Source organism: Drosophila mauritiana, chromosome 3L (genome assembly GCF_004382145.1).
Source record: "Drosophila mauritiana strain mau12 chromosome 3L, ASM438214v1, whole genome shotgun sequence".
Taxonomy (NCBI): domain Eukaryota; kingdom Metazoa; phylum Arthropoda; class Insecta; order Diptera; family Drosophilidae; genus Drosophila; species Drosophila mauritiana.
The window spans coordinates 6,518,029-6,587,650 of record NC_046669.1 but is presented as its reverse complement, the minus strand read 5'-3'; the positions used below and the strand labels follow the sequence as shown (position 1 = coordinate 6,587,650).

The window sequence follows — 69,622 nt, the reverse complement described above, 5'->3', positions numbered from 1 at the left end:
ACTTAAAATCATATATCTACCCTTTACCTTCTGACATTCAGTAACCTTTAAGAAAAAGTCAAAGGCAATCTGGAATCTTAATCTGGAAACTGTACTGCACCTGCTATCCGCCAGTTGTCAACGCCAGTAGCTCGGGACCCAGTCTTCAGAAATAGTTGTAGCCGTTCCATATCTAAATATACAAACGTACAGATACCGGCTGCGATGCCTTGCCAACCTGTCTCACATTTCAAAATACATAATTAAGTATGCACAGCGAGTTTGTTAGATAAAAATCTTAAAAACCCTTAAAAAGCTTTAAGCGCCTAAGACACACACACTGGAAATTATTCACTTGTATGGGGCGGGCAAAAGAGACAAACCGAGGAGGCAATACTTGATGGATAACTTGATAGGTATCAGAAGAGTTTTTCTCTTTCTGTTGGCGACTTTTTGGTCTTTTTTTCGTATCAGAGCACAAAACAAGCTAGAAATACAACAACTATCACGTATGCGATGTATGATACGAAAACACTTTGGCGACAATCATGGGAACGATTTTTTTTGGATTTGTGTGCGTCGCTAGCTGCGACCATTAAAATGACCAAACCCAAAGAAGAGGTCAGACCGATAACGAGCGAAAGCTAAAAAGGCAGTTAAGACGGTCTGGCACCTGATGGTCGTTTTAGCCGATTTGTAACAGAAAGCTTTCACATGTGTCTCCAAAAAAAAAACTGACAACCAAACCCAGCCGATGCCCGGCGACTAATCAACGACTGAAATCGATAAAGTTTCCCAATGCCAGGGAGACACTGAAGAAACTTAATTAAAAGGTCTCTGTTAATGCTGTTAATTTGAAAATATTGTCGAAGGAAACGACCTGACATACCAGCACACAGTCACACACACTAGATGAGGCTCTCGAAATCAGACAAAAGATGCTACGTTATAAAATCGTAGAAGAAACGCCATAAAAAACGGCAGCCAACAGCATCAACTAATTTTATGGCCCCCGCATTTTGTGTCTGCGTTGACAGACATCTCGGCGGGATCGTATCCCCTCCGGTTTACCACCTGGTTAATCAGGCCCCAAACGCAGTTGATCAACAATTTCAGCCTGATGACAAACAAGTTCGTTGCCCAACGCATTTGCTCCAAATATTCGGCTAGCAGCAGCACAAACACCAAAAACCTTTTTCAATAACAAGTTCGTTGCCTAAGTCTTTTGTTTTAATTTTTACTCGTGTTCAGTCAAATGAAGCAGAATATTTTTAAATATACTTCTCTGTTTTTCTCAGCTAATTTTATAAGTGGCTAAAGAAATGCTACGTTCCTTTTTTTAGTAAACAATTTCAATGAATTATATTTATAATATAGTTTTGGGACATTTGTTTGAATAATTTCTTGGTAAGTACTTAAAAGACAAAATTTATTTAAAGTATATATTAAATAGATACCCGTCAAATGTGAGTAGCTCATGTTTTTTTCCTTTCCCACTTCAATTAAAGCCTAAATATATGAGAGCGACCACCGCTCTGCAAATGCACCCATCGCATACAAATGACGCCCATTTGGCCTTAACCAAAACGAAAATTTCACTGAATTTTCAATGCGACAACCGATTTCCTCAATCAAAACGAAGTCATTGAAAATTAAGTCCCCCGCCCACGACCGCCTCCCCTTAATAATGTTAATAATCAGGCATATAGACGATGTTAAAGAGTTGCACCAGCAACGAACAACAACGAAAATGCACCGTGATGCAGGTGGTTTTGGGGCGGGTGAACGGATGGGTGTAAGTGGATGGGGCCAATTGCGATTGCTGCGTGGCCTCCGTTTCATTTTTATATATATGTGTATGCATAAATATATGTGTGTATACAATTTTTGTTGGTACGCCCGAATGGCGTTGCACGCACACATGAAGAGATGGATACACACGCACTAGCAATGTAACTTCAACCTTCAATTGTTGTTGGCGGTTGTCACGAAACGTTATTCGTGCGGCGGCCATGCGAGTTCACTGCCTCCCCGCACTGCGCGTGTGTGAGTAGCTTTTGGTGCTTTTCACATACAGTGAAGCTTCGGAAGGGAAACCATTAGATTGGATGTCAGCTAAGTAAGCTCAGAAACTTATAGTTTGCACAATGTTTAAAATGTAGTGTACATTTAATTGTTCTACAACTATTTTGGAACCTAATTGGGGAGCATACAAGCTCCCACTAGTCAGAAATTTAATGTTATAAGGCTTCCTAATTTGTCCACATAAACGTCTAAATAAAAAGTTTCTTCTTCTTTGCATTGACTGTACATACACACATTGTATAATGTTGTTGGCCATTTGCCGTTCGCTTTGTTTTTATTGCTCTTTGCCGCATTCGTGGCTATAACAAATAACAACAGCAACAATCACAGTGGGCTCCTCACCATGGCGGCCATATTAACATGGCTTAGAGTACAGTTTGCACCTGCAGCTAAGGCGGGACGGACTGAAAAAACAAAATATCGTTAACTGCTCAAAAGTTTTACGACAGAGAATCTATTGTTGAGTACTGCACGTGATTGAATCGAATCGGAGAAGGAAAACCACAAACAAAAACACTAGAAAAATTGCGTTGGTTTTTTCGGGGGCAAATTAGAAAACCCGCTCACGATCAAAGCCAACTACAAGAACACATCCAGCAACAAGCTAACAAGCACAACTGGGCGAATCGCAGAATTGTAGTAAAAATTTCCAAGCCTCGGGCCTGCTAATTGGCCAAGTCAATAATAACAATAAATGTATTGATTTTTCTTTATTTTTTTGGCAATTTGTCGGCTGTCAACACTCAATCATATCAGCAAATATTTATGGTCGGCTCTTTAGATATCGCAACTTTTGAACAATAAATACTTTGCATTCCTTTTAATTTGTTCAACTTCTTGTAATGCTTGCCAACTTAAAATATAGTAATTAACAGGAGGTAAACTTAAAAAAGAGAGAAGCTTCCATTGCTGTTTAATTGGCAAGGCACATGCAAGTGTAGGAGGAGGGGGAGTGGACTCATCACGGTGAGAAAACCCATCAACTTGGCTAGCTGACATGCAATTATAATTTCTTTATATATATTTTTGTGTTTGTGTGGATTAATCCAAAACAATGCGGGGCTCACACAATAAATTCATTAGTTATTGTCTAATTGGCGCATATAACGAAGGCAATTTCGAATGCTCAATGGGCACAGGGGGAATTACATTTGGGGTGTCTGCTGTTATATACATAAAGCAAGTTGAAGGAACTTTCGATAACAGATCAAGGCACTTTTTTCCTTTACTCTAGTATATTTTACTTGATTTTGTGAATGTTACCCACATAATTGATTCATTACTTCCTTTAGTGATCCGTTTTTTGTTGGTTTGATTTCATGACAATAACCCACACACGGCAATTAATTTGGGGAGAGCTTGTTGCCATTTTACGATCGTAATTAAAACCAGAGAGGCTTCCTCTATAAGTCGCTGTATTCCCGCCCTAATCCAACAACAAAATTTAACGACTGCCATCAAACTCCCAACATTTGACGCTGATTCTGTTATTATACCCAAATCAGGAAATTAACATCAGGCTGATAAAGAAATAAGCCGGTGGTTAGTCGGCAGTCGAAAGGCTTATCGCAGAAGATTGCACTTAGATAAGATTTAACTGCCAGTCCCATTTTCCGCTCTTTTAAAGTGTTAATATCCTGCCTAATGTGCGAAAAGAGTGAAAACATTGTACGTTTAAATTTAGCGAAATTCATTTGTACAGCGGCTTAATGATTGCCCTCCCACCGATAAATATTCATGAACTTAAGAGTTGTTTTCATGAACATATCTCGCGTTTGGTTGAAAAGAGTTCTTGTGATCATCTTCCTTCTGTGGCGTTGGCATTGGGCGTGAATCGCTTAGAAGTCAATTAAAAAGCGGAAGTTTTTGTGTTTCATTTTAGATAGCAAATGTCCACGCCCTTGACAGACATTCCAGCTGCATAAATCAGAGCTCCGCGATCCAAGCTGGCTAATAACAGCAATTGTTGTCAATTTGCCACAAAAGCAGGCGCGAAAAATGCAGACATAATTCCGTTGTTGCTGTCGTTAAGCTTCGAACACACCCTGACAATTGGCTGAATTTAAATTGTTTATAAAAATAGAATATGTCCCAAAACACGCGTCACACACTCACACTCGCGCGCACAGCCGAAAAATGCAGCTCACCCTGACTGGCAAGTTCGTGCCTTAAGTCTTTCGTTTTGGCCACGGTGACAATGAAAGCCTAGGATAGCCGCCTGCATTTTCTGTTCCGTCGCTGTCTCGCCACGAGCATGCAAAATGCCATTAACAATTTGCGCACATAATGCCAAGGCAGCCACACAACAAAAAAATCTGTTCCACGCACAAATCAAAAGACCAAAAATAAAACCGCAAAAAAAACTGTCTACAAGAGTTTTGAATTTATTTATGTCAGCAATTATTTTATTTATACTGTCATTGCACACATGCACACACTGTCGCCTTACATTGTCCGCTTCGCCATTCTGATTTCGCAGTCAAAATATGTTTGCAACTCATGATGTGCTACCAGTTTTCAGCGTTTCTGCTGTTGCGGTTGCCTGTGGGGCTACTGGTTTTCTGGCGGCTGCCGTTGGGGCAGATGCAGAAACGCACGTTTTCTTTCAGATCTAGATATTAAAACCAAATACTTTTATTATAATATTTGGAAAAGCCTAATTCCGACATTAAATAATTGAAACTTTTGTTGACGTCTCCACAGAACTTATTGAAAAGAAACTCAGAGACGTCAGCGAAGACGACGCCACACCAAATAATACCAATTCCCCACCGTCACCTCTTTTGGCAGCCTCAATTCCTGGGACCAAAGCAAACAGCAGTAGCCCCCAGTACACGGCAGTCCGTCAATTGTTGGCGACAAATAAATTTTTGAAGCGAAACACCAAAATATAAAAATAAACGCACAAGACCAAACTAAAACGCAACCACAAAAATCGCATTTCAAATTCAAAACGCGATTTTTGCCGAGGTTAAACTATTTTATCATTGTCACAAACGGAATTTTTCACCAGCGATCGGATCGTTTTGGACGCCTGTTCCTCGCCCTTGCTGCCACGCCCACCGACGACCCTCTTTCACCGCAGCCCCCATTTCAGCCAGTGCGTGCGAAAACGCAGCTAAAAAATTGAGCAAAAAAAAAAACACACACTGATTGTACGTTTTAGGGCGTTTTCTGGCCACGGTTTTCATTCTTTTCTTGGCCCTCTTTTATTTTCCTTATGGCCTCCTCATAAGTTTTGCGTACGCATCAGGACGGCCGCGGGGGGCTGAACTTGGTTTATATCTCTTCATTTGAGCGGACCGGCCAGTTATTTATTGTATTTTATGTGCTTGCTGTTGTTGCTGTTTAATTGAAGGCCAAGAGCTGCCGCATTGCTGCATGCATGGCAAACATGTCCTGGTTGCTGCTTTTGCTGCGGTTGCTACTGCAGTTGCTGCGATTGCTGCTGCTGCTGCTGCTGCGTTGCTGTTGTCGCCCCTCCGCAGCTGATGGCCACTGGCCAGACATGCCCTTATTTGCGCTGCCAGCCAAAACGTCCAGTGCATAAATTATATATGCCAACAGCACAAATTTTTCGCTAAATACCCTTGATATTTGGTTACGGCTGGCTGCATTGTTTGTTTCCAAGATCGAGATTTTGAGCTCTGAATAACAATTTTATACAACACACTTAATATTTAATTTTAAAATGTACCTGAAACTTTAAAATAGATTTTCAATTAAGTTTTCAAATGTGTAAAAAATAGATTTCCGTTTGTGCCTGTATTTAAATAAAGATCGAAATTCTAGAATCCCGAAACTGTAACTCCCAAAATGAATGCTTTTACGGAAGCGGATAAGTCCGATTTTTACATTTTGCCCTTCAAAACTGAATTCAATTCTCATACTACCTGCAAAGGATTGTATGCTTAATAAATGCGATCTTTATTCAGCGAATCTGTTTCACTGGCAGCAAAATCAAAATCGACGACAAGGGCATTCCTTCTTCGGTACCTTGATGAAAACCTTCTCCCACCGCCGACGACGCAACTCGATTTTCATTTTGGCATTGGCTGTTTTTGATTTGGGACTGACTGACTGACAGTTTCTGTTGTTTTCTGATGTATGTAAGCGCGGTACAGAAACAATTTGGTTTCTACATATTTTATATATATGTATATACGAGTGCTCCTCAACGGGGAAAAGGAGGACTTGCGCAACTTGGGGCGAACCACTTAGAATATTGTAGCAATTGTATTTGACATCCATAAAACATGCGATCGATTGGCCTCTTTAGGCGGGTAGCTCGCAGATCATGCAAATCGCTTGGGTCGAGATCAATTATAAATGCAACAGCCGCCGTTGATAAACATAACTCGGACGCGGCGGTGCCAAATACAGTGGAGATCCCCAAAGACAGACAGACACCGGAGCGGGTATAGTCGATAAGAATCTTGGGTCTGGCCCAGAGCGTTTATATAAGCAGCCAGCCAGCATCCGTAGAACGCGATCGAAGTGACAGACATCGATCAACGAGGCGACCAGCGACATTAACGCTGCATAAATTGCCATAAATTACATCAAACAGACTGTGCGAGTTGAGATAGAAACCGAAACCGAAACCAAAACCAAAAATGAAACCCCAACCCAATCCCGCTCTCAGATCCAATCCCAAATCCCAGGACCGAAACTCCACGCATTGTGTGGGTATGATCGTAACATAGATATGCGCTCTGCTGTTTTGTAATGCGATAAAACCCGAAAAAGTCAGCATTTAAACCAAAAATAGGTTTTTTTCGCCACTCCGGCTGATGGAACACCCCAAAGACAGATCCAACACATCGGGCACATCCCAGAGCGCTAACCAGATACGCATCATCGTTTGGCTAAATGCTTACCCAGTTTGGGCTTATCCCAACCCCCTCCAAGTACCCCTTTTCTCTACCCAGAAAAAAACGTAGATCGATATGTTAAAAATCGCGATTAAATGCGTCGAGCTGAGACATTGTGAAAAAAACTTTGATTGACACGGCCTTTGTGCTGCAATTGGATTGTAGAAGAGACACGCCGAGTGACAAAGGTACTGGTGGGAGTTCTCAAATGGCTATTGTAAGGAGAACGATCCTTAAGGATGATGGCAGGATACGATGGAATGTTGCTTGGGTTAATGAACTTACCACCTGCAAAGGAGCACAAGATTTCGATCTCATCACATCCTTCAATGCTATAATGTATCGCCAAAAAACCCCAATGTTTGCCTTGACCATTGAATTTGTTTCTATAACCAAATCTAAGCATAGCCCAAAATGGAATAATCGCATCATAAACGCTTCATAAACATGTGCAGATATTTGAATTGTAATGCAAATGACACAAGGCACAGCTCGCAGCGCGGAAAATCAAAATCAAGTCGAGAAACAAAAGCGGACTTGGCAGGCAACAGGCATAAAAGTCGTGATACTAACAAATTTCATTAATGTACAACAGCGGCAACAAGTTGCGGCAGGCAGGCAAACTCGCTCGATGATCCGATCCTCAACCGAATTGGAAGCCCCATCTTCATCCGCATCCACGGCCACATCCCCGAACTGCGAAATCTGCAGGCGATTCCATCCATTCATAAAACGAAGCGCACTCAGCTCCGCAGACAGACAACAAACACTAAGCGCATTGCATGATTTTGCATAATTTTATGCAAATTTACGCTGCGAGACGATCGGTGGTGCGCAGGCCCCCCTCCCCCTCCATTTTTTTTCAGTTTTTTAACATTTTGAGCGGGCGTTGGGGCGTGGCAATCGCCATGTCTACGACAACATGATATATGCCACATGATGTGGCCCACGATGCGGCGAACAGTAGCAATTGCTTTTGTTGTACAAGGACACGATTATGGAACGTCCAGGATACGAATTCAGTGGGCTTTTATATTCTTTAAAAAGCTACGATCTTCACACAATTTATGCAAAGTGCAAAACGTGGCAGCCAAAAGTAGATTTCTGCATTTTTCTTTTGTCTTCCTTCAGTGTTTTGTTTTCTTTTTATAAACATTTTTTTGGCCAAAAAGCATGGACAAAATCACCTACCGTTCTGTTTCAAGGCAAGTCGAATCTTAGAGTTGACAATGAAATTCAATTTATGGCTTAAAAAATATTGTTTAAAGCATAACCACTAACGGAAGTGTACTTTTGCTGGGGCAGCAGTAGGTTTTAAGTTCTCGGTAAAAGAAGCCAGCAACCCCCACACAAAAATTTTAGACAAGTGCACAGTGGAGCAATAGTTAATGTAATAATGCATCTAATGCTCTATTCATGTTGTTAAATAACCTTTTTAATAGTGGTTTAGTTTCTAAGAGGCATAGCAAATAATATAATATAATATAATATATATAAATTCAAATTTAATATTGAGTTAAGATATTTATTCCATAAAGCACCACTGTACATAATGGAGGATCCCTCGTTGTCTGTTCCTGCGAATTGGGCCTCCGGTGGCTCAGAGGTGCCATGGTGGTGCTGTGGTGGTGCAGTGGTTGTGTGGAGGCCGCCCGTCATCCAACGTCAAGTTGGAGCGATGGACGGACGAGGACGAAGAGGGAGGACGAGCTGACTTCTGGCTCTAATCAGATTCAGATGTCGTCGAAAAATGCGCGACGCGCTGGCCATTTTAGCCAGCATCGCGTAACACGGTAGTTGGGCCAACTTAGGGCTCCTCGGCTGCCCTCCGTTTCTGTTTCAGTTGCTGATTCTGATTCCAGTGGCATGCAGCTGAAGCTGAAGATGAAGCTTGAGCTGAAGAAGAATGACGAAGTCATAGCCGAGATGCGTCAATTTTAGATTCAACAAAAATGATTGCAATGCATGTTGGGCCCGGATTCCGTCCTGGATGGATTCAGGATTGAGGAGACGAGCTGAGACGAGACGAGCAACCAGTTTGGTGGCACAGACCCACCGTCTGTCAGGGGCAACTTGTGAAATGCCAATTTATTCGTTAGCAAATATTGCATCTGATAGAACGGACCCCGAATGAAGGCTGGCTGGCTTTGGCTCTGGTTCTGGGTCTGGGTCTGGGCCTTACTGGGTCTTTTCGGGCCTGAACCCGAACTCCAGGCCTCTGATTTCGATTTCGAGTGGCAGTGCAACATATGCAGACATGACTGCCAGGATCTCGGGACTCTCGGGTCTTCTTGGCTACTGAATCATGTGTAAAAATCTTAAGTGCAAACAATTGTACGCGTTTATCGTGTCTCTGGGGCGACGACCACCATTGAAGCTCCATCGGAATCGGAGGTAGCCCCATCGGAAAACACAGGAGTCGAACAGAAAGGGCAGTGGAGTTGGTCTTTTTTTTGGCGGACAGCGGAAGAGCCCAGGAAGAGATTCCGTTTAATTAAGCTTGCTGATTCTTTAGGCGGTTTTTGTTCTCTCGTCGTTTTTATTTTATTTTATTTTTTTTTTGTTTTGAGTAAAAATTGGTTTAAGCTTTTTTTGGAAAGCCCTTAAGGTGGTACATCGATCCGATCGATCGGCTCAGTTTTGCCAAAAATATCCATCAAATTGATCAATGCTCATAAATCAAATGCGGATGCCATGGCGAGTATTATAAAAGTTTGACTCGCTTTTACTGGAAATTGCCCGCAAGAGGGCCTGGCTGTCTGAAATTAGTTTTGCCCTTGCCTTTTTTCGTTTGCCTGATGCGTCCGTTATGACGACGCACGCTGACCCAATAATTACGACCCCCTCCTCAATCCACACCTAACCAGCCATCCAGCGACCCATCGATCCACTTCGGCATCCATCCATCCGACCATCATCCATCCATCCATCCTCCCGAGAAATTGAGAGTGAAACTCAAGCGCAGACATTCTATGCGATACATTTATGTTGGTATTTTCGGAAAGCCCGCGGCGAGTTGAACATTTTTGCTTATCAGTTAGATACAGCCTTAGGTTTTCCATGTTACCGGATACTCTGCAAACAGCTTTGGGGGATTTGCATTTTATCGAGATATATAACATACAATTCTAAATAAAAATGTATTTATCAGTTCAAATCAGTTCAAAAAGCTAAGGAAAATATCTAAGAGACTTTATTATTAAATATTTAATAATCATTAGAAATAAATCCTTATATTTGTGGCAATAAAATGCAATCATTAAACAAATAAATCACAGTTTGTGTACGATATTATCTCTTACTAAGAGTATCAAACCTTTTACTTTTTTACCTTTTACTCTTAACTAATGTTCCAAATGACTGGCTAAAATATAATTTTGTGATTGCTGGCTATATAGCACGCGTCACACACGCAGCTAAAATTATAAAGCCGCTTAAAGTGGTTGCGTTAGTTATATTGGAAGATTTTGGGAGAAGTTTGGACCGCGGGCGAATGTCACACCACGCGATAAGCAGGGGGTTTCGTAGAGTCTAGACGTCTTCTGGAGGCTGGGATTAGAGATTGGTATTAGGAATTTGGTGTTTTGGCGTTTTGAATTTTTCGATTTCTGATTTCGGTTTCAGCCTGACCGGGCTAATCAATTTTAAATGTGTTTTTGCGTGTCAATCGCTTGTTTGCGTGCGCGACTTTTATTGATATGCTTTTTGGTCTTTTGATTGTTGCCAAGGCATTTTGGTTAATAATTATTGCCTGGCTTGACTTAGCTTGCCTTGAAGTCACTCCTCCATCTCCGCGCTGATAGTTTCTCGGTTTCTCGATTGTTTTTCTGAGTGAAATTCATTTGATTTATTGCACAAATTATGGAGACAGCGAGCTGGCTAGCTGGCCAGGTCTATTGGCCATTATGCAAGACAACAACCTGAAGCGGTGGCAAGCGACAACTATAACTATGTATAACCACGATGAGCTGGAGCTGCCTTTACACTTGTCTCTGTCTCTTTGGCGCATTTTTACAAATTTGGCACGCCTGCCCATAAAAATTGGTTCGAATAAAAAAAGTGTGAAACTGCAAATGGCGTCGCCTTGGTTAGACGAGTTCTTGACTCGATTTGGCATACCAACGATTAGCATAGTTTGCTGTCCAGCCACACACACTCTACTCTATACTAGCTACTACATTGTATCTAACGATAGATATATCAACTGCAATTTGGGGCGGCCAGGGGGGCGTGGCCCAGCCGCACGCGTTGCAACGGAAGTCCAGCTCATTTGGCCAGCGAAAGAAATCGAAAAACGCGGCGCGAGCGGAAGGGATTTCTTTTTTAAACGCATCCTGGACACACGTTCGAGGACAACTTCATTGATATATGGTTTGTTTTTCCTCCTTTTTTTAGACCCATCCAAACTTCCTGTGTGCAGCCTTTTGTTTGCCAGCAAACGGCCACCGAAAAAGTGTAATAAATATTCTCGAATTTTATTCCGGCAAATGGTGGGGGTTCGTTTTATGAACTCGTCCAACCATTTTCGAGCACGCCCAGCTACCAGCCATTAAAAATATATAAGAAGTATTTTCAATAATTAAAAACGAGTTGCTTTTTATCGATTTACAACCCCCCAAACAAATAATAAATAAGACCAATAAAACCCTACAAGGAACTACGAAAAGCTGTTAAATATTATGAATCAGGTCTGATTCGTTGAGAGCCCCACGCAGCGCCACCCATGAAAAGCAAAGAAAAAAGTCTGTAAAATTCCATTGATTGGTTAATTTCTTTCATAGTTTTCTCGATTTTTATGAGCCCACAAAATGTCTTTTGTGGAATATGCTCCCTCAATGGCGAGGCGAATATGTTGACAATAAACAATGGATTGCCAGTGAAGTGGTTGAAAGTTTGATGAAGTGAGATCGCATAGCCCGATATTGGAATAGTATTGCTCATAAGACGAGAGGGGTGAGCCATTAAATACCAATTTGTAGGCAATCGTAAAGTCATAAGAGGATAAATCACAAGAGTGGAGGTTGAAAAGCTGGCGAATAGCAGAAAATTTTTCTATGAATACGGGATTTGATGATGATTGGCTTAGAAACTTCCGCTTGATGTATGAAATTGGGCAGTAAAAGTTGAATAACATTGTAAATAAGTTACAGAACTATTTGTTGTGATTAACCATATCAATCAATCTTAATCTAAAATAAAAAACCAACACCTCCGTTGAACCTTTAACTGTAAAAGTGCTTCTTCTGGCTTAAAGTGTTGAACCCTTTGGAATTTTCTTAGCCCGCTACGTGACCAAATTTCCGAGTCCCGGTCACGCGCATCCTTAACACTTGTTCCCGATAAAGTCGCAACAGGAAGAGCGATTTCCACACCTTACGGATCGCTTCCAGGGAAAACGGAAGTCATCCTCCAATTGCCTTGTAGTGTGGCCACAACAGATTATCCTCAGCTAATAAAGATCTTCGGATTTTTAACACCACACGTAGTCCTTGGAAATTTTCTGGCTAATTGAGTTATGAGGCAAAACAAGCCAGCACCCAAAAGATCGATTACGATCGACGCCCAAAAACAATGTTGTTTACAATTTTTCTAGGTAAAATCGGAGAGTTTTGCACGTGTGTAACAGGTAAATTCCGTTGAAATCTGTCTGGAAAGTGAAGAGAGAGAGTGAAAGTGTGCCCAGCAGGAAGATCTTTATCCAGCATCCTTATCCTTATCATATTGTTATTATCCTTGAAACGGGAGAATGCTGATACAGGTGGCGCCTAACGGTTGTTTGAGTCATAACATCCCTATTTTATTTATGTGTGTGTGGGAAGGTGACACAAGAGATAAAGCAAACTACCAGGTGAGCAAATTTTACTTACAAATATTATTTTAACTGCTTTGTATTTTAAATTCTTGATTCTCGAACGCTTTTAATCACCAGACTCTAATCATCTGCATATTTATTGGCCAAAGTGGGAATCACAACCCTGTCAGAGCAACTTCACAGCATGTAATTGAAAAATTGCGGCTTTTGCAACTGCATTTCATTTTCCAACTGACAGACAAACAAAAAAATCTCAGCTGCAGCCAATGAAGTTTACTATTTTTTTTTTTTTGCCTTTTCCCGTTGGAAAGGGTAAGAAACTATTCCTCGCTCGAGAGGGCGACTCAATTATGAGGAATGGTTTTTGGTTTCGGACTCCCAAGCCCGAGCCCTGCCGCAAACATTCGCATCAATTATGCATACGCCAACGCACACAAAGGACTCGGACTCGGCGCAGCTCCCGAAATCCTTGCTGCCCCCAGGATTTGAAACTTGCCTCAGTTCAGTTCAGCTTACCGCATGGCAAATTCGACGAATTTCCTGCGGTTTTCAAGCATTTCACTTGGCCTGAAAACGTAGGGCCAAGCCTCCTCCTCCTCCTCCTCGACCGCAAACAGCATTGGTCGAATTCAATTTATTGTAAATGTGCAAAAGGATTTGTTGCGGATCGGGCAGCCCGAGAATGCGAACCCCAAATGCAGCTGTACTCGAGGCGAAAACTGGGGGAACAGTTGTCCTTCTCGTTAACATGGCACATCCGCATGTCAAAAATGTCGCACAAAAATCAATCGGACGGCCATTCTGGGGTCCACTGGGGGTCCAAAAGGGAGGGTCAAGCGTACCAGGAACCCTGGTTGAAAAAAGACAACAAAAAAAACGAAATACAACAAAAATTTAAACAGAAATAAAAACAAAAAGCAGGCAAAAGGCAAACCCAAGCCAACTGAAAAGCAAATTAGCAATTCCGATGCGACCATTTATATTGTTCATTCTCATTGTTGTTGACGATCGTCTGATCGCGTTTTTATTTTTATTTCATTTTCTATTTCCCCCTTAAGTGTGTATCAGTGTGTAAGGTAACAAAAAGAAGCTCGCTCGGTTTTTTTTTTAAATTATTCCGCCGTGTAGTTGAAAGCGATCGGTTGGAAGCAAACGGATTTAGCTGTTATCAAGTCGCCGGCGAAAATGCAAATCAGACGCACAAAAGTCAACCGAATGGCGAAATGTTAGGGGCGGCAATGTCTAATTTCTGACTAAAACTAACTAAAACCAACAAAGACGACATTTTCACTTACCTCGCACATTTGTCAGGCGAAGAACGACGAGGAAGTTAAAGAGCCATTTATGCTCCAAATGTCAGCAATCAATAATACTTGGAAATATTTCAGTCATGCAAGCTTGTATCCCCGAAAAAGCTACAAAAATGTTTGCGTGTTTTGAATTTCTTATATATGGGGCTTGTCATTAGGAGAAAAATGGTTATATTTATTTTAATTTGGCTGAGTTTGTTTATCGGTTAAGGTTTGGAGAGGGCCACCGTGTAGATTATCCACAGAAATATTATCTGGAAATTTAAGAAAGTCCTATATCCATGATTTACTTTCTTTAACTCCTTCAAATATGGCATGCAATTAATCATCAATCTGTTTTATTTAAACGTTACTACAAGTACTCTGTATTTGATTTATTTATACATTTTATTACCATAATCCAGTTTTATTTCCATATGCGCGATAAATCATATACATTTTTTAATAAAGCAGTAATCAATTTAATTTTTACAAACTCGCTTTATTTGATACATTTACACTCGAATATATCATACAATTTAAAATTTGCATAATTTTACTTTATTGTTGAGATCTAGTTTTCCTTAATTTGTTTGAAATGACTAATGTGGTGAATCTAGGCCACTCAATATTTTCCAGATTACGCTTACATTTATTTTCACAGATTTACCCATAACTATTTTATGATCCTGTTGGCGCCACAGTCGCACATAAATAACTCATAAAAAAGTGCCCACAACAGCAGCCCGCAGATAATTCAACAATTGTGTCTACCGAATGTTTTTTACGATCCGCAACCGTTAGGAACCCGAAGATCACTTTCCCCTCGACAAGCGGTAATAAATTAATCAAATCTCGAGCTGGACGTAATTTTTCCTGGGAAAATTGCAGCTCACACCTACACAGTAAAATGGATGGTATCTTGAGGAATATCGAGGATCCGCTGTAAATGATTTGTTTGACAAGAAGCCAACCAACTCAGTGGGATGCCTTTGGCCGGTGACTTCGCAGAATCCGCATCGTATCTGAGCAAATGATCGGGAAATTGCTAGACAAGATCTCAGTCGCCAGTTGTCGCCTGTGTGGCCATCATTAACCTTTGACCTCACTAAATGGCCACGGGACCACAGCGAATGTCAAACGTCATGGCCACTTATCGAGTGCGGACTGTTGTCCCTGTGATCTTATTAGGCATTTTCGGGGTTCTCGGACGCAATTATCACCCCCGCATAAAGCGAAACGTCATCGTTGACAGCCACGTCATTGTTGTCCCGTCCGAAAACCAAAGTCCTTTGAACTATTTGTTAATGAAAAGGCAACACTTTACAAAAGATTCTGTGTAACTCGAACAGAAAAAGGGGGTCAATTCAAATGACAAACGTTCGATAGTCCGAGATATGATATGCCTTGAAAGCCTAATTAAATGACACGTTCCAGGGAAATTCGATTCAGGCGTGGCTACATCGAAACGTTTTAACTGATTGCAAGCGATTTAACTTCTGTAGTGATAAATTGCTTAGAAAATTCAAAGTCATTCTAATTTCACGAAATTAGTGAGATTTTTTGATGTCCCCAAATAAACCAAAAATGTAATTTATCCACAAGCTTACCACTAATCGATAATAACAATTTTGAAATAAATTTGTTTATATATTTTTTTCTTTGTTACTGTAAACTTTTTAATAAAAACCCAAAAACAAAACACTGAAAGTGTTATAAACTGCTTGCAATTCAAGTTCGTGTTTACTGCTTGCCGACAAGTAGAACACAGTATACATATGTATAATGTAATAATGTTTTACTGTAAAAAACAATATTAACATTGTAAATGTAGAATGTAATGTACAAAAATATAGTTATTTTGCTTAAGACATCTAAGATGTATTAACAATAATAATTTTAAAAATAGTGAAATTACGATAACACAAAATAAATCACGAATTATTTATTATTTTTTTGCAATTCTGCTTAAATTGAACTATGCGCTTAAAGTGTCATTTAAAAATCTATCTAAGAATCTCAATACTGAACAGCAGCTGTATCTGCAAAATGCATGTGATGTAAATGGAATAATAAATCAGGGATAATAATATGATTATATTGGTATTTGGTCAAGTCCAGCTGAAAGCTAATAAAGCTCCTTAGAGAAAGTTGCTTTGCATTAGTTTCTCCTTGCTAGGGAGATATAAAAATAGATTACTCATACTGAAAGATAGTTAGTAGTGAATAATATATGGGAAAGTGTAGTGACCGTATGTTCGCTAAGCGAATGTTGGAAGAAAAAATTGCAGGAAATATTCAAATCTGAATGTGTCGATAGACTTTCAACGCAAAAAAAGTACAAAATCTATCGAGTGTTAATACGAATGAACTGCATTGCCAAAGACCCATCCCCACACAGCAACAGTTTAACAATGCCGACTTTTAATTCCCATGGCAACTTAGGAAATTCCGCCGTCGTTGTTTATTTTGGATACAAATTTTAGATAACACTACAATAAATCAAAATATTTAAAATATAGGAATAAAAACTAAAAACAAAGAACTCCTGTGAATATGTGTCACCTAAATAAATCAATTTTGTACACATAAATTTGGCAAGCGGTATACCTTAACTCGATATATATTCTAATTTTCTAAGAACCTCAAAAACGCAACATAGCAATAGTTAGCAATGCCGACGATCCCGAAAAGGGAATACAAGCCCAATGGTGGTGGCAAAAGCTCAGGAATGGATTTCCTCAGTTCCGGCATCAAGGGAACCGAGGTCACCGAGATGCAGCTCAAATGGCACGAGAATCCGTGTCCAGCGCCACCATGCAAACAGGCATTTTGGTGGGCCAGCCATCCCAAGCCGATCAAAATCAAAGGTTGCCCCAAGTGAGTATCAAACAGAAACCACCCAAAGAATTTCCCATGCTTACCCTGTAACTTAAGTCAGACAAGTAAAGTTTGGAAAAGTTAGTTACTTTATTACTATAGTCTATATTGATTTAATTTATATTAACAAACTTTCATAAATAAGAAGTTAAGAAATCAACTCTATATATAAGTATGTTTTAAGTCATGTATGTAGGTACTCGTAATCTAATGAGTATCTTATAGTTGCAAAACCATTGCCTTTTGTAACGCCTTGGATGGGAATTTTCTACACCTTTATATGTCTACCCACCGGGGTCAATGGAACCCAAGACCAAAAACGAAAGTCATAAATTGCGTAAATAAATTATTAAACGCTGGCCGTGTTCGGTTGATGGTCAATACAATGGCCCGACTAAAGGACACGCAAACTCGGTACGATTTTGAATAGAAACATTCGTGTCCTGAAGGGAAACAATAGAAGGAGCAAATTATTAGGAGTGTGGAAGTCGTTGAGTGCTTAAAACTAGAAATTGACGCACTACTATCAAAAAAATATACAAATATATCTGACTACCGATAATGACGGGGGCTGGACTTGGGTCGGATTAAGGTCAACCAGGGAATATGGATGATCCCAAAATATGATAAAAACACAATAAACTATAGTGTATCTATATCCGGTTGTAGTAAAGTGCTCATTCTACTCTTAAGCTAAAAATCGAATATATCTAATATCTAATCATATATTCTAAAATATTATTGTAGAACATACGTTATAGATTGTATATGTTCAAATTAGGATAAGAATGAAGTGCTTTAGGTCAGTCAACGAATTTAATCATATAGAAAGTATGATTGAGTGAAAGAAAACAACCTTTCCTAACCACAGGCTTAACCAAAAGCTTTTGGACTTTTGATACATTCTTGGCAATTCCAGTTACGACAATCTTTCATCTATTCACTGACCTTTCTTCGTTGCCAGTAAAAAAGAGTGACTCCTTGGAGTGCCAAGAAATCTACTTAATTATGTTTAGTTCCCTGTTGAATTCCGCTTATCAGGCAGTCCAAGCAATTGACCTTGGCCATTGACATTAGCTGGGAGGTGTTCCAAGTAATAGAGAGCCACCCACCTCCGATTTCAATGTCAGGCAGGGAAATGCGTGAAGTCATCTCCAACAATGTGACAGGAAATGTGGACACCATCGAAGCAAATTCAAGGTCCTCCGCCGGGCAAAACCTTTAATTGGAGACCCCAACGAAACTACTTGGGTAGAAAAAAAAAGCTCTTATGCAAAGTAGAATTCCTGGGAACGTGGATTTGGCCATGCCAATGCCACCGACTGTTAACAGTTCGCATTATTATTGCAACACCTGCCCATCAGGTGCCTCAAACTGCGACGCAAGCCTCGCGATACACTCAGAAAAATTTTAAAAATATGTTTATATATTTTGGTAACTAACCTGATGCACGCACGCGGAGTATTGCTATTTAAACTTATATATCAGCAATATGTATAATTTAAATATGCAATTTTCTATATAAGCCAATTGCAGCACCTTAAGGATATTTTTACCAAAAATGTCCTTTGAAGTAACAGCTCAATTCTTCGAAAGCTTTACGAAACCAAGTCGTCGGGGGCAGTAGGAAACTATATGTTCCACATATTTTTCCAACTGCACGACGACTGCTGACCACGGGCCGAATCCAAAGTCGAAACCGGGTCCGAGCGCGAGTCCCACGAGTCCTGCGAGTCCTTTGGTCATTTGGCGTTTGCCATTCGAGCCGTGCGGTACGTGTTCCGCGACGAAATCAAACAATCAACCAACGAACGCAACACCTGAGCGGCGGACAAAAGGGAAAAATATAGGAAAAGTATTGATTAAGTTTTTCGGTGCGGCGGGTGAGAGAACCGTGTGGTGGCTATTTATAATGAACGAGTGGACCGGCGGCCGGGAGCAGGGATAACCGAGACGGTAGCGGAGACCATGCCAGAGACGGAGCAGCAGCAGCACCCAGCACACTCACATCCTGAACTTAAGCCAGATCCACAGCCAGTGCCCGAACTGGAGCACTTCACCGACAATAGACCGAATCGCGTGCAGAACTTCTCCTTCGCCAGCAGCTATCCCTACGCACCAGGACGCGTCTCGTCCAGCTCCAATTCGAACACCAACTACAGCTCCTCCAACTACAACGCCGGCGGCTTCAACGTCCAGCGCTATCAGAGTCCCTACAATTTCCAGCACGTGGTGACCAACGCATTCTCGGTGCTGCGCCACCAGCCCTCCGAGGAGCCCGAGTTCGATTCCTATCCAACGCGACCCCAACAGGCCATCGTGCGTCCGATTAGACGTGAGGCGGGCATAGCGGATAATCGGGATAAGCATGTAGCAGAGCCAGCTGGGAATCCTCCACAGCGATCGCACTTCTCGCGCAGCAACCAGGAGGTGCGCAGCTTCGCCGATGAGCTGAGCCAGAAGCTGCGCTTCCTGGCGCCGGAGGAGCAGAACTACGGCGGTCGCCAGAGCGCCAATTCCGGCGCCTGGATGGATCCAGCGATGTCGCAGCGACCACGATTCGAGACCACAGTGCCGCAGGGCATCTTCCTGCCGCCACCGCATGAGGTCCAGATGATACCGGCCACCATGCTGAGGAGGCATGTCTACGCCTACTCCTCATATCCCATGATCCTCCAAGGGTATCTCACCAAGGAACCCGGCACTGAGAGCAAGGAGCAGAAGGTGACCGCCACCCGGCTGAACGGAGTGCGTGCCACGGCGGCAGTGGCGGCGGCCACAGCTGCGGCCTCCAAATCCTCGCGTAACGATTCGCAATCCCTTGCCGGTGGACTCCACATCACCAAGGCTCAGTTCCAACAACAACTGCAACAGCGTCGCTCCACCAGCAACAACAACAACAGCAACAGCAGCAGCGACAAGAGGTAATAAAAAGACCAACCCCCAAAATGGTATGGGTGCTAAACTTGGAAGTAAAAAAAAAGGTGGGAAGTGGAAAAGGTCCGACAACTGACCAAGGCAAAGTGGGCCAAAATATATTACCATAAATTCAAATGAGTAATACGTACGTACCTTCACTGCCATTCCGCAATGGAACCAGAACTCAGCTCCCCACTTCGGTTCCTACTGCCTTTATCGATTGACATCCATCCAAACAATTCAATTACAAATAGGTTTGGTGGTTTAAAGAGGCGAATTGAATCCTTTAAGGATCTAGGTGTTATCTAAACTGATATAGATTCAAGTTGATACCTTATTGATCTTTTTTAAACTTTACTAGGACACGCAAATAGAATGGAAGGCTCTTGATCAGCCAAGTTTCTTGTGTGGCACGCCCACTTTCACAATTAACTCTTTAACAATTCAATTAGAAATGCTTTTCCAATAACATTCGGACATTGTAAATTCCCTGAACGGTTTGATTAATTTATTTAGCGCATTCTCGAATGGAAAAACTCGTTTGGCTTGCATAAAAGAACATGCGAGCAAATGGACAAAGGGACAAAGGACCCTCGAATGTGTCGTGCCAGCGGAGAGTATCCCATATTCCCAGCTCGGTGCTTAAATAATTTAAATCAAGATTTCGTAAACAACAACAATATGCACCCATTGTACCAAGCACAAATGGAGGGATATTAAGTTCAATTACCACACCAGAGAAGAAGGACACCTATGGCACAATAGAAAACCAAAAAAACGGGTCCTGTCGGTCGTTTTTACCCAAATGGGATGTTGTTCGGCCAAATGGGCTATATTTTTTATGGGTTACGAAATATGAAACATCACACAACGATTAAATAAAGGAGCTATTGGGGAGATAACTAAGCGGTTCTCACTATTTTATAACTAAAAAAGGACACACTTCACTTAGATTTTCGTTCAGGCCATATATCCCTTATACGGACATCGCACCAAGGGTTCCCCCGTTCCATTTGCTGATGACTGTGGTCTGTGCAGACCCAGACCCAGAGAAATGTTGTTAGACATTCGCCAGCAACTTCAATGTGACTTCCTGTTTGTGGGCCAAAAGTAGCTGCGAATTTGCATAGGTCACGAGTTCAGGTGCCAAGTTCTCCTAGTGCAATGTCTGACTATGTTATATACTACTTCTACTTGCAGTTAGTATGTATGTATGTATCAGCCATATAGCTAGAAATGTAAGAAATGTTTGTTTCCCCATTTACTTGCCGGTGCAATACATATAAATTAGCAAGTCATAAATTACTCAGCCACCGCGGACTGGACTCGAGCCACTTTAAGGTGGCTTTAAACTCTGACCCAAAAGTGTACTGAACTTTGGCGAAATTGATTCGAATCGGAGATGACCTGACAAGCGGCCTGCGAGGGCGTTGGGAAATGCACAAATTTGATGTTTATCGCCTTGATAGTGCAACAGATTTGGGTCTTGGCATATGCAGCAAAGTGCACTGAAAATGCAGAAAACCAGAGCTAAATAAACGAAATATTTAAACTTTAATAGGAATAAGTTCATAAATCTATAGATGAATCTTTCTCTTACACTTTTAACTTGCTTTTCTAGCAGCACTTATAAATAGTCTTAAAACATAGACATCATATTTATTAGAGAACTTAAAACATAAATATCATATTTATTAGAGAACTTAAAACATAAATATCATATTTATTAGAGAACTTAAAATATAGATATAATATTTACTAGAGAACTTAACCATTTATGCAGTAATACTTTTAAGTTGCATATTTAAGAACCTTTCAAAAAGTCTGCAGCTTTTTTGCTGCATGAGCAGTTTGTTGAACTGGGTCGAGGCTTACTAATTGGTGGCTCCCACCTGGGCAACTCCATGCTCGCTCCTCCTCTTTGCTCCTCTTGCAGACCCGTCGTCCCGCCGCCGGAACCCTACAAGAACGTCATGTACGACCGTCGCGTCATAAAGGGCAGCAACTTCGGCAACGCCTCACTGGTGGTAAGTCCCATCAGCTCAGTCCAGCTCAGCTCAGTGCCCTGGCAGCCCTGACCTGCGACTAATCCACTTTTTGTTTCCTCTCCAGACGGATGTGGATCCCTTCGACAAGGCCGCCGAATTGAGGCGCCGCAATATGTTGCGCAAACGGACGATGCAGTGCCGCAATCAGAGAAATGTCCTGGGCACTCCGCCGCCGGTCAAGGGGCGGAAGCACGAGACCATACAGACGGAGAAGTATCTGGAGAAGTTGGTGCAGCGTCCGCCGGAGTTCACTATCGACACGCAGACGGACCTGTTCCTCGAGAAGCCGCCGACGCCTCCGTTCATACCGGCCAAGGTGGGCGTGGATGTGAGCACCGAGATCGGTGAGGGCGAACTCTTCCACTTCGATGCCGAGGCGCAGCCGATCATCGATGTCCTGGTGGACGCCTGCATCGAACAGAGCATGCTGGAGGTGGCCCACGAGATGGAACTGACCAGTCTGCGACGCAAACAGGAAGAGTACGTATAAAACTGTGTTAAGTTATCTTCAGATTGCTATAATGGCGTTACCCACAGATTCCTGGCCCAGAGGGAGGCGGAACTGGCCGAGCTGCGCCGCTTGGAGGCTGAGGAGCTGCGCTTGCAGGCGGAGAAGGAGCGTCGCCTGCGCCAGGATGCGATTGCCAAGGAGCTGGACGCTGAGATGCAGAAGAGCGTGACGGCAGCAAAGTTGCTCCAGGGACACATTGCCAGTCTGGTGCCGGAGGTGCTGGAGAACATTGAGCCGGCCAGCGATGCCGTCAAGAAGGAGCAGCTCATGAAGAGCGTCTGCCCGTGGCTGTCCGCCGAGGTGGCCGAGGAAGTGGGCCATATTGTGGACTCGCGCGAGATCCTCACCGCCATCATTCAGGAGATTATCAAGCAGCGTGCCGAGATCTATGCCGGCTACAAGGAACCTGAATCGGAACCATCCGGACCGGATGCGGGCATTTGTGAGGAGGAGGGCTGTGCCATCGATGAGATGGAGGCGTGTCCCTGCGAGTCGGAAACGGAAATGGAGGAGTGCCCCGAACCGCCGCCACCGCCTCCTCATCTCTAAGTGATTGCGTTCGAGTTTTAGTTCATACACTCACACACATGTAACACTAACACACACACACCTGCTATTAAATCAAGGTTGGCTGCAACTTTGTTGTTGTGTCTGGTGAAGAACAAAATTCGCCGCAGGATTCGAATCGAGCCTGGGCGCCAAACACAATTGCATAGCGGCGGCGGCGAAATGGCATCGAAAAAATGGAATGGCTAATTGTAAACTGGATAATTGTTAAAGGTTTTTGTGTTACCGAAAATTCAACCAATAAAGCTCAACAAAATAAGACGAACAAAATGGTTGTTAAATTAAATTAAAATATTAATAGAGCCAACCAATTTGAAATTTCAGTGTTACCCTTCTGCTGTGGCTTGGTATTTAAGGGGTCTGCACGTACGGTCACACTGCACGTGACGTCACATTGTTTTTTCCCTGCTAATTTAATGAATCACCACTAAACGAATTTCCTTGTTTTCACAACTAAATCGGCAGCCCAGGGTGTAGTGAAGATGTTTTCCAGCGGCCCCAACTACAACAAACTGAAGACAAATCTTCGATTGGCTCTCAATCGCCTGAAATTGCTGGAGAAGAAGAAGGCGGAGCTGACGCAAAAGTCCAGGAAGGAAATAGCCGACTATTTGGCCACGGGAAAAACGGAGAGAGCGAGGATTCGCGTGGAGCACATCATCAGGTGGGTGCAGGAATATATGAGCCATTGATATCCCTCCATATATCGTATATGTCGTACATCATAGGGAGGACTACTTGGTGGAGGCGATGGAAATGGTGGAGATGTACTGCGACCTGTTGCTCGCCAGATTCGGCCTGATCACCCAGATGAAGGAGCTGGACACAGGGATCGCCGAGCCGGTGGCCAGCTTGGTTTGGGTGTGTCCCCGCCTACAGAGCGATATAGCCGAGCTGAAGATCATATCGGACATATTTGTGACCAAATACGGTCCACAGTTCGCCGAGCAATCGAGAACCGCCACTGGGGAGCACTATGTGTCCGAGAAACTCATGCACAAGCTGACGCTGCAGGCACCACCCAAGCTTTTGGTGGAGAATTACCTAATTGCCATTGCCAAGAACTACAACATCGAGTACGAACCGGATCCGCAGGTTATGCAGGAGGATCAGCCACAGCAGCCGCATCTGATTGACCTCTCCGATCGGAACAACTTGAGCGGAGGCGGAGGTGCTGGCGGCGGTGGTGCTGCACCGCCCCAAATGGGCTTCATTGGCTATCCGGCCATGCCAGCACTGCCCGACATGCCGATGCCACCGAGCGCAAAGCCCTTCAATTACCCACCCTTCGGTGGAGGTGGTGGTGGCGGCGGCGGAGGAGGTGGAGCTCCAGCCGGGGCATATGCTCTACCCCATCCCGTGCAGGCACCGCCGCCGTTCGCCTACAACATACCGCCCAATCAGCCGCCACCGCATGCAATCCTGCCAGCCAAATGTGCCGAGGAGAAGGATCTGAACACCAACTTTATCGATGTAAGCATACTTGTCTAATTGTCTTATTGCAACACAGATGGAAAGGTGATATTTATAGTTAATGCAGTTGCAATCACATTAGTTATAAATTAGTTTAAAACGCTGTATTAGTAACTATTCGAGTATAAGCTAGTTATTGCGCCACCATATCAATCGCTTTAAAGACGGTTTTAACTAACATCTTAATCTATTGGCCTCATTAAGTGACACTTTCGATTGCAACTGCAGTAAAGGTATACATATATCCTTTATGAAAACTAGTTAATAGTTAAGCTTTGGCATGTTTTGCATGAATCTTGGGCTGTTGCAGCGTGAAGCGAACAACACGGATGGCTCGGGCAGTCCGGATGAGAATATTTTGGTAGGTTATCTCTGTGTAGAATGCTGTTAAAGCCAACAACTAACTCGCTTATCGTTCTGCTATCGTCACTAAACAAACGAAAAACGCTTCTGTGGGCTCTCCTCCACCGCTCTTGTCTATTCTCTGTGTAAGTCCAGTCATGCAAGTGATTCATAGTTTGCTGTCCACTGTTATCATTTTGCTCGTCTCGATGTTCCCTATTGATTTGTTATGCCAGTGTTTTTATTTTTTATTTGCCTTATATTTTCTTTAATTTTGCCTAACAGCGCCCCAAACCCGAAAATGATCCGCCGCCGCGTTACACCTCCATTAATCCCGTAAATCTCCAGGTCAGGACATTGGATTTGATCAAAACCAAGCACTTACTTTATTATAACTTTTAAAGTATCAAACCTAAGTTTTCTGAACATTTCCAAAAATTGAAATTGAAATATGATTTGAGAAAACTATTGTAAGAAACCCCGATTAACACAAAATTTTGCAATTTACATTTTATTTACCTAATTTTATATGGCTATCAAGCATCAGAAAATTAGGTTTCTTTAGGTTTTTAAATATTAAGACATTTATTAATTTGCTTACTTCAACCTTCGCAGAACGCCAATAAACCGAAACCACAACCCCGATCCAAGCTGCCACCGGGTAATCCCACGCTACCAAGTGCTCCTCCGGCGTTGGACTTCCCCTCGCTGCCCAACGTTCCCAACGATCTGCCTGATATTCCGGGCGCAGGTGCCGAGAAGAAGGACGACGAGGATGAGATTGATTTCGATGACCTGTCACGTCGCTTCGAGAACCTCAAGAAGCGAAAGTAAAGCTGGGCAGCAGATCATCTTTTTAAGTCTACAGTATATTTGTTATAATCTCTGTCCTGTTCTACATTAATAATCACATATATGTGTAAGGAACTAACTATTGATCATTTGGTTTTTTGGATTAAGTAGTTGGCCAGTTGAAACTCTCAACCTTGGTTCTCATAATCGCAATCTTAATTCATCTAAAAAAAAGCTTTAAGATTAAAATAATAACAGATATAATTCTGTGTACTATCAGCTTTATGTTTCACATAAATATCAACAAGATTACAAAGAAAAACAGAAGATTTGAAAGGGGCTCTATTGCCTAGAAGATTTCCTCGCTCTCCACAACTTCCTTCAGCTCGAGCAGCTCCAGCAGTCCCTTGCCCTTCGTTTCGTTCCTCACCAGCTCATCGATGACACGATATTGGCCAGGATCTATGAGCAAGGTTAAGTGCAAGGTGGCCTCATCCCATTCCTCGTGCTCCACTGCGTTGGCCAACTTGACCACCGATTCCTTGAGCTTGCCACCGCCCTCCTTTCCAGCGAAGCTAACACGCAGCTTCATGCGCGACCTCTCGATGGGCATATGGTCCTTGAGAATCTTGATGGCCTCCAGTGTGTTCTGCTTGGTGTTCCTGTTCATCTTAACGGAGAAGTGGGCATCCTTCAGGGATTTTTCGATGATGGAGGCGGGATATGGACGACGCGTCTCTGGATTCACACACAACGCAGCCACGGAGTTGACTATACTATTTAGCTGCGTGTCCAGACAACTTTGGCGCTCCTTTTCCGACACCTGCAGTTCTCCTTTGCTCAGGATCTCCTTGCAAATCTCAGTCTCGTCTGTTTTATTGAAGGCCTTTTGCAGCTCGTCCTTTTTGGCAGCCTGTCCTTTGGAGACATTGGTGAACACGGTATGGGTTTGCAGGACCTCATCGATGTCCTTTTCGCTAAACATATATAATAAAGCAATTAGATATAAGTAAAGCGTATTTCACAATGTGCACGTGTTGCATTTAGCGACTGTTACCTGTTGCTCCTCCACGAAAGGACTTTATTTTTATAGCAGGCTATCTCAAATCGCTTGCCTCCTTTTTTTAGCCTCACAATGGCGACATTTGTGAGGCGTATTTGATTTGTGGGCGTGAATATTTTGGACATTGTTGTTAATATAAAAGCTGCGGAATTAGCGATGTGCAACTAAACCAAAACACTTTCGATCGAACCATGCGATAAATGGCAAAAAACCAAACATTTATATATCACGTAGTTGTGAAATCATTGAAATTTCCTTAGAGTTACAATTTGATGCAAGTTTTTGTCACAAACAAAACTGCATAATACCTTTCTATTAAAAATATACTTACAATGAATATACTTAGATAGATTTTATTTATTTTTATATATCTCATTTGTTGAAATGTTTTTCACTGCCACCCACAATTTTCCTAGCTATCGAGTTTTTCTGCCTATCGACGATTTGCCATCACAACAACGGTGTTGTTGTTCCCTCGCCTCTCTTCTTCTTCTTCTTCCTCACCCAATTCGCCAGAGCGCGCAGCAAACAACAAAACACATAGTGCTCAAAACCGCGATATCAACGGTCGCTAAAAATCGTTATCAATCGCGTTTCGCTAAATAACAGCAAAATGTGGATCAAAATCATGGAAATCACCGAAACAGCGCGTTCAGTGCGAAAAACTAAAGATTTTAAGAAAACTCCAGTGGCCCGACCGTTTAGTGGTCCCTTTAAACTAGCTACATGCCAAACAGAGGTACCTCTAAACATTAGGCGAAGAGGACGGCACAAGGCAGACATCGATAAATCAGCGGCCCAAAGCAACTCTGCAAAATGTTTATAAACAGCTGATGAGGCCGCCAGGTGGCGCTCGCGTTCCGGCATTGCCAGATGGAATAAATACCAAATGCTGCCTTTAATGGTGAACGCCATTTTTATTGCAAGAAAGAAAGCCACGGGTTTCGAGCAAAAACGCGAATAATTAACGTGTGTTTATTGTAAAAAGACAGCGCGATTATGATCTAATCAAAGAACAACTGTATCGAGCCGAGGGCACAGCGATTGGCTCCAAAAAGTTGCCATTCTCGTAAGATTAACGGAGGTGTGTGGGTTGAGAATGCCAACAAAAAAAATTAGGCTCAAAAAATTACCAGTAATTGTATAATAAATGGACCTTAAAAAAGTTAAATATAATGAAAAATTTCCAAGGAATTAGTTTATTCAATAGGTCAACCGCATATTATTCAAGTTTCTGCTCGCAAAATGATATAAATCGCATTTTTCAACTGCGATTTTGTGTGTGTGTTCTTGAGGGCTGTGTAAAAAAGTCTCAAAAATGCAACGCCTGCAAAAGAGCAGAAATTCGTATATTTGCATGTTTAAATGCCACAAAAGTAACAAGACTTGTTTGCATTTTTATTTAATTTTAAACTTTATCACTTATATTCCTTACCGAGGTTCTATTGGAATAAATGTAAAGGAATTTACCAAGTCCTCATACTGAGACGCAAAAATATAACCTTAAAGAGTACACAAAATGTTTAAGTATCTTAATTATGCTACATACGGTGCAAAGTTTAACAAGTTAACGTTTACTTTATCTCAGACATAGGTGCATTGTTGTTAAAATGTAATTTAATTACAATATTTAATACGACTTGTAAGAAATTGCATATAATTAAAAAAAAATATTCCAAAAATAACTAAAGAAAATTGTATTGAAAATAAGATCATATTAATTAAACTTTAAAAGTATTTCCAGCTGCCTTGAAATGGAGCAGTATATTGTGCCCCTGGAGGAGCCCGTCTACTCCGATTTGCAGGTAGTGCAAGTGCCCCAAGATGAGGTGGGGGTGAGTAGTATCCGAAGCCCTCGGTGAACAGCCAGCTAATTCTCTGTTCCTTTCAGTCGCTGGTCCTACAGGATGACCAGCAGCTGGTGTTCAATGACCAGCAGCAAGTTGTCTACCAAACGACTGCTCCAGCACAATATCAACAGCCCCAGCAGTCTGCGGCGCCCACATACCACATAATCGGTGGCGATGATCTTGCCCATCAGCAGCAACAGCACCAACAGCAGCAGCAGCAGCAACAACAACAACCGCAGCAGCAGCACCAACAACAGCAACAACAAGTTGTAATGCATCATCAGCAGCATCAGGTGCAGCAAGTGCAGCAGGTTCACTATCAGCAGCAGCAACAGGAGCCCCAGCAGCAGCAGCAACAACTGCACATGGAGCAACAGCAGCAGCAGCAACAATATGTGCAGCATCAGCCGCAGCAACCCGCCATCCAGCATACGCAGCAGATTTACTACACTTCCGAGCAAGTCCTGCAACCAAATGCCATAGTGCAGCATATGCAGCAGCAGAAGAAGCAGCAACAAGTGCTGCAGCAACAACAGCAGCAGCAGCAACAACAACAGTATCAGCAACACGCACCCGCCTACCAAGTGCAGTCGTCTCCCCAAGGGCAAGCCCAATTACTTCAGAGTTCCCAGCAGCAGCATCAGCAAGCGCAGCAGCCACAAACGTTGCAGCTGCAGACGTCGCCACCCCAACAGCAACCGCAGCAGCACCAGCAGATCGTCTACCGCATGACCACCACACAGCAGCAACAAAGGCCCTTAGGGGTAAGTTAGGTTCCACATAGCCCTGTACTTATCTGTCACTTCAAACATAATATAGATTTATTTTAAATCCTAGATGCTCAACAACACGCACGTGATTGTCCAGCAGCAACCAGTATTGATCCAGGGTCCGCAACATCAGGAGCTGATTATGCGACAGGCCATACATCCGTACAACAATCGTGTAGTTTATGCCACTTCACCGCAACAGCAGCAGCAGCAACAACACGTCATCCAGCAGCACGTACAGCAGCAGCAAGTGCAGCAGCATCAGCAAGTCCAGCAGCAACAACAAATGCAACTGCAGCCCACGACTCAAACAGCCCATTTGGTGCAGGCTCGTGTGGTGCCACAGCAGACCCAAAATGTTGTCTACCAGCAGTTGCAGGTGCAAAAGGTGCAGCCGCAGCAACAGCAGCAGGCGCCACAGCAGCAGCAGCAGCAACCGCAGTTGGTGGCTCAGCAGCAGCCGCAGCTTGTGGCCACCTCTGCTGCCGGTGGCACTCAACTAGTACGCGCCTCGTTCAGGAAATCCGCCCGAGGTGGAGCTGTGCTGGCCAGGCCAGGCACACTAATTACCACCAGGCCTACACTGACGCCCACAACAATTGTGCGGCAAGTTCGACCGCGAGGAGGAGCAGTGCCCGGCGGACTGGTTAGGAATATGCGACCTGCGGGCGTACGACCCACTCGAGCTCAGTTGGTGGTGCAGACTAGCGCCAGCGGCGAGGGTCAGACCATGCTAGTGACTCAGGGCCAAATGAAGCACATTACCATCAGCACGAATCTCGGCCAGCCGCAACAACAGCAGCAGCAGCAGGCACAGCAGATGCAGCAGCAGCCGCGCCACATCTACCGCACTCACATGGTAACCGATGGAAATCCTCAGCAGCAGACGCCGCAACAGCAGCCGCAGCAGCACCAGCAAATGCTAATGATGCGCCATAGTCCTGTGCGTTACAGAGCTCCGGTGAGCTCCGCTGTCGCAGCGCCAGTTCAAGCGCCTGCTCCTACGGCCGCAGGTGGTGGGGTCCAAACTAGTAATATAGGCATGGATTTGGAAGAGCGCATCCAGGCGGCAGTGCTGAAGAAGGAGCAGCAGAAGCCCCAGCCACAGGCTCAGCCGGTGGCCCCCAATCAACTACAGCCCATGCAGATAGGAACGGGGACTACACTGACCACTTTCTATCCAGCAGGAGCTGCCTCGCAAGAAGAGGAACAACAGCAGCAACAACAGCAGCAGCAGCAGCAACAACAGCAGCAAGTGGTGCAGAGTCAGGCACAGGGAATACGACCACCCAGTGGAGCAAGCATGACTTTGGCGGAGTACAAGAAGAGGCAAACCCTGTCGGCATCACCGGCTCCAGTTCCGCCTCCAAGTCCAGGACTTGCGGCCATGAGAGCCACTGCACCTGGAACCATGGTTCGCCCAACGGCTAAAATAACACCCACGCAACATGCTGGCGCCTTGCCCCCTGGCACTAGGATCATGCAGCCACAGAGGCAAGTACCAGCCGCAGTGGCGGCTCCACTTTCAGCGCCAGCGGCGGTCCCGCAAGGATCGTCCGTGATGAAGACATCGCACAATAACTACGAGATTCACTCGCAGCATGTTCTGAATAACCGAGCCGGTCAGGAAATCGCCGAGCGCGATAAGAATAGTGCCAAGATGCTGGTGATCCTGGCCAGCGGAGAGCAACGTCTGATTACCTTTACGCTTCCACGTGAGTCCTGCACCGTGCAGGATCTCCTTGAGCAGGTCGGCGTGCCCTTTGACCACAACACCACCATCCAGTGCGTCGAGCATCGCGGTGCCAATGTGGACTTTGTGGTCACCGTCGGATTTACGGTGCACGAGTCGGCCAGCGAACTGATTTCACGGGCGGAGGAGAGTCTGCAAATGAACCGATCGCAGGAGAATCAAGCTGCCGCCGCCGGAGCAGCAGCAGCAGCCAATCCCAATCCTGCCACAACGAGTGCCTCGCCTGCCTATGCCCAAGCGAATGCCGCTGCCGAGCAGGCGAAACGCGAGGCGGCCAGTTCGGCAAGTGGGAACACAGCTGTGGGGGCAGTTTCCTCCGCCGGTTCCGCTGGAGCCACTCCGTCGGAGGGCAGGAAGCTGATCGACGGTTTTCTGGCCGTCTGCCAGCTGTGTGGATTCACTGGCGTGGATCACGCCCGCTGCGAGCGGTGCAAACGCGTCTTCCCGGAGCCGCCAAAACGCAAATCCTACATGCCCAAGAACAGTGCTGCATCCTCGCCAGCCTCGTCGTCCTCCAGCGAACCCGTGTCTGCTGTCCCAACGGCTGCGGACAAGAAACGAGAGTTGGCGGCAGCTAGATTCAACAATAAAATGGCTGGAGCTAACTACGCAGTCGGAGTTGGAGCTCGCGGACGCGGATCCATGGCCATGCGAGGTGGCAGAGCCAGGGGAGGCAGACGGGTGCCCGAAGTGGATCCCGTGGTGCTGCTGAGCAGCGAGGATGAGGCCGACGGGGGCGAGGGCACCTCGGACTCGAGCAATGTAAGTTACTCCTGTCAATTGCTTTCTATGACTCGCATTTATTTATTATTTCGTTATCCCTTGCAGCAAGCAACAAGCAACTCCAAGCTGAACTCCAATGGAAATCTCCACGAACTTTCCGCCGCCTTTCCCTGCGAGCCAAATCTACCAGAGATCGATGAGGAGCCCTTGTACAAAGGTAGGATCTAATTATAACATTCAAAAATCAAACCAGAACTTGGGTTAATGCTTTTTATTTTCTGAAAATCTATCTATTTCCTTAGATAGATAGTTCACATATGAAAATGCGTTACAATATTCATACAAATTTTAATTTATGAGATACAATTTGTGACTAATGTAGTCATTTAGAATTCTTCTAAATCTGATAATTACATTTCTGAGATACATTTTTGACTAAGAAAAGAAAACAGATACAAAGAATCTCTAAGATACGAAAACCTCTTAAGGTCGATATACATTTTATTAGGATGTCAGATACAAATAGTGTTACAGTATGCCCGTATATCAAATTATTATAAAGATAATTTAAATTTATTTTCAAATCATATTGAAGTGTTAGATTTTTGAGAAATTTTAATAGTTTACCAAAAATGCACATAAAACATTTAGCTATTTTTCGCAAATCTATTTATTTTTCCGCCAGATCTAGCAGTTTCTTAGCTAGTAGCACCACTAATGTATAGCAATGTTGTGTGTGCAGTTATTTTGTGTTGGCAATGCCGCAGGCCAAGAGTTACGACGTTTTCCCCGCCAGGTGGAGCTCCGACCAGCAAGAGCACGCCATTTTTACGCTCGCCGAAGAAGAAGCAGACAAGCAAAGCGAATGCGTGAAAACACATCGTTTTCCTCATTCTTTTGCAATTTTCTCAGAGTAGCTAGGTTTTTAGTACTCTATATTTAATTACTTAACGACACAGAGTAGACGAAGCATTCTACCGCAATGAACGATGAAGGTAAATGTTGGGCGAAATCGAAAACTCGCGGGTGAATGAAAAATGTGACTAGTGGCCACGAGGAAAATGGTGCAATTAAATAACTACTACGAAAATTTTCCAACCATTGCAGATTTCTCCCGTGGCGATGTTAGGGACTTGTCGGATGTACCCGAAGCGGAGCAGTTTTCCGCCTCCTTGAAATGCAGCTGCGTGCGTCTGGTGCCCTACAGATTCGAGATTACCGAGCCGGTAAGTATTCAGTCACCCCCTCTTCCAGCACCCCTGCCCTTGGAATGTGTATAATACAATGGACGACTAATTGTTTATTTGTAATACCACAGGTATGCTTCACCACGAAGGGCGTTCGCATCGCTGGCATCCTCAAGGACAAGGACGAGAAGTTCGAGCTGAACATCCACAAGCAGGAGGTGATCAAGGTGATAGCCCACTTCGGCAACATTGAGCCCGCCCAGCCACTGGTCACGTTATATCTCCTCAAGACGTGCGCCGAATACGTAAAGAACCAGCTCAAGCTGCCCGAAGATCAGCATCACGAACGTGAGTTTCCGTCCATTAACAAGCAATACTATACTATATTGTTTCATTCATCGTTTTGCTCACCAGTACGGTACTCAACTAATCAATGGTAATTAATTCTTGCAATTGTAGAAACCGGCTTCAAGACGCACAGCTATCACACTCGCCGTCTGATCCTGTTGTTCGACAGCATATCTGTGTCCGCCCGTGGTAATATCAAGTCGATGTTCAGCTGTGTGGACGAGATATCCTCGACAGATGCCGCCGAGATTCTCGAGAGGATCGCTGACTACGATCGCAAGACGCAGGACAAGAGCTCGCAGCCACCGCCGCGCCAACTGAGAGCAGACGAGCAGGTTAGCCTGCTGATGTATCCGCCGAAGGGAACGGGAGGCCTGTGCATTCGCATGGAGGACTTCGTGTGCCTCACAAAGGAGTCCTACCTCAACGACATCATCATTGACTTCTATCTGCTCTGGCTGAGGAACACGCTGATTCCGGAGCCTCAACGCGAGAGGACGCATATCTTCAGTACATTCTTCTACAAGAGACTCACAACGCTAACGCGACCAGCGGACATGAAGCAGACGGCAGCACAGAAACGTCACGCCAGGGTGCAGAAGTGGACCAAGGGAGTGGACATCTTCGATAAGGATTTCATTATAGTTCCCATCAACGAGCAGTCGCATTGGTTCCTCGCCATCATTTGCTACCCGAACTTAAAAGGACCCGTCACGTTCGATACGAATCAGCCTGTGGAGCCGCAGCAGTTGAAACGTCCCCGAGGCAAAAAGGTGGCCCTGCAGATTGGCAACACCACCATAACCCCGCTCACGAAAAGGGCAGAGGGAGGGCAGCTTCCAGCAGCTCTGACAGCGGAAAACGTGTGCCGGATAGCAGACGATGAGAGCGAACGGGATGAGGCCGAAGGCGATGAGAGCGACATGGCCTCGGAGGACAGTGAAAACTCGAACTCGGCCAAGGAACCAGCGTCCACGCCCACCTCCACGACAGCCAGCACGCCCAGTCTACCCAGTTCGCAGCCCACAGCCACCGGACCAGCGAGGAATATTGCATCCGATGATGTGCCCGCCGTAAAGCAACCTCTAATCCTAATCTTTGATTCGCTGGCGGGCGCATCGCGTAGCCGCGTGGTGGCCACACTGCGAGATTATCTCACATGCGAGTACCGGGTAAAGAAGCCGGATGCGCAGGCGCACGTCTTCAACAAGGACAATATGCCGGGCCACTGCGTCAAGGTGCCGCAGCAGAACAACTTCACCGATTGCGGCCTGTATCTGCTGCAGTATGTGGAGCAATTCTTCGGCGAGCCAATCAGAGACTACAGACTGCCCATCAAGCAGCTGACCAACTGGTTTGACTTCCTCACAGTGACGAAAAAGCGCGAGGACATTGCCAATCTCATACAGCAGCTGATGGACGAGGGCAATCAGCAGCAACGCCTCATTCTGCCAGTGATCGAGTTCCCCACGCTGAATGGCCAGTTGGTGGAGTATCCAGAGGACACGGAGAGTGCCGAGTTCGAGGAGGAGGAGGGTCATGACGACGAGGATCCAGCTAGTGAATTGGTAAGTCTCTAAAAGATTTATAGCTGCCGCATCACGATCGCTAACTATAATGTTTCCCTCAGCACGATGAAAACAATGCCGGCACCGACATGGAAGTGGACCCCGTGAACGAAGAGCCAGCGCTGGCAGGGAAAGCCGCCGCAGTAGCACCTGCGCCCACGACTGCGGCAACGCCCACGGGTAAAAGATTCGTGCTGAAGCGGCGCCTGCACAACGGAGCCATCTCAACTCCGAGCAATGGAAACGGCGAGGCTAGCAGTAATGGCGGTGCACTGATACCCCAACTGGTGAGCACGGCGACGGCGACGACGACGGGCGTTTCCTCCGGAGTTGCTCATTTGGCGCCGCGTGGGCCCAGCGGTGGACTGAAGATCCGAAAGATAGAGCCGTAGCACCAAACGATTCTCGCCCTGCGAGCTCGCGATCCGGATGCGCATATGCCCCACCTGCCTGCGCTGCTCCAGCTGCCACAGCTGCGGCACCACCTGTAAATACGCCATTAAATTACATCGGTTATTCAATTCTATGTATCTAAAAATTTGCCTCTTAAACTATACTAAACTAAAACTATAAATAAAGACTAAAATACTATGTATGAAATACAAGAAACTGGTATTTGGGCTTTTTAAGCGACGAGTATTGATGGGAAAATCATTGGGACTGAAAATGAATTCTATGTTAATTCACATTAATTTGGATTAATTTCTGAAATTTCAATGAATTTACAACTTTGAATAACTTATTAATTTCGAAAAGCTATATTTAAATGTATAAAAAAATAAGGGTTTCAATATATTACAGTAGTGCGTTACTTGTTTGTTCTTGGGGAGGCTTTTCAGCACCACTATATTTTACAACAAATTTCGTGGTCGCCCTTGCCCAAACCAGTTTCGCATGCCTCGCCATGTAGGCTAGAATCGCCATGTATATGGCACCTACATGGTGGGACTCCCCGAGGCACGTTTATGAACAAAATGCAATTTCGGCAGAAATGCGCTTAAATTAGCTGCAGACTTTTGCAAACATTGCATTGCGCGTTCAACTAGAATTGCAGCATTGGATGGTTTTGCATAATTTTGGTTAATCTTTAATTGATAGCCCCCCACCCGCGATTTATGCCATGTAGTTACTTTAGAACATACATGACGACCTACATGGTGACTGGCACGCACACATACGCACTCGTGCGTGTGAAGCAACAACACACACTAGCACGCCGCCATGTAGTTAACGGGCCGAAAAGTTAGGTTAGACTCACAGCTGCTCACGCGAAGGAGGGGTGGGAAGGCAGGAAAAAAAGATTGTTGGGGGAGGGGTGCGGAAGGCGAATGGCAAGCAAAAAGCGACCGGAAGAAAGAAATCGATCTATCGATAGAGTCGCGGAATGTTGTAAATGCATACAAACTTCTCATGTAAACAAAAACAATAATTTAAAAAAGTTTCATATCTGCAAAATTGTGTTTATGTGGAAAAGCAAGCGTATTAAAAATAAAAATGAATTAGTCTGATTTTCATAAAGCTTCATTGTAAATATGTTCTAAAATCCTTATTTTTGAAAAAAAAACATCATTTACCATTCATTAATCTTAAAGTCACTAGGAATCGTTCAGCTCCTTTAGAACTTAACCTAATGCGTAGCTTAAAAGGTAATATTATGGATATTGTTCCTTATGTACCGTGGAGATATTAAGCTATCTTACGTGTTAGGAGTTCATGGGTATTCTCTTCAGACGTCGGAGGGAAATAGGGTCGACAAGATCATTCGCCAACGTGTTCGGGTATGTCACCATATCGGCTGCTGTGGAAGTTTATTTCGTTTAAAAACTTTATATGTAAGACAAAAATACACAACTAAGAAATATTAAATCTTAAAATGAAAGGTAAACCATTGTGATGAATTAAAGTCGATTTACCAATTGAAATCCAAGATGTTCATTTTAACTATCGTTTAGAGCTACTTTGCCCCGAGTGACGCATCTCTAGTGAGCTATCGATGGCTGGCGTGTTGACGAATTTCAGACCACCACTAGTTATCGAAAGCCACGATAATTTCTTCGCCGCGTTTGCTGCTCGCTGAAGAAAAATAAAATTAACCAGGAGCGCAAAAAACGCGAATCGCGTATTGTCTGCGCAGCTAGCCAGATTAACGGGATCGAAACGGGTAGGCATGCTGTTCAATCAATCGATCGCAGCGAACTGTTTAGTGCGTGCTGCTAATGTTGTGAAATAATTAATAATATTTTATGGCAGATGGAGCCCCTCTGCGTACGACTATGTTGTGTGTGTGTGCCCTGGCATCCGAGTGTGTGCGTGCGTGTGTGTGAAAAAAGAAATTGAGGGGGGAAAAGCAGAAAGAAAGGATCGCTGGGAAATAGGCGTCTCAAAAGTTAAATGACATTTTCACACGTAACTGAAAAATATATATACGTGTATTAATAAAAATAAATACACACTGGCCAGCAGGCAAAAAACGGAGGCGGAGAAAAGCCGTCGGTCGTCAGCCGCCGCGCGCATGCTCCACAAAATTGGAAGTTAAATAAACTGCTATGTACGCCAACTTAATCTGCGCACCATAACCTTTCATCGCGTGCGATTTGCGGTGAAAAGCGGAAAAAAATCCAACTGCCCAAGAGCCGTGTAAATTGCACATTATAATTGCAAAATAATCGAGTGCAGTGTAGTCAAAATAGTAGTGCCCATTCGCGGGAGCGGGACGGCAGGCAAACGTGAAAAAGTGAGCGGTTCGGCTATTGGTTTTATGCACTGGTGCCGTCCCGCTTAGACGCACGCCTTGGCCGCTTGTCGGCTGTCTGTTTTGATTTTCTCTTCGTGAAAATAAGCGCGCGTACTTTCTTTTGACCTACCGTCCACCCACTCGACCCTTCCCACTCCATCCCCATCCCCTGTGCTGCCCAAACCCTTGCGTGCATCGGAATGTTTGATAAGTGATAAAGCCAGATGTTTGTGTATATATTGCCGCCAAGTGTCCGAACTCACACACACACACATGTTGCACACATTTTTTTTGTCTGAATTCTGTGCTCGCTCTTTTGCCGCCTTTTTTTGACTTTCGGCCGTGTAATTTGAGCCTAATTCGTTACCGCCTGACCACGTTATATATACTTATATATTATATACGCAGCCCGACTTCCACACCAGAGAGCTACCAAAGAGGCCCAGGAATTGTTCTTACATCTCTAAAATCCCGCAGAGGAGCAACGTTTCCAATAAGCAAGCATACATAAATGGTTTCTACTTTCATTGGACTATTAGGTGAGCAATAATTCTGCTTAAAGAGTTCCTATTTAACAAAATTAATATTAAACTAAACTCCATAAAGTGTTCTTAAATAGTGGAAAACTTTAAATAAAATACGGTTACGGAAATCATTGCTTTTCTTTTCGCAGACATTCAATCATGGTGGGAGATACCGTGTATTTCGCATTTCTGTTCATTGTTTAGTTCCGCCTTTGATCTGCCCGACATCGACATCGAGGTGAGTATCTTTTAAAAACGTTCTAAAGAGCATCAATCTTAAAAAACGCACTGCATCCACAGGACCTCGAATCGGCGCTGCTCTCCGATGGTACCAGCGATGAGGATCAGGTCGCCCTAGTGCCCGAGTTAATTGTGCGCCTGCTCAAGGGCTGCGATGCGCTACAGACGGTAGCCAAGGAAATCACACACAGCAACTATCAGATGTTCTTGCGTCGCTTCCTGCGCCAACAGTGTCGCCTGCACCAGACCGAGAACCACTTCGACACGGACATTGACTTCCAGTCGCTGCCCGTGCGCAAGCGCCTGCACATCCTGCACGATCTGTGCCACTTTCGCCTGGACTCCGTCGATGTGCAGGTCATCCTCAGCAATCTAGAGGCGGACAGTCTGCGCGTGGAGCCTCTGGGCTACGACGCCAAGAATTCCGGCTACTGGTACTTCTACGGCACGCGACTATATCGGGAGGACAAAGCCACCGGTGGAGCGGCCTCCTCCAGTTCGGGTTCGGGATCAGGTGGCGCCGGAGCCTCAACTGGCGGAGCATCCAACAGCAAGGGCATCGGCAGCAACGGCACAGTTTGGCAAGTCATCTGCTTCACGGAAGAGGACTGGCAAAACTTGGCTGCCAAGTTTAAGACCTCTACGAACGCCAAGGAGCGCGAACTCTTTAACATACTCGATGACAACTTTCTGCCCAAGCTGCCGCAGCTTTTCCGCGAGCGTGAGCGTTTGAGGCGTAGAAAGTGAGTGAAATACCTCAGATTTCTCCAAAAGATACATATCTTATAAATCAACATTGCTAATGAAATACTATTTTACTTACCCAGACTTTTGCAAGTGCGTAACTCCAGTCGCATTCGCAACATCGCGGAGTTGAAGGCGCGCCAGGAGGAGGAGCGCCAGCGTCGTGAGCGGGAGAATCTCTACCAGGACCGGCAAAACGCACACTGGTTGGCACCGCCGCAGCAGCAGCAACAACAACAGCAGCAGCAACAACAACAGCAGCAACAACAGCAGCAATCGCAGCAGCGCACACGCAGACGGTTAGCACGCCAATGTTCCTAGAAAGGCTGGCGGACATCCTACTCACAGAGCGGGAATCAGAAACAAAACAGATACATTGAACTCACTTGCATACCAAAAGCATCTTTGATTTATGTTTTCATTGATCTTTTGAGTTGCCGTAATTTTATAATTTGTTGAGCCAAAATACTCTTCGTTTACAATTTGTGTTGCTGCAGTTGAAAAGCCAAATCGCCATCATCAAACATCGTCGATAAACCCTGGATCAGCATAGACGGAACAAGGATCAGCACTTAATTTCAGTTTTGCCCATCATTTAGTTTTGTATATGGAAGAATTGGTTGGATTTCGTTTTCAAAAACAATCTGTAAGCATGCTTTTTGATCTATTTCTATTCGATATATGCATTGTCTTATGCTTTAAGTTTATTTTAAAGTCAACATCCCAGTTTCATCCCATTCAAGAGACACATACATTGACATCTGATTCTCAAATCGTAAAAACGCTGATTCAATCTTATCTGATTAAAATTTATATTAAATTAACTTTAATTCATCAAAATTAATATGTCACGTTGGCTTCCAATTGAAACCATATTATAATATTGAAACGCATTGAATACAATTTTAGTAATACATTCTCATATCTTAAAATCCATTTGTACTACAAAATTTAACTGCATTATTACATAATCATATGGGTAGTTAATTAATAAAATGTTTGTGTTTTTCTTAACTGCTTGCATTTTAGATCCCAGTCTACGTCGACAGCTAGTGGTATTTCAACCTACGCAAGCTCCCTGAGACGAACAACCACAACTAATTCGAGCGAATTTTTGTGCCACAGGGAAACCTTCTGCCTCTCGCCAGAAAACGACGAAGACGACGACGACGAGGCCCTCGACGCGGAGCAGCAGTCCGATCAGCCAGAGCAGCAGCGGCGGCAACAAGAAGAGCAGCCGCCAGAAGAGGAGCAGCGGCAGGAACCAGAGGAATTATTAGCAGTCTCAGCAACTGACGACGATTTTCGCTCTCCAGAAGCCCCGAAATCGCAAACGCCGGCGGAATTGAAGAGCAAGAGTAGTCACCACCACCATCATCATCACCACAAGAAGAAAAAGTCGGGCAAGAAGCAGAAGAAGCGACATCATCGTGATAAAGATCGTGAGCGGGACCGCGAGCATCATCATCATCATCATCGGCGGCGACACAAGCATGCTTCAGAGGCAGACGAAGGCGAGGACGACAACAATAACCACAACAGCAACAGCAATAGCAACAGCAACACCAATAGCACCAGCAGCAACAATAGTGTCCAGCCAAAGCGAAGACGTAGTGGTCAGCAGCAACATCAGCAGCAGGCAGAGACTGCCGAGCCCAGCACTTCTCTAAGTCCCGAGGACAAAGAGAATTTTTGCAGGCAGCTACAACTTCTGGACACCAATTCGGCGGCTATTGCAGTAGCCACAAGTATTGCCGATCTCAGTCTGCCCTCGCCGGTGGCACATGAGATCGAAACCGAGCAGGACGAGCAGGTTGATCAGCCGGCAGTAGTGGAAGCACAGACAGCAGCAGTAACTTCTGCAATGGCGCCAGCGGCGAATGTCAAGTTGCCTGGCAGGCAGACGAACAATTCGCTCAGTTCGCTGACTGGAAACATTTTCATACCGTCGGGAAGCGTACAACAGCAGCAGCAGCAATCCCAGGAGCCGCCGAGCAGCAGTAGCAGCAGCCAGAGTGGCACCACCACGACAGCCAGCACTGTGCGCTCCAAGAAGCAGAAGGCCGTACTCAACAGCAGCGGGAGCAGCAGCACCAGCAAAGTGGCTGACAAGGCGGATCGCAACTTGAGCAAGACGGAGACGACGGGCAAGTCCAAGAAGTCGGCCGCGGGCTCATCGGCGTCATCGTCATCCAGCAAGGCGGAGCGCATCAGCGGTGCCTACTCGGACAAGAGTGGCGATGAGTAAGTGAGGGTGGACAGTTTCGATCCCCAGACACAACACAATCGTACTATCCATTTGCTCTTGGCATATTCTTTGATCATACCTTATGCTTCTGCTTGCTGTTGGATGTGTGGGCATCATAGATTTACATCTTGATTAAACTTAAATTAAATCGCAATCTCTTACTCTAAAAGCTACGCTTATAATTTATTTTATTTAATGCCACAGTAAATTATTTTGTGGAGAAAGTGAAGACTAAATCAAGATATAATTTTATATATTTTGCATAAGCATTCATGATGCTCCACTCTGGTATTGTTGTTGATTTTGATTATTGAGTTTGGGCCCTGTGCTGCGGTCTTGGTTTCTTTTCTGTAACATTTTCTCCTACCTTCATTAAACATTTTCATAATCCTTTCTTAAGTTCCATTATAATCTATAAGGCATTGCATGTTGTCGGCTCATTTCATCCGCTCACCCATCAAATTGTATATAATATGATCAATTGATTAACATATTTATCATTGTTATTGTAAACTTTTGTACCCACCCGCAAAAAAACAAACGATAAAAAACATTCCGACTGTTGATCATCACAAAACCCGAAAACCCCGATAAAATGTAGCCATGTAAATAGTAGCAACCGTAGCACCACCAACAACAACAGCAGCCTTAACAACAACAACCATAAGCACGCGTCGCACCACAGTCACAACAACAACAACAGCCATTCAACGACGACATCGGCTACAACAACAGCAACAACGACAACGTCGCAGGGATATCATTATAATTCGAATCATAATCATAATCAGAACAACCAAAACTCCCACTCACACCACACCCACCACCATCATCATCATCACCACCATACCACTAATAATCACAGTAACAAACATAAAACCAAATCGCACCACTCCCTTGCCCACAACAACAACAACAATAATCACACAACAAACCCAACAAGCACATCACTACTCCACCCAGTAACCACAAACAACAATTCAACGTACAACTCCTCCAATCATGCGAATATTCTTAGCTTCACCGAAACGGAGGAGGTCCTGCAAATCGGGATGCACAAGGTGCTCGTCTACGTGAAGAACCATCGCGATGCCTGGCCATTTGTGGATCCCGTGGAGGAGGATATAGCGCCGCGCTATTACTCCATCATCAGGAGGTGCGTACACTTAGCCAAATCCGACTGCAATATGTAATCTCTAAAACCGCTTTCCAGACCCATGGACCTGCTGAAAATGGAGGACAAACTGGACAGCGGGGAATATCACAAGTTCAGCGAATTCCGCAACGACTTTCGCTTGATTGTCAACAACTGCAGATTGTACAATGGGCACAATAATGGTACTCATCCACTTTAATGTAAATATTGAATAACTATTGAAATATACCTATATTCTTTTGCAGAATACACCGAGATGGTTAACAATCTGCAGGATGCTTTCGAGAAGGCCACCAAAAAGTACTTTGATAATCTCTCCGATGACGAAGATGATGATCCCAATCTGAGCTATCCCGCCGCCGACTCCAAGATGAACGTGTTCCGCGAGAAGTATTTCAGCAAGAAGGCGAAGGAGGAGACGGAGAAGGATGCGCCAGGTCGGCCGGCAAGCAGCGCCGAGGAGGATCTCAGCGAGATCGAAGCGGAGGCACCTCAAAAAGCACAAAAACGCAAGCGTAAGGAGAAAGACAAAAGACGTAAAAAGAAAATCAAGAGTAAGGTGGATGTGGAAACGGATGATGAAGATATGGAGGCCGAAAGGGAACCAACGCCACCACTTCCACCTCCACCGCCAACAAGCAAGAAGAGCAAAACGAGCAAGACAGGAAAGGAAAAGGAAAAAGATAAGGAGAAGGAAAAAGACAAAGAGAAGGACAAGGAAACTTCTTTATTCAAGCGAGGACGAAAAACTAAGAGCGATAAAGCCGCGTCCAAATCCAGCAAAAAGACCAAAAAGGGGGCCAAGAAGTCTTCGGCCGATTCGGATCCTGAGTCCGATCCGAGCGACAGTCGCGAGAGCGAGGATTACAGCGATGATGACCACATTTCGTTGGCCAAAACTAAATCTCTGGCTAAACCCACAGCTCGCACGATAGCGGCCCAAAAGAAGAAATCTGTTCCCGCTGAATCCAAAGTTAAGATGCCTACTCCAGTCAAGCGACAGGTGAAAGGCAAGGGCAAGGGCGGGCGCAAGGCCAAGGACGACTCCCTGGATAGCGACCAGTCCGATGTGAATGTTAAGAAGCAGCTGCCACCAACGGCAGCTGCCGCTCTTGCCGAATCCGCTGCCGAGCTGGAAGAAGATCCGGATGATCCGCCGCATGATGAAGACGAAGATGAGGATAGCTCGCGGTCGCGAAGCATGTCACCCTTCAAGGTTGATCTCCACAAGAAATACTCAAAAAGTGCCCTTAACGATGATCTCTCCGAGCTGCTGACCACCGTGAAAAAGGTTCCCACCGCGGAAACCACAAAGTTGAGTGCCCGGCACCAGGATGAGGCGGATGAGGAGCGATTTTCCCGAGAGTCTGACGGCGACTTTAAATCCTTAAGCAACAGCAGGGCCACCTCCGAAGAGCGACCACCAGTGGCAAAAAAAGGAAAGAAGGCAGAAAGCTCGAAGAAGGAGAAAGAAAAGAAAGGCAGGGATAAGGATCGGGATAGGGACAAGGAAAAAGACAAAGATAAGGACAAGTTCCGCAGCGCAAAGGATAAGAAGACTAAAGACGAATCCCCCGTTCCAGCGGCCGCTGCTGATGTAGCAGCAGTAGTGCAGGCCGAACTGGATATGCTGTTGCCTTTCATGGACAAGTACGATGTAATCAAGTATCGACGTAGTCGTGCCGCCTTCAGCAGTTCCAGTGCATCCAACTCGTTGGCTCCCTCCGAAGATTCCAAGTCAGCCAGCACGAAAAGCAATAGGGAGAATAAAAAAGCTTCTGCGAAGCGAGAAAAGTCACCTGATGCTGTGGAAAACAAGCGCGGGCGGAAGAGCAAAGACCAAAAGCGATCAAAGGAGTCGGATAAAGCGGAAAAATCTGATAAAGCTTCGAAGGCCGACACCGAGAAACACTCGGAAAAGTCGAAGAAAAAGGAGGAGCCACAAAAAGTAGTGGAAAAGGCGCCAAGAGAAAAATCTCCGGCGCCGGTATCAGCTTTAGAAACTATTAAGGAACCTCCTGCTCCAGCTCCAATAGCCACGTCAGCGTCCGGCAAGGTGAAAGAAGCACCAGCTAAAAAGGAACCTAAGAAAAGACCCGACAAACAAATGCCGCCTCCTCCGAAACCGGCCGATAAATCGAGTGAAAAAGGATCGGGTAAGAAGACTTCGAGCAAAAAGGCTGCCCAAAAAGCGGGACAACCGCAGACCAACAATAACACAAATCTCGAAGCATTGGATGTGGAAACGGAACAGACCCTCAAGGACATTAATCGCTGGCTGGAACACACGCCCCGCTTCACGGAGTTCAGTTCGGCCAGCAATTCACCATCCCGATACAATCTTTTGGATGATTTCGACTCGGGAATCGGTAGTAAACTGGATGCGGCCGATTTTCGACGACCAGTAGCATTGGCTGCTCCAAAAGCGGAATTGGTACCAACCAAATTGGCTGAGGCACTCAACGAACTGGTGAGCGAACCAAAAGAGGCTGTTAGCAAATCGGAATCCGAGTCAGTGGCTCCAACGCCGAGCAGTGTGAGCAGCAGCTGTGGTACTCCTCCGCATTCGATGCACTCAGGGAATTCCATTGGAAGCACATCCGCCACTGCTGCTTCCAGTTCAAATTGCTCCAATAACTCGATGCCCACGCCCCAACCCGTGGCGGTAACTCCCACGCCAACGCCCGCGCCTCCACCACTTCTTTCGATTCCGAAGCCAAAAGAGCCCAGCACCACGCAACTGATCCTCAATCCACCACCGCCGCCTCACATTAAACAGCAGCTGGCGAAGGAGGCCAAACGCAAGTCCCTGAAAGAAAAGCAGGCGGCTCAAGCTGCACAGGCTCAGCAGGTGAAAGCCAAGGCAAATGTTATGAGAACCATCGATAGGCTTCAGCCAGGCAAAGCGAAGGGTAATCTTTTGCAGAATGTAGTCGCCGGAAAATCAACGGAGGAGGGGGGAGATTCTCACGCAGGTGTAAATCCGGTTACTACCAAAGTTAAGGAGCTGAAGAACGCTCTTATCACGGAAACATGCGAGGGAGCACCAAAACTGAGTTTGGGCACGGTTCTAAAGACACAGGACTTTTCGTTGGGCAAATCACTTGAGGAAATGTCCGGAAAAAAGGATGCAAATGAAGATGACCTTCCAAATAAGGAGACCAAACCGGAGAATATTTCAACCCCGACAACACCGAGCACAGAGGCGCCAAAGCCGTTTGAGGCTCTTCACGAGCTGAGTAAAAAAGGCAAATCCTCAGAATCATCGAAATCGGAGGCAAGTCAAAAGGAGAAGCCCAATCTCAGCGCCTGGATAAAAGCGTTTGGTGGCCCAAAGGTTAGCAAGAAGTCCGAGGACGAGGAAAAGCAGCAGACGGCTGTCCAAGATCTTCAAGGTGATTCCAAGGTCGCTCCGCCAGCTCACTCGCCGGCTGGGGATAACTTCTCGCTACCAACAGTAATGCGCCAAAGGAAACCAAGCACTGGCAGCACAAACTCGGAGCGAAGTTCCTTTAGCCAGGATCCGGATTCACCAAGAATTGCCATCGATGAGCGTTATGGATCTTATGCGGCTGGTTCTTATACCTCTCCGATCGGGGCTTCACCCATTGGCGCATCCCCCATTATGGTTTCTCCTAAGCCCAATGACGATATGGGTAAACCAGCCTCGCCATATCCACTAAATGGTGCTATCAAAGTGGGCTTCTACCAGGACACCACGACCAAAAGCAGTCCGGACAAGAGCTGCAGTCCCAGAGAGATGAACTCTCCGTATCCCCAGTACTCCCAGCATATTTACTCCTCCGCCTCGTCGCCTAATGTGTCCACTCCGGATATGAGTGGAACGTCCCCTTATGGAGGAGGAAACAGCTACAATCCTTCGGGCTCTGAGGCTTCTAAGACTCCAGCGTATTCTTCCACATCCCCGCTTCCGATCTATGATCAATACAAGCAGCCGCGCTCCCAGGAATCGGACTACAACTCTTCCATGAGTCCGAGCACACCGAACCCACATTCGCCTTATCAACAGCCCCAAAGTTCTCCGTACACCACCCCGCAGCAGTCGCAATCAACACACCCGTCGCCGTACCATGGCCAGTCGCCGTACCACCAGCAGCAGCACTCACCATATCATCCACCCGCGGCTCAGCAGCAACAGCAATCCTCACAGCCTTCACATAGTCCGGCAGCCCATCAGCAGGCTCTCAGTCCTATGCACAGTGTGGAATCGCCTGCGTCCTCGGCGGCAACGCAACCGCCCACACCGTTGGCTCAGTCGCCGGCGGAACAGCAGCACTCGCCGTATCAGCAGCCCGTGCTGTCACCTTATCAGCAACCGCAACAACAGGTGCAGCCGCCGGTGGTACCGCCAGTTCAACCATCCGCAGGTGCTCAGGCAACAACAGGTAAGAATTGATTTTATTTAACTACTCAAACCATGTTCTAATAAATCTCTTTGTTTCAGCTCTGGGCAACAATGGTTATGCGCCCACACACGACAGCTACCAGCAGCTTCAGCAACAACAGCGTTCCTTGTATAACCCAGCCACTTTGATTAATCCTCTTTCGACCGCTGCATCCTCAACTGCTTCCATAACCAAGCCTAACAATGACTGGAGTCTAAATCGCAGCTTGCTGCCGCCAAGTATCACGAACACTGTGAATCAGGCAGCACAGCAGCAGCAACAACAGCAGCAGCAGCAGCAGCAGCAAGCTGGACAGTTGCAACAGCAGCCACAAATGCAAGCTGCGCAACAGCAGTTACAGTCAACACCTCAGCAGCAACAGCAGCAACTACAGGCCACGCCTCAGCAGCAGCAGTTGCAAGGATCCCAGCAACAGCAACAGCAGCAGCAGCAACAGTTGCAGACATCTCAGCAACAGCAGCAACAGGTGCTGGGCCATCAGCAGCAACACAAACCGAAATATCCAACCTATGCGCAATATCAGTCTACTAATGCCGCAGCAAATGCTGCTGCCGCAGCAGACGCCGTGGATAATTTGCAGCAACAGCAGCAGCAGAAAATCGCGCCACCAACTTATGGCAGCGATATGGCCACATTTATGCAGCATCAAATGCAGCAGCCGCCCAAAACTGATACACTAATAAATCCTCTTAAGCGACCTGGTGAGGAAATCGGTATGGATTACAGTGGAAATGCGACCAATAAAATGCAGAAAAGAGAAGAGACTCCGGCGCAGCAGCAACAACAGCAGCAGCAGCAGCCAACCCAAAACCAGACGCAATCCCTGCTTAACAAGCAGCAGCAAATGTTTAACAGTTTCCTGGGCTCCATGGCATTCGGCAAACCTATTGGCAACATAGCACCGGACAAAGCATTTGAGATGTATAACCGGGCGGCGGCCATGGGTTTCCCCAAGGACTTCGCAAAGGACAATAGTTGCCAGCTGCAGCAGCAGCAACAGCAACAGCAGTCGCCCCAGGTGACAACAAACAAGCAACAGGCGAACCAACAAACGCAGCAACAACCGCAGCAGCAGCAGTCCCAGCAATCGCAGCCACATCTCACTCAGCTTCAGACGGCACTCAGTCAAAACTATCAGCAACAGCAGCAGCAAACGCAGGCGCAAAAATTGCCGCAGCAACAACAACAGCAACCGCCGCAACAACTCAACTACCAGCAACAGCAGGCGCAACTTAACCATAACTATACCGCCCAGCAACAGGCAACTGCAGTGCCGGACAAACCTCCTGCAGCTCAGTCGGCAGTTGCTGCTGCGGTAAGTGAATCGAGCACCAACATGATGAATCTGCCCTCTACGGCGCACCAGCATCATCTAAGCCAGACGCATCACCTAGCCGCCTACAACAAGCCAACGCCACCGCCTCCGCAAACCTACAGCAATCCTTTGATGCAATCGATGTTGGGCTATGCCGGAAATTATTTCGACAAGGCTATGCCGCCGGCAGCCCATATGTACAGCGCTTCGAGCTCAGCGGCTTCGGCTTATGGGAATCCGGCGCAGCAACTGCCGGGTAATTATGTACCCGGCAACAACAATCCCGCTCACCAGCAACAGCAGCAGCCACAACAACAACAGCAGCAGCAAGCTCCTGCCGTTCCGCCGGCGGAAGTCAAAGCTCCAGCGAAAAGGGGACGGAAAAAGAAGGCAGCAACAATTGCGGCAGAAGCTGCGGCTGCAGCTGCCAAGCAGCAGCAACAACAACAGCAGCAGCAGCAACAACAGGCGCAACAGCAGCAACAGGTGGCCGCTCAGCAGCAGCATCAGCAGCAACAAGTCTCAGCCCAGCAGCAGCAGCAGCAACAACATCAACAGGTGGCCGCCCAACAGCAGCAGCACCAAGCCATGCCGCAGTACAATATGCCACAATCAATGGCTTCCGCGGCCGCAGCCACCAATAATCAGCTTCAGGCGCATGCGCAGGCGCTGCAGCAAGGCTTCCAATTGTATGCGGGCCTGAAATCAGGAGGTGTATCCTCGCCCGTGGGCGGTTCAGCAGCAACGCCGGTAAACAGTGGTTCCACCACCAATCAGACAGCGGCCGATGCGGCAGCCATTTCCCTGAAAACATCGACAGGTGGAATGGTGCCCGGAAGTGCCTTCAACTTTGCGCCAACTCCAGGAACGCTGGGCTTGTACGGAGACCAGGCCGCAGCAGCTAGTAGCTATTTGGATCAATTCAGAGATGCACCCAATCACTACTACATGCCTCCGGCGCCGGCACACAGTGGCGCATCAGCGAATCCGACTGGAAATGCCGGGGACAAAGGTCAAAACCCATTGAACACGGCAGCCGGATCGTATCCCTTCCTGGCGGCGGCACATCCATCCTCGCGAGCAGCGGCTGCTGCAGCTGCTTATCCCTTTGCGGATCCCAACTCGCAGTTGTACCAGCAGTATCTTAGGCGCGATGACTTCCACACGCGGATGATCTTCAACCAGAGTCTGCTGGGCGGACCAGCAGCGGCGGCGGCAGCAGCCGGATATGGTCAACCGCCGCCGCCTCCATCCGCCTATCAACGCGCTGCACTGGGCATGCCCAAGCCGTATGACATTAACCGGCAGTCATGGTTTTAGCAGTACGCCAGTGCCGCCAACGTGGACCTCCAAGGAGACGACCTGACGGGGGCGGCAACTGGAACAGCATCGGGACCAGCAGCAGCTTCATCTTCGACAGCAGCTACACAGCGATGAGATCGAAAGAGTGGGCAGGTTTAGAACGGTTTCAAATCCACATGCAAATTGGTTCCAAAAAGGTTAACGTTTCATTTTTGATCTTACATTTATGCAGAAATTTCAGTAGGTGTTTAATTTTTTTAAATTGGCTTTTTATATTGTATATTTTTTATTCATGCTAAGAAGAAAATCTACAAATCGTTTAGTAACTATATATATATATTTATTTTCGTGAACGAAAAAGATAACCATCTTGAATTTCTGCAAGAAGCAAAGTTTGCGTTGTGTGTAAAAGTGAAGTTAAATATTTGAGGCGTCATTGTTTTGTACTGATATTTGATATTCATTTGCGTGACTCGAATTCCACTGCCCGCATCCTCAGACTCATTTTTGTATTCTAAGACCATTTTCATTTGTGCAATGTTTCCTTTTGACTGCAGTTGCGCCCTGGACTTTGGCCACGCCTAAATGGCAAGTTTGTTGGTCTTTAGTTTGTAAACTTTCAGTAGTCTGTAGGTTTCAAGCCTTTTGTTAATGATAATTAATTTTAATAGCTTTAGCTAATTAGGCCGCTAATCTAATTTAATTGAACTTAATTTGTTTTAAATGCTTAACAAAAGAAACTAAGCAGAAAAGCGAAAGAGAAATAATGCAAAAAATTCAAAGAATTACTCTCAAGCCCCCCTGACTATAATTAGATTTTAGTTTTTTCCAGAACCTAACTCGTAACTATAGAACTCGTGTAAATTAACTACGATTATTAGTTTTATTACTATTGATTATGTACTACGACTATTATAACTATTATCGATTCGTGCTGCGGGCGATTTGTTGAAATATTTATTAATTCAAGTAAACAAAGAGATTCGCAACACACAACTAAAGCTAGATACAAAATCTAAGTGAGGGTAACCCTTTTAGTTCGTAGACCGCCAAGAAGATGTATAAATTTTTGTTAAATATGCTAAGTACGCGTGCGGTTTAAGCAGTAAGCCTCCCTTCAATTCAAATAAAACCATTGTAAACCCACACAGCTCACATATGTGCAACATTCCGCCTCAGATCCTCATCCCCACCCAACTTTCATTAAGGAAATCCATTTGGTGTACATACAAGAGGGAAAACAGACAAGTAAAAACTTTCGTTTTTACGCATCTCAAATTGTAGCTTTAAAGTTTGAACCATGTAAAAATCGATCTAGATTTGACGAAAAGCAAAACAATTGAAATTTATGAAATATGAATGAAAAAGTGTCTTAGTCGCCATTGAAGGCGAACGGAGCCGATGAATCGAGAAAGAAACGCATTAACCGAGCGCCCATAATATTATTAATGGCAAAAAAAAAGATATATATATTAAATAGTGAAAACAATAAACACGAGAAACCGTATTTAATTAAGTTGTTAAAGCTTTCGTTTTGCAAACGTAAATTTTAATTAATTTCACTACGATAACATAGTTGATAGAACACAAATGAAAAAGAGAAGCGATGTGAAATTGCGAAGAGAAGGTACCTAGAGCATAAATGAGCAGCAACAAACATATTTAAAGAACCACAAGCTAAATATTATATTAATAATGAATATATATACATAAATTATATATATATATATATATACAAACATATATATTATATGCAGTAAGTGCAGCCAGTGCACATTATACATAAATCTGTATGTATAGGCAACAGCAGCAACAAGAGTAAATTACAATAAAGAATTCTATGGCATATTGTACGACAACAAAAATGAACATAAAAATCCAAAAGAACCCATGTTTCGAATCAAGGTGATAATTTCGCCGAGCAATTATTATGCAATTTGAGCCTCTCGACACGGCACGCGTTCATTTGCATACAATTGCAGTCCGGATTGCGACTACGGCTGCCCTTCACCAGCTGGTGTGTTCTGCCGTTCTGGTGTTCCCAGTTTCCAATTCCCAGCCTGCAATTGCAGACAGCTGTGCCAGCTGGATCGTTGATCGCCGATCGAGCGGCTATATGTTATATGCTATAGCCACCAGCAGCTCCATCGATCATCATGGTTCTCCCAGAGCGGCACGAAGTCGGGAAGCGTGTTGCTAATGCGCCTCCGGACAACGAAAAACTTTCGAATGGAATTGCTGAGAGCAAGTGATCAGATGTAATTATCAGCGCCACAGCGATTACAGCATTATCTTTGAGTGAAGTGCACTGAATGGAATTGGAGTGACATGTGGCGCAGGTTATGTCTGGAATCTTGACTTCTCGAGAGGGCAGACATTCCGTTCCCTGGGTGAGAGGTCAAAATTCCGGCGATGACGTGTTGCAAAGCAGGTTAAGGAAAAACACCCAATTACCCCGAACATGCTGCTAATTAAATATATATATAGTATATATAAAAATCTTAACCCAAGCGCGGTGCGTGACTAACGCTGCCTGATCCAATGCCCTCTTCTGGTCCGCCTGGGTTTATCCGGCAATTAGCGGACTTACATTGGTTTTCAACACCCATTAGAGGACGTCGTAATCTATATCGCAGATAGTCTTTGAGTCACGTTTCTATATATAAATTCTATAACGTTCTTGTGATTAATGATCTGCACCACTTGTTGGTTTTTGCCGGTGGTAGGCAAAATTTTCATCCGGTTGGAACCAGTTGCTTTTGATTATAACTTATAATAAGTGGTGTGCATGTTAATTGGTTTATTCACCAGCAATCGAAGCGGTTTGAAAATGTATGAAAATGTATTGAAATATTCAAGTCAAACCGGCGCGGTCAAACATTTAAAAATATAATGAAATGCAAGCGTGCATAATAAATTCGAGAATATTTAAATTGCAATTTGTTAATTAAATGCCGGCAGTTGCGTAACGATTGTTATAAATTTGTGCGCGAAATTCTTTCGATGTTATTGACACGCAATCCACTTGGCTCTGCCTTCGCCGATTAACCTGAGAATTTCAGATATTCTCGGGCGTAATGAGGAGTATTCTAATTGGTCGAATATAGGCGTGGCAATCTGTACTACAATCCGTACATGGGGCCGTCATTGTGGTTTAGTCACGCAGCGATTTTCACCTGCCGGCAAGTGGAGGCATTCTAAAATAGCCTCCGGCTCGAGATTTATGTGATGCTGTATTGCATAATTTACGAGCTCGGTGCTGAAAACTAAACAATTAATACATAATAATCATGTTGGAAGAGTGCAATGAAAAAAATACAACATTATTAATACAATATTGTGCGTCGTCGTTACGTTGCTGACCAAAAAGGTCATTCATTCAATTCGTATTTATGCAGTCTGGTAACTGGTAATTGTTGCTATGGAAGTTAAGCCACCTTATTCCATTCTATAAGTTGGGTATATAGTTCTCAGCTCAGTGGTGTCTAATTGGGTATATCAGCTGGTCGAAGGCGCTTTATGTATTTATTTGAAAAATCTACAATTGAAAATATATCTTTGCCTATTTTTAATTTCTTAGTCAACTAAAATATAAATTCGCAAAATATTGCTTTTATCGCCTAGCTAATTACAAATAATTTGGATATTGTAAATATCAATCACGAGTGATTGTATAATATGATTTTCTATTTTTCTTCTTTTTCCGAGCATTACGTTTTGGAGAATACAGCCAATCAAAATACAATTAAATAACATTTCACGATCGCCTCTTTAGGGCATTGTATAATCACCGTCACAAATGGTTCTTGGCTATATGTAATTATTACATTACACTTGTAATGGGTACGTTAAAATTGACTTTTATTGATTTCGTGTGCAGTTGGCGGCGGTGTAAATCAAGGAAAATGTGCAAATAACATGCAATCAGTTTGGCGAGTCGTCGCTTAGTCAGCCCAGTGTATGCAGTAAATAGTGTTCCCCCCACATAAAGCGCCTTTTACTTTCTAAATTTAAATTACAAGCCTTGCTGTGATTATTATCCACCAAGAAGCTCCTGGGTCGGTTAGTCAGTGCAATCCGATCGGGGACTTCCGTTTGTGAATCAACTGGGAGAAAGATATCCGCCCAATTAATGCGAACAAATCAAATTAAATCGAACTTAAAAATAGCGTTCCCTTGGACGCCGTTCATTGAACCTGTGCTTCTGGATTTTTTCTCTTTTTTTTCGGAGCCGGCGGCCTTAGTTGTCAATACGGCTTGTGGTTTGCCATTAAGACAATGCTTTATAGAGGGTGCGGTTTGAACTTGGCCTTTGTATGGTCGATTAGACAAATGGTTTGTGTATTTGCCTATGCTATATAGTCTATAGTTAGTTGCTAATGTAATGCAGATCTTGCCCCGTCATTCCTGATATTAGATAATCGCTGATCGGATCACAACATTGTTTGGCCACACTTTGTTGATTAATGGGTCAATAGAAGAGGATTATGTAGTTGTTGCTCCGGAGATCACGTAGTCACTGGAATTTACATTGCCGTTTACAAGATAATGCCAGCGGCGCACATTAACTCATATTTAAGCGTTTCCGACATAATCAAAAGACTTAAGCGACGAACGCGACTTCCTGCACAGGTGGAAACCAAAAACCAACGCCAAATTCAAAAACCAAACACCAACCAGCCCAGCATTCAAGTTCAATGGAATTTTCGTGCACGCGCCGTGCAAAGTAAAGCGAGAAATTTAAATTTAAATTTAGAATGCAATGGCAGCTGATTAAATATTGCATTACATAAAATGCAAAGCAAACGAATGAGCTCACCCCGCCGGCGACTCATGACACTTGAAGCTAATTAGTCGCCACTTTTCACCCTCGTTTAAGCATTAAAAGTATCTAAGTATCTTGGGTGCAAAAACATCATCGCAGCTGGTCTAATGAAATTGTTACCAGTTGTTTTTCCGCAGGCAGCTGCTCGATTGAATCCGTAATTTATGTTAATATACAGGAGCCCACTAACTAACACCTCCGATTGCGATACAAAAAGGTCTTAGAAAGTGCATAGCCTTCGATCAATTGGCTTAAATTTTCGTAGTGTTCGCCTTGACAACTTGGCGCAAGAATTTTGTGGCCGACTTCAAACGGTCGCTAAACAAAACTGGGCCTTAAGTGGAACATATTTGGCGAATTATGCTAAACAGAACTTTGGGCGAAAACCGGTTCAATGGTGTGAAACCCATCCGCAACAAAAGTTGTCAAATCATTCGATTAGCGATTGCTTACCATTGTGAAAACACTCGTAAATAGAACGTTTCCTAGGAAATAACCCGGCGAAGAATTATGCAAATCCCCCAGAAAACCCAGACCAAAAGATGATATCTCTTCCTTGCTAGATCGACCGCAGCATTTCCGATGTAGCATTTAGCACAAAAAAGTGCCAGAACCAAAACAGAATACTGATCTCGAGCAAAAAACCCCTTGTAACTGGGAAAAATAACCACCTTTCGAAAGTATCAACTGACACTCATGACCATGACTCAGATAGCCGTAGTATAAACAGCAGCAGCAGCAGCCACATTCGGTCTTGACGCAAGTGCGTTGGGGAAGACCAAGTCGAGTCAGCTAACTGGATTTTGTGGCACAGACAGAGCCATCAATTAGCATGTGACTCCTTTTCGGCTTAATTGCCGCACCTGGCATCTGAGGGAATCCACCTCTTTAAACAGAACTTTGTGTGATTTACATATGTGCAAGCGAATCAGGCGAATCAAAACCAGAGACAGGCACTTGTGAAATGAAAAGGCTGTGGAGGTGGGCTTCCGATTTCGGTTTTTGTTCGAGTCTCAACTGTCATCAACAGGTGTCTATTGATTTTTGAGCCGACCCACCCCCTTGGCTAAGCGGGTCAAGAGTGTTTGGCTGCTGGGAGAAGAAAAAACAACAATTTCAAGTGGCCAAAAGGGCTTGTCATTGGCACCATTTCATCGGCACCACCATACGTGGTTATATATATTAAATTAAATTCCTATATATCCATGAGTAAACGAGTGCAAAATCTTCCGTGCTCCTTTGGCTTTAATTTTAACTTTCTTTGTGTAGTATAGTTGACAAGGTGCAACAAACTGGTTTAGTTTGAACACAGCGCTTTGTTCAACTTTAGCCGAATTTTTTACGACAATGTGATAATAATGAAAATATACTCGTACATACCTGAGAAAAGCTACTTTTTACCGATTATTTTTGGGGGCTCGTTCCGATACACATGGTGATTAAGTTGGTGTTTATTTCTGCTCCACTGCGTGAACACGCCTTGGAAATGTTTTGGAACACATTCACGGTTAAGTAAGGCAAAGTCGTTAAAATCAACGGCGATAAGCTAAATATAAAGCTGTGATTGGCAGCAGGGAACACGAGCTGCAATCCTGGCCAGAATTCGTAACTTCCCTTGACCATTCGAGAGGCCTTCTCTCGCACTCGTCCGGAAAACATTCATCACCAATTTGCAGTACTGCTAAATGACTTATTTAATTTAATGAGTATTTTAGCATTCCAGACTCATCGAGATAATTTTGTAAAGCGCACTCAATCTGCCATAATAATTTGTAAAAGTTCCCATTCACCTGTATAGTTTTTATTCCCGCGAATTCTACAATCAGTATCAATTATCAGAGCAATTTGTTTACTGGCACACTCATCAGCATATCCTTTCAAAAACAAAATCCCCCCAACTTAAGTTGCGTTATGCTGCATTGACTCTCTGGGATTTTTTTGAGCATGTTTTTGGTTTGCCGCACGTGACGCAAAATAAACTGAAAAACAAACCAAAAAACTGGCATAAAACAAACAAAAACAAACAAAATACGAAATGCGAACGAGGCGCGCGGCTATTTTGCATATTCAACAATTTTACTGCTAAATGCGGGCAATAAAAACACAGCATCAGTTAGCCGGCGTCATCTTTGGCCCAAAGTGTGATTCAGCCCCAAACGAGTTGATCTTAGAAAGCGGAGGAGCGGAGATTCCCCCGCCGCGATCTTCGGTTTCCACAGCACGTGATTGATATATTATCGCCAAGTGGTGGATGTGGACTCCCCCTTTCGACAGCTCATCGCCGTGGAATAATACTAGCCGACTTCGATTTGGGAAAGCAAAACCTCAATATTATACAATAATTAGCTACAAAAATGATTGCCATTCGTAATTAATGCACATAATTGCCGCGCCAGATTGCTGCCGTAGAATGTAGCTCGCTAGAATGGAGTAAAAAATACAACAACAAAAAAAAATAAATAAAAACAGAATTGAGAATTTTCGAAATGGACTCTTAATTGTATTTATTAATTGCGCTTAATTGAATTATGAATAATATTTATTTGCCCCCCTAGGAAGTGCTGGGTACAGTCCTACCACAGATTCGTATTCTCGGAAGTCCCCAGCAAGGGCATCCGACGAGGGCTGGGAAATTGCCAGTTCCAAGTGGATCGACCAAGGCTGCAAGATCGTGCGATCCGATCCGATTCGATACGATATGATCCGATCCGGAGAAGGGGAAGTGTAGTGATCCAGAGCGGAAGGTTGGGAAAAACTAAGCTATTCTAAGCTTCTGGTTTCTACTTGGATTTTTACAAATACATTTATTTAGTTTTTATTCCCATCTTTCTCTTAATATTTAATATAATGTCATATAAATATAAAACTATGTGGTATATATCTGTCATTAACTTTTTAAAAGTAAATTTGTAAAGTATTTTGTTATTTATGTAAAATATGGCTTAAGTATTGTTAAAAAAATAGTATAAATAATTTAAGCATATTGATTTATGTTTGTTGTTTTTAAGTTTTTGTTCAAGTTTCAGTAAACAAACTTTTGGTTAAAATAAATCCCCCTGTTTACGAAATTTTAACTACTTTATGTATTTTTCAAAGAATCACTATAAAACTATCTAATTAAAATAACTATAATGGGAATGTTTTTTTGCTTTCTATTCTTGTTCTCAACTTCAAACAAATGACCAACAGGAACTGCTTTCCCCGGATTTTTGAAATTTTTTTAGCATTTCATGCTGACATTAATGATTGATGGCATGGATACAAAAAGAAACTGTACTTCGATATTCCCATTTTGGGCAAAAAAGTGGACTACGTGACCGAGGCAAACATAAACACATTATTTTTCTTTTTTTTTAATAGAACAATGAATTTGTGTGGCACAGTAAAAACCCAATAAAGTCCGAAAAGGTCGTTTCCAGCAATTGCCGCCTGTGAAATTTTTAATTATAGAATCTAATTTGTTTGAACGCTCTTTTATCTTGATGATTGATCATTAGGTCTAAGAAAAAAATCAAATATACATAAAACAAACGCAAAGAAAAAAGTAAATCCGTCTTATGTAACAAAACTAGAAAATTGCAAAAGCCAAAATCATCGACCTTCAATCGCGAGCCAAACTCAGTTCTCAAAGGAGCCATTTCGAAAATGTTTTGTGGCAAACAATTAAACATTGTTTAATGGCAGGGAGATAGAAACGCCCGTGTAGAGTGTTTTTAACTGATTATGGCTTGATCATGAGACTTCAATAAAACAAGCAATCCGGTTGACCCATAAAGGGGTCGGGCATGGAGGTAAGCTTTAGATGGGGAGATCGCTTAGGAGCTAGTCAACCGTTAAAAGGTTCACGGCCAAGGACAAGGAAATCCCAGTGAACGGCTACCGCCTCCATGAATCACGACTTGAAGCTCAGACTCCGTGTGTCTGAAACAATTTTGTGACTTCTGGAACCTTGGGCATGTATATTCGTTTTGCATATTGTTCGCCGTCTCATATCTAATACCTTTAGAATACGCTTGTATGCGGCGTGCACAATTATATTTAAATATTTTAATACAACAAGTAGGAGAATTAAACAGCGAAAATAGAGGCTGTGCCTTAATCATGCAGCCCGGCTCACAGAACAATAGTAGAAATCTTAAGTCGGAAGAAAAGTTTTGACCCAGCCGTGAAGGCATTTAAACATGTGAGAGGTTGAGATATATATATATATGCTGGCTTTAATCTGTAGGCACTTAAACCATAACAACATTTAGCTGAAATTATTATTTGATTGGCTTCCCAAAATATTGCACGAAAATCGGAAGTACCATAAATGTTTACCCGAATGTGAATGGTATTCAGGCTAATGTGGGAACTTTATTTTGCAAGTGACTAATGGGTAATATAGTACGCAGTTTATTGCGATTTGGATTGCAATTATATAGTATATTACTATTATATTTTTTAAATAATTTACATTATTCCCAGTAAGTGCTTATATTTACTTATAATTTCCCTCAATATTTTAAGTAAAAAGCTTTTCGATGTTGTCAAATGCATTACCTAGCTCCCACGAACTTATTAATTCAGCAATCCCACTCTATCGATCCAATTTGTATAATGGATCTATCAGATCGATAATTATGTTTTTGCTACTCCAGATGCTTTAATAACTTAATGCGGATCGAAGCAAATAGACGTATATGTGATGTGTTAGCTCATTATCGGGCTCGTTAGCTCAATCAAACGATTCGATCTACTAATTTGAACGGTCCGCATCGGCATTAGTTAGTTAGTTAGTTGCTAGATGCAGGCTGCAAGGATGACCGGATTGTTGGCAAGTACAAGTGCACATATGTAGATCAATGGCAAATTGCGCCGATCTCGAGATCGCCGCTAACTGAATTTGGTTAAAAGCTAACACGATCGAAAATATCGCTGCCACTGCCACTGCCACTGAAAATGTCATTCGAATTGGCGGCCCGCGTCCAATTTGAGAAGCGGCGGCAGCCTTGCCAGCGTTATCAGCTTACAGGACAGGAATATATATATATATAGATTGCTATATGGTCTCGTAATCCGTCAGCTGCCATATGCAAATCCCAGTCGCCAGATGTTTTGACGGGGCTTTCAATTATGCCATAGATATTGTAATGTGCCTGTACTTATCGCCCGGGCTTAGTTTAATGTGCTACATTTACGCATGCAAATTAGTTGTTAAATGTGCTTTTAAAATTTAATCGATATGGCTGGGTGCCACCTACTTACATCTCGGGCACGCACGCAGCCATGTGATCCGTACTTCCTGTTTACCATTACTTTGTTTTCCAGCTGACTTTCACTTGGTCCCTATACGATCCGCTTCTGCATCCGCTCTAGTTCTGTCGCGTTTCGATTGAGTCATTCAGGATCTAATGGGAATTGCTGGGTTCTAAAACTGTCAGAGATCTTTGATCTGATGTTGTTACACCTAGAAAAATAGAACGTATCATAAATATATTCTTAATAACTTAAAAATATTAAACTAAAATTGTTCAATATAAACTTGATATTTTTTTAAATCATTCTTGTCGTTAAAAACATTTCGCTCAACTAACTTACAGAGTAAGCATATCATATTTTCATTATTTTGCTCCGTGCACACACGGCGTATGCTTAATATTTGGCATGGACTAGCTTCGCTTTGTTTGGATTTGTTTTGGTTTTTTCTGTATGACCTGTTGAGGCTTTTCAAATGACTCCCGTTCGACCGACAGAATGCTTTTGGGGTATTCTACCACCATTCCGATTGACGCGCACGCGCTAATGGTTAACCCCGCTTTTTAGCCAAGCTACAAGAGCAACAAAAACATGGCCAATGCGACGTTCTAGCCTGTTGCCGCACTTGAACTTGGTCGACCAAGTTGAGTCGAGTCAGGCCCCGCGATTCTCGACCCACTCAGCTGGCTGGCTAGCTGGTTAGCTGGCTGGTGAGAGGAAACCCCACGGCATCGGCATCTTGGCTTTAACCCAGCTCCAGCTGGGCAACTACGTCACAGTCGCGTCATGCGAAAACCAGTCATCGTCGTTTGGTGAAGCAAACAATCGTCGGCAATCGGCCGAAACGTTCGTTAACTTGGCCGTCGGAATCGGAATCTGGGGGTATTTAAGCGGCGGCAACTCGACATGAAGCATGCATTGATTCGCTATCATTCGCCCTAAAGACTTGTGCCCAGCCTCAAGTAGTTTGCTGACTCTGTTTGTTGTAATACAATTTAGCTGACAAGGATAATACACATCACCACATCAGTTTCGAGTTCGCGAAAGGATCCAGCTAAAGTTCAACCGATCAACCATCTATATATCCCGCCGTGAATTCGAGAGTCGAGAGTTCTTGTCCAGCTCAATTCTAGACGCAAACAGTTCAGTACCAGGAGCGATTTTCTTGAATAACAAAACCACCCAGCCAGATCGCCAATAAGCAGTGAAAGTGTCAACACATTTCGAGTGCTTATTGCAAATCAAACAAGAAAAGCGTAACCAAGCATATAAGCAAATAGTATTCTAAGTGTTTTTGCCAACACTTTGCGTAAATTTTTGTTGTTCACCCCAAACGAAAGCAACCCAAACACACAAAACAAAATGATGGCCGTTGCAGCAGCCCAAAAGAACCGCGAGATGTTCGCCATCAAGAAATCCTACAGTATTGAGGTGAGTCGAAAATCCAGCAAAACATACAATTTCCAAATCGAATTTAAAAAAAAAACAAGCAAATCAGTGACTAGATATGGTCTACGTGACTATCTAAAGGTTTTGTGTTTTCAAAAAAACCAGTTAACCGGCCAGTAGTCGAGCCCATTTTTGTGATCCCGCATTTCTTTTTCGCCAATTCAATTTGACCAAACTCAATCCTCGGTTGGCCATTAAGTCACACCTCTAAGAACAGGCGGCCCAAATCGAAAGGCCCAAATCGCCAACGGACACAACGGGTTGTGTGTTAAGTTATTATTTAACAAATAAGTGAAAGTGGCTGCCTTTTGGGCCCCATGCACTTAGCCTGGCCGAAACAGTCGCGCCTCATTGTTGTTGACTCGTCTCTGTTTATGTTTATGCTGCGTCCGAGCAAAACAAAAAATATGAAATCAATATAAATGATTCAATGAGTTGGGAATCTTTCATCAGCCAAAGCGGTGGCCCAAAAAAACCGAAGAAAACAAACAAAAAAACGAGCTGACAGTGAAAACTGCAAGTGATGGAAACCTTTTTCCCCCCATCAAGAAAAAGAAAGAAAAAAAAACCTTTAACGATCGCCAGTTGCATTTTTTCCCCGCCAGAATCGCATGGGGATTTTCGATTTCTCAGTCACATATCATTTATCTTCGCACCTGCCCGCTTCGCAGCGGTGACATCGCATTAAATTACCATTCGTGGCTTTGAATCACAATCAATACAGTTCCATGAATAGCCAGCTCTATTCAAAAGAAAAGATCTGAAGACGGCGCTTTCACACACCTTTTTATATAATATTTTTTGAAAATTGCGCAATACTCGGCTCAAAGTCACCACCCAAGCGTGGAGCCGAAGAAAGCCACCCTGGCTTGAAGGTCAAGGCAATCGTCTAATTTCCGCTCCGCATCCTGCCAGTGTCACTAACACGAACTTCAATCTCGTCGCTTTCGTTTCCAGAATGGCTATCCATCCCGCCGTCGCAGCCTGGTGGATGATGCCCGTTTCGAGACCCTGGTGGTCAAGCAGACCAAACAAACCGTCCTCGAGGAGGCCCGCAGCAAGGCAAATGGTAAGTGGATAGAGTCCAATAAGTGGGTCACTAAAATAGCTCCAAAGGGGGTTTCAATTTGGGATGAAAACGGAAGATAGGGCTTTACCTGTTGATTAAAAACTTAAAAATTCGCTTTAAATTAGATTTTCGTTTATTATTTATTTTCACCCTTTATTTATTATTTGCCTTCGTTCTTATTTTTATGATTTTAAAGACGATTCTCTGGAGGATTGCATTGTGCAGGCTCAGGAGCACATTCCCTCCGAGCAAGATGTGGAGCTCCAGGACGAGCATGCCAATCTGGAGAACCTGCCCTTGGAGGAATATGTTCCAGGTTAATATCCATTTCCATTTCGATTCCCATGCCACTTTTCCCTCTTCCTGAGCCTATTATCTTTGATTTGATTTTGATTATGATTTTCATGGGCTTTATTTTTATTTTTATTTCATTCGCATTTAGTTGAGGAGGATGTTGAGTTTGAGAGCGTTGAACAGGAGCAGTCGCAGTCGCAGTCGCAGGAGCCAGAAGGCAACCAACAGCCGACCAAGAACGGTGAGCAGGGGGTCCTAGAATCCAGCAGCCAACCATAAGTAGTACTTAACTTCTGAGGGGCTTTTGAAAAGCGTGCGACATTGATTTAAGTGCTTAATATGATAAAGTGCCAGGGCAGAGGAAAAGCACTCAGCCACACGGACAATTGTGTGTGGGCGCGCTCGCTCGCTCGCTCTCTCTCTATCTCTCTCTGTGGAAATGTCGCATTTCCCTTTTTCATTTGTTACGCTCGACTTAATACAAGTACGAAATGCGTTTGCCTGGCAACCGTCTCACTGCCACTGCCACGTAGCTCGCTTATCGTTTACGTGACCCTAAGCCTGGGAAGATTGCATCCTTAACCATCATATAATCCCCGCTTCTTTTGGCCCTTTTGCAGATTACGGTCTCACCGAGGACGAGATATTGCTGGCCAATGCCGCCTCCGAATCCTCGGAAGCCGAGGCTGCCATGCAGAGTGCCGCTTTGGTGGTCCGCCTCAAGGAGGGCATCTCCTCTTTGGGTCGCATCCTCAAGGCCATCGAGACCTTCCACGGCACCGTCCAGCATGTGGAGTCCCGCCAGTCGCGCATGGAGGGCGTGGACCACGATGTCCTCATCAAGTTGGACATGACCCGTGGCAATCTGCTGCAGCTGATCCGTTCCCTCAGGCAGTCGGGCTCCTTCAGCAGCATGAATCTGATGGCCGACAACAACCTGAATGTCAAGGCTCCGTGGTTCCCCAAGCACGCCTCCGAGTTGGACAACTGCAACCATCTGATGACCAAGTACGAGCCCGATTTGGACATGAACCACCCCGGATTCGCCGACAAAGTTTACCGCCAGCGTCGCAAGGAGATCGCCGAGATCGCCTTCGCCTACAAGTACGGAGACCCGATCCCATTCATCGACTACTCCGATGTGGAGGTCAAGACCTGGCGCTCGGTCTTCAAAACCGTTCAGGATCTGGCTCCCAAGCACGCCTGTGCCGAGTACCGGGCCGCCTTCCAGAAGCTCCAGGATGAGCAGATCTTCGTGGAGACCCGTCTGCCCCAGTTGCAGGAGATGTCAGACTTTCTGCGCAAGAACACCGGATTCTCTCTGCGTCCTGCCGCCGGTCTTTTGACTGCCCGGGACTTCCTCGCCTCCTTGGCCTTCCGCATCTTCCAGAGCACCCAGTATGTGCGCCACGTCAACTCACCATACCACACCCCCGAGCCGTAAGTATCTATCATCCTATTTTACCAGGGGGTTAAAATCACTTCAAAAAGGGGAGAAAAAGGCTCTTTGTCCTAGCCTAATTGCATTTGCCTGCCTGCCTGCCGCCTGCCTCTGTGTGTGTGTGGGTGGCTGGGTTTCCTTTTCCGCTTTTCCCAAGCAACTTTTGTCGCCTGGAACACAGGCAAATTGGCTACAGGAACTGCGGCAGGCTGCCCAGCTCATTTAACCAGGCTAATTGCCTTATGCCAGCACATTTTCCACACTTTTAACAAGCATTATTCTCTGCCATTACAGCGACTCCATTCACGAGCTGCTGGGTCACATGCCCCTGCTGGCCGATCCCAGCTTCGCCCAGTTCTCGCAGGAGATTGGACTGGCCTCGCTGGGTGCCTCCGACGAAGAAATCGAGAAGCTGTCCACGGTGAGTTGATTTTCTAATTGAGTTGCAACGTAACGACCTTAGACTCAAGTGCAGCTATGACGCAGCTGGTTTTTTTCGCAACCAAGATCATTGTTTAGTCACTGTCAAAGTCGAACGGGAAAAGTGAACTTCAATGCCTGAGTATTTTTTCTTTTTGTTCATATAGTTTAAAGATAAAATTTAATGCATTTCAAACCACTTAATACTGTTTTAAAATTTTAAATAATTTTTTAAGCTGAGAAAACCTTGATCTTAAAGGTCTTTCAACTTCCTGCCTTATTTGCACTTGCTTTTATTTTCCTTATTATTTACTCATTGGTTCCTTGTCATTCCATTTCTCCAGGTATACTGGTTCACTGTTGAGTTCGGTCTCTGCAAGGAACATGGTCAGATCAAGGCCTACGGTGCTGGACTCCTGAGCTCCTACGGTGAGCTGCTCCATGCCATCAGCGACAAGTGCGAGCACCGCGCCTTCGAGCCCGCCTCCACCGCCGTGCAGCCGTACCAGGATCAGGAGTACCAGCCCATCTACTATGTGGCCGAGAGCTTCGAGGATGCCAAGGACAAGTTCCGTCGCTGGGTGAGCACCATGTCGCGTCCGTTCGAGGTGCGTTTCAACCCGCACACCGAGCGCGTCGAGGTGCTGGACTCCGTGGACAAGCTGGAGACCCTGGTGCACCAGATGAACACGGAGATTTTGCATCTGACCAACGCCATCTCCAAGTTGCGACGCCCGTTCTAAGTGGATGGGGGGAGATATATGTATGATATATAGAAGCACCCAAAACACCGCCCAAAAACACACCAGCCACCCCCACCACCCCAAACATACACATACAGGTGCAACGGTCTCATTTATACAAATTAATTTTAAATTGACATACCGCACAATCCCTCGTACACGTAATCCTTAAACCAAAATTAAGGCATCGCGCATTATTTTTATTTTTTGTTTATTGTTTTTTGTTTAATTTTTATTTAATTGTCATCGAAAGTTGTAATTGTCAAATCGCGCACATGGTAAAAACACAAAAATCAAGCATATTTATTTGTTGATCACCCGATACACCACCCAACCTGCATATTTATCACCGCAACTATTATTGGACCAAAAAATCTTTAGACGTTTAAGTGATGTGAAAACAAAGCCAAGCCAAGCCAAGCAAAGCAAAGCGAATTAAGTGAAGTGAAAAGCTGGGAAAGCAAAGTTCAGATACATCCGCACTTAGTAGGCAAAGTACCACACAAAACCGATTGTATACTCAGACAAAAATTGTTTTTGTATTATTATTATCTTCATTTTGCCTCTCACAATATTTACCTAGACTATATAGACACGCGATATAGTATTCCCGGTATAGGAAGCTTCATTTAAAGAGAGTATTTCTAAACAAAAATGATATAGATACAACAATCGAGCAAGGAACAAATGGAAAACAAACAAAAAAACGGAAAAGATCAAAATGAAATGGAAAACAAAATAGAATTTTCTTACATTGTACAATAACTGTAAACGACAATATTACTATTGTGTACTATTATTATTATTATCTATTATTATGCTTATGACTATTACGTATTGTATTGTAGGTATGTAGAGTTTAAACATTATTATTTTATTTAAGTTTTGTGTATTAATAAAATTAAAAATGCAATTGAAAAATAATTACTCTTTGGTTTCTTCATTTGATTATCTTTTTTGGCAATTCGAAACTCTAAAGTCTGAATCTGTTTAGGGAACATTTTATGACATAGATAAAAGTGGAATATTTATTTAAAATTAATGCATAGAAACGAAGAATATGATGAATATATTTATGGGTGAGAAGAAGTGAATCACATGTGAACAGAAATCGAGCTATATAGAAAGTAATTCACAAATTTGATGAAATTATATCAAATATTCAGTAACCTTGGACCAATACATACACATTATTATAAAGTAATTAAAATCAAAATATTTCAAAGTAAACAAAGTAAGCATTGGGATCAAGAATATTACATATTTAAAGTTAACGTAGCATGGAATTTTATTGTTATTGTTCGATGTAGTTGCAATTGGATCGAAAGCCAACCAAGTGTTAACATTTCTGCAAGCAATTAGCCAAACTAATTACTAATTATATTCGCAAATAAATCTATATATATATATATATATAATCAAGTTAAAACGCAGTTGGTCCCCAAGCCAGGCTTCGTTGGTTCTGAAAAATCCAATAAAAGTATATGCATGAATGGAGCACAAAACGTGCAGATATCGTAAATATATATATATATTCTCTCTATGTACATTTAATCGCTATTATATGAATAAAGTTGAAATCGTTTAAACTTGACAACGAACTAAAATTCTGGGAGGGGCTGTGGCACTTTAAAAACGCCCCCAGCAATTTACAATGGTTTTTTATTTTTTATTTGCACACCTTGACTTGAGAGATCCTGAAGTCATGATTAACAATTGGAAAGGGGCCTGCGATGGAAATATTTTATTCTATTCTCAACCTGTGCCAATTTATTTTAATTAGCAGGCTCCACTAATTAGTCTTAATTGCACACGAACATGCTGTAATTACGGCAGTGAAGCTTTCCAACCCAAACTATTTTTCATCTGCCCAATTTTCGGTGATCAAGATGATGATTTATATTTATCAAGCATGTATTTTAATATTTTTTTTTACCGATTATCAAAAGCGACAGCTGTTTTAGAAACATGACCTACCTCAGCATATTAATTGTGGTAAGGAAAAAAATCTGATAAATAAATAACACCTGAGCGGATTTATCATATGCCAATTATAATACGTGAACGAGTACGGGTTTATTGTGATATAATAATTGGCTGTGTGAATTGAAACTGAATGTGCTAATAGTCTCGAGTAGCAACAGCGATCGGATGTAGGCGATATGGAGTGGACTCGTGGGAACGCCCACGTTGTCGTCCAATTATAATGATATTAATATCAAATCAGAACGATAAGGAACATATGTATCGAATCTGAAATGCCCTCGCAGGTGTGCCGATCATCAAAAGGGTTGCTGGGATTAAAGCCAGGGGTTTTCCAATAACTGAATTGCTTAAGGTAGTAATACCTATAATCTTTCGCAGGTGTGCTCAAAAGAATGTCAGCTTTTCAGTCTGAAGAAATGCTGTTATTCTTATTTCGAGATAGAAGAATCGTTTGGATTAATTAATTGATACATATGGGAATTGCTTGAATCTCAATGCTTCATTAGTCCCTCATTTCACACTTGGCTTAAGCTAATTTATAAAGCAAGTCTTGGGAATTCCCATGGGCTAATTTCATCGAGTTTATGTGGGATATATGGGCTAATATATAATTTAAATGACAATGAATAAATACGTCAACAAGTGCTCGAAATTGAAGGTCACTTTTCTAGTTTATAAGAACACAATTTGGTTATGGTTTTACGAATTAAGCTTGAGTTAAGATTTTATGTACAAACATTCCCATAAGCTGGGCGTGTTCAACAATTAACTTTCAGTTTATTAGGTTAAGTGAGTTAAGTGAGTAAAATTGATTAGAACCTTAAAAAATAGCGTGTATTGCCAAATGAACGGCTGCTTCGATATACCCATTTAGCACTTGGTATTTAATAGTTAATGACAATTGCTGATATATCTCCATTATGGCATTACATGATAATAAAAATATGAATTGGCGGTGAAGTTCAGCTGGAGCTAAGGCTGGGCATTTATCAAGTTAGTTGGCCACAATCGGTTAATTGTCCGACTGATTTGGGTCAGGTTTAAAAGGCTGGCTCTGGCTAAATACTGAGCGTACATTCAGTTTGGTGTGGGCAAACATTTGCACTTGATTCGATTGCCAAGACGAAGTCCGGCGGACTACGTGCCGTTTGGTCAGTTGGAGCTGGTGGGACTGTTTAGTATATGTATGTATGCATGCCCAGTGGCATAAGGTTCTTATGGTGCTATCGTGTTATGGTCTTCTGTCAAGGCCACTGAGCAAATGGGTTAGGGTTGCAGGAAACGCGAGGCTGGCACGGGTTTGTTGAACCGACAACGGCGAGCTAATTGCCGGAAGCCCAATGCACTTTGCAATTAAACACTTTTCATTAATTGTTTAGGTTTTTGTTTTTACACTGCCCCAACTGGCAAAAAGAAAATAAAATTCAAAACAAGAATAAAGGCAGTGGCTTCGGCAGTAGCAGCCGGCCGAGCTCCAAGCGAAACACGTCTCTTTTACAGCCGCCGCCAACATTTCGAATTTGGCTAATTAAAAGCGCATAAAAACCACGACGAAAAAACCCGAAAAATACAAAAGCCAAGGTTAGCTGGAGTTTGGCTTTGACAGTAGAAGTAGCCAAAGGAATTAACTAGAACATGTCTACGGCTCTTATTGCTATTACCAGTATTTTGGTATTTGGTTTTGGTCTATGATATTTGGCTTTGGCCAACTTCGAATATCAAAGTCAATGACTTACAGCTGGCATGGCCAAATTCTGCATTTGGCTTTGGCATTCTGGCCGCCATTTCGTGCCAATTAATTGCAGTCGAAACGCGAGTCTTGAACTTTTCAGAGATACTAAATCTAGTCGCATACTTAGCTGCTACCTCGATTTTATACTATATAAATATATATGTACCTGCTGGAGGTGTGAATATCTGCAGCCAAACCGTTAGCCACTTCACTACCAACTGCACGGGGCTTTGGCCCGAGGCGCACCTGTTGGCCGGTTCTAATTTAAATGATCGAGCATTTATTATCGCAATAGCTCTCGGGCTAATTAGAGTATGAACAGGTTTCCATCCCGCCAATCTCGAGGGGATGTGGTGGCTCCAGGGGTTGTCTATGGAGTGGGTCGTAGAACCCCTCATTTGCATTTGGATGCTGGAACAGCTGGTCTTATGAATATTGAGGAACGTGAGAGATGGATCCATAAATTACTCAGATATTTATAAATAACATATTCGTAGTGTTACATAAATTTTCCCAGGCTGGGAATTATTATAATACAGGGAGGATCCCAAAATACTGATCTTCTATTTATATGTTCGTAGGTGATGATTCATCTAACTAATCCTTAAAATTATGATTGGTAAATCTTATCGACTATTCCTGTTTTGTTGCATTCTTTTTGTAAATATTTTAAAGGCACTACTAAACTACATTCCACCATGTTTCTCTGGGCCATGCTAAGTCCCCCTCCCAAGTAGTGTCACGCGGTCCATAATTATAAACTATTACAGCACCAATTGGCTAGACAATTACATCCACGTTGGCCAGCTGCGCGATCACTAAATAGTTCAGACCACTCCGGAATACGGAATACGACACCTGGCCCAGATAAGTACTGCCGCCGGTAGCTAAGGGCCCAGATA

The 69,622-nt window shown here is 44.0% G+C and overlaps 6 protein-coding genes across 18 annotated transcripts; 5 read left to right on the top strand and 1 right to left on the bottom strand.

Moving 5' to 3' along the window:
* The first annotated feature begins 16,605 nt into the window (after nt 1-16,605).
* LOC117141382 (radial spoke head protein 3 homolog B) lies at nt 16,606-23,224 on the top strand. Of its 2 annotated transcripts, none has more exons than XM_033304794.1 (4): nt 16,606-16,919; nt 21,775-21,865; nt 21,951-22,366; nt 22,424-23,224. In XM_033304794.1, exons 1-4 carry the CDS (start codon nt 16,714-16,716, stop codon nt 22,944-22,946), a joined length of 1,236 nt encoding a protein of 411 aa, XP_033160685.1. In that variant the 5' UTR covers nt 16,606-16,713; the 3' UTR covers nt 22,947-23,224. The 2 variants fall into 2 exon arrangements, with proteins under 2 accessions (XP_033160685.1, XP_033160684.1); XM_033304793.1 differs by lacking the exon at nt 16,606-16,919 and adding an exon at nt 18,677-19,843.
* A 114-nt stretch (nt 23,225-23,338) lies between these two features.
* Nucleotides 23,339-25,710, top strand: LOC117141927 (IST1 homolog). 5 transcript variants are annotated; one of them, XM_033305659.1, is made up of 5 exons: nt 23,341-23,628; nt 23,693-24,437; nt 24,748-24,798; nt 25,065-25,127; nt 25,395-25,710. In XM_033305659.1, exons 1-5 carry the CDS (start codon nt 23,447-23,449, stop codon nt 25,611-25,613), a joined length of 1,260 nt encoding a protein of 419 aa, XP_033161550.1. In that variant the 5' UTR covers nt 23,341-23,446; the 3' UTR covers nt 25,614-25,710. The 5 variants fall into 5 exon arrangements, with proteins under 5 accessions (XP_033161556.1, XP_033161550.1, XP_033161551.1 ...); XM_033305665.1 differs by lacking the exons at nt 25,065-25,127; nt 25,395-25,710 and adding an exon at nt 24,936-25,041 and having other exon boundaries at nt 23,339-23,628; XM_033305660.1 differs by lacking the exon at nt 24,748-24,798.
* A 125-nt stretch (nt 25,711-25,835) lies between these two features.
* LOC117141928 (ribosome maturation protein SBDS) lies at nt 25,836-26,896 on the bottom strand. The gene is made up of 2 exons (XM_033305666.1): nt 26,629-26,896; nt 25,836-26,548 (listed from the first exon to the last, which is right to left on the bottom strand). The coding sequence occupies exons 1-2, from the start codon at nt 26,757-26,759 to the stop codon at nt 25,921-25,923; spliced, it is 759 nt and encodes a 252-aa protein (XP_033161557.1). The 5' UTR covers nt 26,760-26,896; the 3' UTR covers nt 25,836-25,920.
* A 241-nt stretch (nt 26,897-27,137) lies between these two features.
* LOC117141925 lies at nt 27,138-35,428 on the top strand. Of its 5 annotated transcripts, none has more exons than XM_033305656.1 (9): nt 27,138-27,718; nt 28,379-28,439; nt 28,526-29,248; nt 29,322-31,769; nt 31,836-31,947; nt 32,838-32,956; nt 33,049-33,265; nt 33,377-34,833; nt 34,896-35,428. In XM_033305656.1, exons 2-9 carry the CDS (start codon nt 28,389-28,391, stop codon nt 35,223-35,225), a joined length of 5,457 nt encoding a protein of 1,818 aa, XP_033161547.1. In that variant the 5' UTR covers nt 27,138-27,718; nt 28,379-28,388; the 3' UTR covers nt 35,226-35,428. The 5 variants fall into 5 exon arrangements, with proteins under 5 accessions (XP_033161547.1, XP_033161545.1, XP_033161548.1 ...); XM_033305654.1 differs by having other exon boundaries at nt 28,379-28,469; XM_033305657.1 differs by having other exon boundaries at nt 28,370-28,439.
* Nucleotides 35,429-36,865: 1,437 nt separating this feature from the next.
* On the top strand, nt 36,866-51,374 carry LOC117141778 (protein split ends). 4 transcript variants are annotated; one of them, XM_033305410.1, is made up of 10 exons: nt 36,866-36,994; nt 37,976-38,106; nt 38,241-38,329; nt 38,392-39,074; nt 39,159-39,374; nt 40,105-41,319; nt 41,925-42,479; nt 42,537-42,661; nt 42,725-46,885; nt 46,945-51,374. In XM_033305410.1, exons 2-10 carry the CDS (start codon nt 38,079-38,081, stop codon nt 49,539-49,541), a joined length of 9,669 nt encoding a protein of 3,222 aa, XP_033161301.1. In that variant the 5' UTR covers nt 36,866-36,994; nt 37,976-38,078; the 3' UTR covers nt 49,542-51,374. The 4 variants fall into 4 exon arrangements, 1 of the variants encoding a protein (XP_033161301.1); XR_004459507.1 differs by lacking the exons at nt 41,925-42,479; nt 42,537-42,661; nt 42,725-46,885; nt 46,945-51,374 and having other exon boundaries at nt 39,159-39,721; nt 40,105-40,130; nt 40,201-40,287; XR_004459505.1 differs by lacking the exons at nt 41,925-42,479; nt 42,537-42,661; nt 42,725-46,885; nt 46,945-51,374 and having other exon boundaries at nt 39,159-39,721; nt 40,105-40,196.
* A 9,119-nt stretch (nt 51,375-60,493) lies between these two features.
* Nucleotides 60,494-65,862, top strand: LOC117141000 (tyrosine 3-monooxygenase). Its single transcript, XM_033304251.1, has 7 exons — nt 60,494-61,017; nt 61,993-62,104; nt 62,301-62,420; nt 62,547-62,639; nt 63,019-63,838; nt 64,134-64,260; nt 64,604-65,862. The coding sequence occupies exons 1-7, from the start codon at nt 60,949-60,951 to the stop codon at nt 65,000-65,002; spliced, it is 1,740 nt and encodes a 579-aa protein (XP_033160142.1). The 5' UTR covers nt 60,494-60,948; the 3' UTR covers nt 65,003-65,862.
* The last annotated feature ends 3,760 nt before the right edge of the window (nt 65,863-69,622 follow it).

Bases quoted from the DNA above. Each gene is read 5' to 3' on its own strand.
- LOC117141778 (XM_033305410.1), top strand. From the start codon at position 38,079: ATGGTTTCTACTTTCATTGGACTATTAG. The intron at 39,075-39,158 runs GTGAGTGAAATA...TTACTTACCCAG, and splicing joins GAGCGTTTGAGGCGTAGAAA to ACTTTTGCAAGTGCGTAACT. The intron at 41,320-41,924 runs GTAAGTGAGGGT...GATAAAATGTAG, and splicing joins TCGGACAAGAGTGGCGATGA to CCATGTAAATAGTAGCAACC.
- LOC117141928 (XM_033305666.1), bottom strand. From the start codon at position 26,759: ATGTCCAAAATATTCACGCCCACAAATCAAATACGCCTCACAAATGTC. The intron at 26,549-26,628 runs GTAACAGTCGCT...ATATATGTTTAG, and splicing joins CTTTCGTGGAGGAGCAACAG to CGAAAAGGACATCGATGAGG.
- LOC117141927 (XM_033305659.1), top strand. From the start codon at position 23,447: ATGTTTTCCAGCGGCCCCAACTACAACAAACTGAAGACAAATCTTCGA. The intron at 23,629-23,692 runs GTGGGTGCAGGA...CGTACATCATAG, and splicing joins CGCGTGGAGCACATCATCAG to GGAGGACTACTTGGTGGAGG. The intron at 24,799-25,064 runs GTAGGTTATCTC...TTTGCCTAACAG, and splicing joins GTCCGGATGAGAATATTTTG to CGCCCCAAACCCGAAAATGA.
- LOC117141000 (XM_033304251.1), top strand. From the start codon at position 60,949: ATGATGGCCGTTGCAGCAGCCCAAAAGAACCGCGAGATGTTCGCCATC. The intron at 62,640-63,018 runs GTGAGCAGGGGG...GCCCTTTTGCAG, and splicing joins CCAACAGCCGACCAAGAACG to ATTACGGTCTCACCGAGGAC. The intron at 63,839-64,133 runs GTAAGTATCTAT...CTGCCATTACAG, and splicing joins CCATACCACACCCCCGAGCC to CGACTCCATTCACGAGCTGC.
- LOC117141925 (XM_033305654.1), top strand. From the start codon at position 28,389: ATGGAGCAGTATATTGTGCCCCTGGAGGAGCCCGTCTACTCCGATTTG. The intron at 32,957-33,048 runs GTAAGTATTCAG...GTAATACCACAG, and splicing joins GATTCGAGATTACCGAGCCG to GTATGCTTCACCACGAAGGG. The intron at 33,266-33,376 runs GTGAGTTTCCGT...TTGCAATTGTAG, and splicing joins CGAAGATCAGCATCACGAAC to AAACCGGCTTCAAGACGCAC.
- LOC117141382 (XM_033304793.1), top strand. From the start codon at position 18,888: ATGCCAGAGACGGAGCAGCAGCAGCACCCAGCACACTCACATCCTGAA. The intron at 21,866-21,950 runs GTAAGTCCCATC...TTTCCTCTCCAG, and splicing joins TCGGCAACGCCTCACTGGTG to ACGGATGTGGATCCCTTCGA. The intron at 22,367-22,423 runs GTACGTATAAAA...CGTTACCCACAG, and splicing joins CTGCGACGCAAACAGGAAGA to ATTCCTGGCCCAGAGGGAGG.